The sequence below is a fragment of the Schistocerca nitens genome, chromosome 8 (assembly GCF_023898315.1).
Source record: "Schistocerca nitens isolate TAMUIC-IGC-003100 chromosome 8, iqSchNite1.1, whole genome shotgun sequence".
Taxonomy (NCBI): Eukaryota; Metazoa; Arthropoda; class Insecta; order Orthoptera; family Acrididae; genus Schistocerca; species Schistocerca nitens.
The window spans coordinates 78,030,332-78,102,420 of record NC_064621.1 but is presented as its reverse complement, the minus strand read 5'-3'; the positions used below and the strand labels follow the sequence as shown (position 1 = coordinate 78,102,420).

Below are 72,089 nucleotides of genomic sequence, written 5' to 3'. Positions count from 1 at the left end.
GCGCCATTCGACGGCCAACACCGCGGTTCCTGGTATGTCCGCTGTGCCGTGCCGTGCTTGTACAGCCCTCTCGCAGTGTCCGGAGCAAGTATGGTGGGTCTGACACACCGGTGTCAATGTGTTCTGTTTTCCATTTCCAGGAGTGTAATTTGTAAATCAAAATGATAATCTTATTTCATTACAGTTAGTAATTACAAAATAGTTTTTTCTCCCGGCTAAAGATTTGGCCAATTTGCTAAAGAAATCCAAGTTAAGGATGTGTTAAAGTGTTGTCTGTAAGCTGTGTAAGTGTCACTGCATCACAGTTCATACAACAGATTCTATGCAACTAATGATTTTGATGGAAACAGTTATCTTCAGTAAAACGATCACTAAAACCACCGAATATCAGCCGCGTACAACACTGACGTATGTTATCTGAAACAATATTCTTCGCAACTCGTGCATAATTAATTTCGGCTCCATACATCAGCAAGAAAAAGTTTGTTATATGGATTCGTGGAATGAGCACTGTTTTTAAAGAACGAATATGATTCGAATTATTTTCATTAAAATGAGTTCGGGACCACGGTGCATATTTATTTTTACACATTTTTATTACTTTCGGCATTTATGTCTGCAAAGTTGCGTAATTTGAATTTGCCGCTGAGATAATTGTTAAGATGGCGGCAGACTATTGACAGAAACTTTGTATTGTTAGAGCACATTTCCTTTTAACATGATAAGTATTTGAATCAATGCCTATTAAACTTTTCTTTTATACTGTGCACTCTTTAGACTAATTTTCATCAAGCAAATCTTTGATACTTTTGTAAGAAACACAGATAAAAATGTGATACAAATCGCTATCATCAATGGCTGCGCCCCTTGCAGTGGAAAGAGATAATTAACACAGATAATGCTTATTGACAGGAACTAAAGTTGCAAATAATTATTCACTCATATTTATAATAATAATGAACTCTACTCTCAAGTAATAATTAACAAATAATTACAGTTTCTTTCCAGACGTCAGTTTGATATGCATCTTGCGTCCGCAACCCTAAAACCCAACTAAAAGAAAAGGTAAAAATAAAGGAAGACAAACTAAGATCATAAAAGGAATTTGCAATTATCATTGTGTAAGGCGTTGTGGTCTCCTGACCTTCATTGCCTACATATTCCGCCCTCACAATCATATTCCGCACATCAAGACGCTTTATTCGTACCCACACTCGATAAGATAAAGTCAATGTTGTATGAATTCATGTAAACGATATGCAAATAACAAGTAAATCGCAAGTGCGCACCGAGGTTGAAATACTCGAGGCTGGCGTACGCACACACATTCAAGACACGACGGTCACAAAAGCTTTTAGTTTGGGAGAGGCAAACTGCACGCCAGGAAGCCGGTCCCTTCAGAGGACGAGTCAACCTATCTATGTCGGCTGGCGACAGCCCATAGAGCAGACAGCGTTTGCCAGAGTGAAAGGGAGAACGACCCCGTGTTCGGCTTAAAAGCAAATTCCGCTACATTGCTTGGGAGCGCCCAGCCTACGCATTCTTTACAAATATAGCACACAGTTTCAGAGGTTTTCACAGGGAGACAGCAAACGCCAAACGCCAATGCTACAGATTTCCGGATTGGTCGCCAGAAACGAAACGTCATTCTCCCATTTTAGAAGAGCAATGCTGAATTGTCAGACGATATTCCTGACGCCTTGAGCTGAAGTAGTAATGGAAGAGACCAAAAGATATACCCCTTCACGTATGGCGTGGAGAGGAGCCGTTCCGTTGTCGCTCTTGGAGCGAGAACACGTAACGAGAGCATGTGCGCTCATACGTGTACTCAAAGAGCGAGGAACAAGTCTCTCCTCAGTACTTCACGGGGAGAGCACCTCTGTTGAGAGCAGATCGAAGTGTGACTCTATATTGAGTCCTTGCGATTAAGCGTTGTTCACTGTGTTGGCCGCCACACTTATTGTGTGTGAACAGACAGAGTTATAGTTAAACGCCTGCGAGCGAATTTTTGAGTGGCATCATGGTGGACTGGTTGCCTGACTGGTGTACCACACCAATAGTTAGACTAGGGGCGAATAGGAGTCCTTGACTTCATCAAGGCGTAGGGAGAGTTTGATTGGCGAAGGTCAATCCAGATAGAATGATAGTTATCTTATTTGTCAGCAGCGAGCGGCGCAGACAGCAGTCATCACAGCTTACGGTATTGTGCGCTACAGCTCTTGCAAGTCCCATATTTCCTCTACAACAGTACACTTCACTGCATTTCACACGCGACAGCCTCGACCGTGCCTAGCAACATTGTAACGGATAATTATTCAAGTTGAGTAGGCGTGGCTCTCATTCTGCCAAGTTTAATAACAATCTTAAACTTTGTATAGAAATTTCATTAGCGAATCCTATCCTTAAGAGGGAACTTCACATTCCGAAAAGAACCTAGAAATAACTTGTTCAGTTCATAACTAAAAGTGCAATTGTGAATTCTTAGAATTTTTGCCACAAAAATAATAATTTTCTTTAGTTTGATGTTTTTCTTACACTAACTAGCACTACTCCAGTACCCAAATATCCAACTAGTTACATAAGAAATTTTGTGAATTTTTGTGTAATTTCCCTACAGCGGACGACTCTAGAAGATATTTATTGCTGAAAGTTTTTCAGGCATTTCTGTTTAAAGCGTTAGGAGCGTCTGTGTGACTTCTGTAGTAGTGTGGGGGTGGAAATTGCATCTTGCAGGAGCCACAGGGTAAAAGGTACATCTCAGATTAATCTGTTGCACAGAATGACAGAATAGCACCCACACGTCGCTCACAATTGTCTCTGTATGATACACATCGATATGTCCAATTACATCATAAAAAAGTATATAAATAATTAATATTTATCATCGTTTTGTTTTATTTCACTGTTTTTCTATATGTCGGATAGATAATGTTTATAACCGTTAGAGGCGTTATTTCCTCTCGTCGCAGTGTAGATAAAATTTATCTCGTGGATGTTAAAGGTAGTAGGAGATCCTCAGAAAGCTGAAGGCGCGGGTTGGAAGAGTTCGTCCACACGTGGAGCACCGTCTCATTCAGCACGACAGTGGCAGACCACACACAAACGCTGCGATGTCTGCAACAATCCGATGCCTTGGATTCAATATAATCGATCATCCTCCATACAACCCCGAATTTGCCCCATCCAACTTTCATCTGTTTCCAAAACTTAAGGAGCACCTTCAAGGACTTCACTTTGATAGTGATGAAGCGGTGCAAGGATAGGTGAGGTTGTGGCACCCTCAACAAAGTCAAACACTCCGCAGTGAAGTTATCGTCATACCAGTCCCTCGTTGGGAGAAATGTGTTTGTCACCAGGGTACATATATTGAGAAATACATTGAGGTGACAAATGTCATGAGATAGCGATATAATCACACACAAATTGCAGTAGTCTCGTGTACACAAGGTATAAATTGGCAGCGCATGATCACAGCTGATCCGATAATCCATGTGGAGAGGTTTCCAAAGTGATTACGGCCGCACGGCGGGACTAACAGACTTTGTACGCGGAATAGCAGCTGGAGCTAATCGCATGGAACATTCAATTTTGGAAAGGATAAGAGGATTCAATATTCCATGTCTCAAGAGCGTGCCGAGAATAACAAATTCCAGTCATTACGTCTCACCACGGACAAAGCAATGGCCGACGGCCGTCTCACAAGGACCGAGAGCGCCGCGCGGGATTAGCCGAGCGGTCTCGGGCGCTGCAGTCATGGACTGTGCGGCTGGTCCTGGCGGAGGTTTGAGTCCTCCCTCGGGCATGGGTGTGTGTGTTCGTCCTTAGGATAATTAAGGTTAAGTAGTGCGTAAGCTTAGGGACCGATGACCATGGCAGTTAAGTCCCATAAGATTTCACACACATTTGAACATTTGGACAGAGAGTAGCGGCGTTTCTGTAGAGTTGCCAGTGCTAATTGACAAGCAACACTCCGTGAAATGAGCGCAGAAGTCAACGCGGGACGTACCACGATCGTATTCGTTACGACAGTGCGGCGAAATTTGGCGTTGGTGGGCTATGGCAGCAGTGGTCGGACGCGAGTGTTTTTGCTAACAGCACGGCATCGCCTGCAGCATCTCTCCTGTGCTCCTTACCATGTCGGTTGGACGCTATACGACTGGAAAACCGTGGCCTAGTCGGATGGGTCCAGATTTCAATTGCTAAGAGCTGATGTTAGGGTTCGAGCGTGGCGCTGACTCCACGATTCCAAAGACCCATAACGGCATGACCTTTGTTTACTTGGAATGGACTGGATCCTCTGGGCCAACTGAACCGAACATTGACTGGAAATGATTGTGTTCGGGTGCTTTGGAGACCATCTGCGGCCATTGCTTCTTTTTATCAATCGACTTTGCCGTGTGACCGCGCAACAATTTTTGGCGATTGGTTTGAACATTCTGGACAATTCGAGCGAACAATCGTGCCACCCAGATGACCCGACATGAATTCCATCGAATATTAACGGAATGTAATCGATAGGTCGGTTCGTGCAAAACGTTCTGCACTGGCAATACCTTGCAGTCGTGGACGTCTATAGAGGCAGCATGGTTCAATATTTCTGCAGGCGTTTTCCACCGACCTGTTGAGTCCGTGCAACGTCGAGCTGCTGCACTGCACCGGGTGAAAGAGGTCTGACACGAAATTTGGAGATATCCTAGACTTTTGTCACCTAAGTGTAAGTATGTGAACATGAAGAATAATGATGTAGAATGTTAATAAAGTTGGTTTTCCTTAAAAAGCTTCAAGAATTTTCAGATGAAAAATCGGAGGCGTCACTTTTCACGCCTTCGCAGAAAAACATAAGATAGAGGTTTTTCGCCTGGTATCCTGGAAAATTAATTTTGCAAATACTTTCACTGCATTCAGTACTTCGTTCTATCCATGGAAGAAGTCCGATTTACAAGGATAACATGGTGGTACTACCACTTCTAATGTAGGAGCCCTCACATTTTTATTGACTATTAGGGCAGGACAAGTTTCGTCCCACCCGAATCTCTAATACGTAATCTGGCAGTCTGTCGTCTGGAAATGGAAACCTGAGTATTTATTCGTTATCTGCCTAAGATAACAGTCTTTAGATAAGTTCAGTACTGCTTGACGTGCCCTGAGTGTAGGTGAACGCTTTTGTTCGAAAGCGGGCGAGAAAATTTAATCAACGTTGTCCTCGACGAAGGGATAAAAGGGCAGTCCGGATGAGATTAGGAAAGTACCAGCGGTGACTGGTGGATTAAAACATGCATTTAAGGATCAAGGAAAACTGTTCAGCGAAGATTAACCATTAATTTATGCACGTACTTGTACTAAACGTAAGGAAAAAATTACTTGCGGGGAAGACTAAATAGCAAAAAAAATGGTTTAATGGCTCTGAGCACTATGAGACTTAACTTTTGAGGTCATCAGTCCCCTAGAACTTAGAACTACTTAAACCTAACTAACCTAAGGACATCACACACATCCATGCCCGAGGCAGGATTCGAACCTGCGACTGTAGCAGTCAAGCGGTTACCGGCTGTAGCGCCTAGAACCGCTCGGCCACCCCGGCCAGCGACTAAATAGCATATTTTCTGTGTATCTGTAGGCATCTAGCAGTGACTAGTAATACCCAGGCTCACAAAACATTAATTTTTGTTTTTATTTCGAATTTGGAAAAGTGATTAATTCATTAGCACTATCTGTAGAAAATTTGTATGCCAATGATACGATAGTTTTGGTAGAACCGAAAATACTGAGAGGATATACTGTAGTTTATTTCTGTATCTGAAACCAATATTTTGACAAGATGGCTAGTAGAGATGACAGATGGGAGCTTTCTGCTCGTTTTATAGTGACTGATAAAAATTGGACTGGCAGAAGGCAGGGACAAGAGGAAGTAGGACAATGATGAAAAGAAAAAAATATTAGTAGATGACTTATTAATCGAACTCGCTATGGGATTTCGGAAACATCAAGATGAGTATAAGGAAACTTTGGAAGCGTAATTTTCGGGACATATATGTAAAATTAATGAGCAACTCATGTATTTTAATGGTATAGTATCGGAATGAACAATCGAAGAAGCGAAAGTAAAAGCACAGATTGAAAAATTGCTCCCTGACATTAAAACATTTAAGATGGAAAGCCTACGTGTTCAAGCAGAGTTCAAATTCTTAGACAAGGAAATGAATAACAAAGTAAAGAGATTGTAATTTATCCGTGGATGGCATGATTGTGATCAATGTGAAAGTTTGAGGGCGCAGTAGCAATAGTAAGAAAATATTTTAAGGGAGTGATGAGATATCCTTTCCTTAGCATATTAGGAGGATGAAGATGTTTTACGAGAGAGGGTTCGACAGCTAGGAAACGGTTTTGAAGCTTGTATGAGACGTTTACAGAGAAGGATGAGTAAATTTTAGAAATCGCTCTGGTTCTCAAGCAGAAATGAATAATAGTGGGAATCAGTTTCAGGATGAGTTTTAGTTTGAAATGGGCACAGATGTAAATCAGTAATATCCCACCTTTGACCCATGAGGAAGAACTGACTCAAGAACCTTCCTGAAAAAGCTTCGGAGTACAAAACAAAAGTTCGTTTTGTTGTAAATCGTTTGGGGGGAACTGCTATACAGTGACTTCTGTGGAATGTAGACAGACTTGAGTCTTATGAGAGACATGTAAGAGAATTTAAGTGAAAGCACTCCTCTTTTGATACATGATCATCGTATTGAGAGGTTGATATGTCAACAGAGACAAATCGGTGCGGTCATGCATAAGACGAATAAGACTCGAGTGAGTATAATGATTATTAGTATCATTTTTGATAAAAATATATTCAAATATGCTTATGGTTTTTTTTATTTTTCTAGCAGTGCCGCGCACTCCTGATCCGATAGCAGCGGAACTGCTGGACAAGGTCACTCGCTTACCATTTGCCACTGCGCCACAGCAGCAGCACAAGCAACAGCAGCCACCACCTGAACTCACAGAACCACAGGAAAATTGTCCACAATTATTCACCACCACATATAACTTGATTGTGATTGGCTCTAACCATATTACTGTAGGTCTATCAACAGATAGTGACATAGTGGTACCTGAAGTTGCAAACGCGCAATGCGTCTCTCCCAGAAATCAATATTCATAGAATGAGTGGGAATACATGTGTAATATGATGGAATATATAAACAATTGGATGACAGACGAGTATGATCCATACCATATTCCTTCTTAAGTAAGGGCATAAATTCACTAAAGGTGGTTTTTTTGGTGATGCAGTGCTATAATTAACCCCATGGGACACAAGCATACACATAAAACATTTAAGTGTTGCGAATTTGTAACATCTGTACTGTGCATTGTTAATTACTACAGAAAGACTGTGCCAATGGTTACTGTAAGAACAACTTACTAGTGCGACAGTGTAAAGTTCGAAACAGACGTTACGCCAGAAAATATGCACATATTATCCAAGAGCCCTGACCGATAGATCTGTAACTCCTTGAAATAAGTGCACACTGAGATTCAACAACCCAGCAAAAGATTTTGGTCTCGGTCCACCTGCAACTCCCTTATTCCCTTGACAACCTGATTTATTCGTATCGATTGGGTTGCAACTACCCTCTTGATCTATCATCCCAGAACTGGCTCAGCCCGGCATTTTAAGCCTGGTTTATAACTGCACAAATCGCGTGAGAAATTGCTCAATAGCAAAAGTCTGTTCCTTATTCGCCGTAATCTGTTTAGAATCTTACTATCAGTTAACCGAATGAGTATTGTGAGATCGCATTTTATATACTGGCTTCCAAGAGGTCAGTGTTCCCATGCACACCACAGAGAGCTGCAGTGCAAATATAAAGAGCTGGACCTACATCACCAATGTTGTCAGTGGTTACGCGCAAAGGACAGTTCAAAGCGGTATGCAAGCGTGCCCTAAATTCGGCAACGCTGTCATCTTACGACTGGCAGCGAAATTATAGCTTGTATAGGAGCTGCTCCCAGTTAAGGCATACTATACTCATGCAGCCTCATGGCTACATTATCTCTGCTCCATTATCCTGAAACAGCGAGAAGACGGTGGTATCTGCACGCACAACAAAATACAAAGGGACAAATATTTTTTCAACTGTAAAAGATTTTTTAAAGTTAATTATTCTCAATAAACAAGTACACTCTGTAAAAAACCGGGGATGCCACCATAACGTCATCGTTATTAGTTGTTTTTAGTAGGGCCAGGCCAGAACAACTTAAATTTTTTTCCATACGCCACTCACAGTTAAACGTCACTGTTTGAGAAACACGTACCCAGTCGCCATAACAGTATCATGCAGCATGCCTACATGCTCGGACACAAAGGAAGTTAACAATTACTATGACAGACTGAAATTCAGGATTAAATTTCACATACAAACATAAAAAAAATTTGGGTACTCAACTAAAACGGCGACCAAAAATCTGACCCTTACAGTTTTCAATGCATTTAAGAAAATTCCAGTATGTTTCCAGAAGATCTCCTGTTTTGGCAGCACTAATCATACGACTTACATTACTCATAGTTAAAAATATTAACTTCAGAGGAAATATCTGCTTGAGGTCATTTATTTTTTTGTGAATATATTGTTGTGTCGATTCCCTAAGGTCTCGACACAATGAGTGGCTAGGTGCACGCGAAACTAACGCAGACGGGCGTAAATTCTGAAACAGGAGACTGGATGAAAAACTATAAAGAAAAGAAGAGAGATTGTCATCTACTTAACTTTTAATGATGTTCTTCTTGTTGAAATACATCTCTTGCATAGTAGTAAGCAATTAGCAATGATACACATGGCGCCTTGCTAGGTAGTAGCGATGGACTAGCTGAAGGCTATTTAATCTGTCTCTCGGCAAATGAGAGGAATACTTGGTAGGTCTAGTCGCAAGCTATGTCGTCCGTACAACTGGGGCGAGGTCAAGTCCGTATCTTGTGACCTGCCATGTGGTGGCGCTAGGTTTGCGATTACATAGTGGCGACACGCGGGTCCGACATGTACTACAGGACCGCGGCCGATTTAAGTTACCACCTAGCAAGTGTGGTGTCTAGCGGTGACACCACATTCCTCCCCCGCAAATCGGCGAACGGTCGTGAGATAAGGCTTCCGCCCGCCGTGGGGAGGACCCCATGTTGACGTATGCGATGAGGTGGGGAGCCTAACAACAGGCGAGGCTGTGCCACCCGCACCCGGCCATTCGGTCCGAGGGGAGCTAGGAAACGCCTGCAAACCTAGTCCAGGGTGCACGTCAACATGAGGTGTATGCGCACGTAATGAGACAGAAGGGTCGACCTCCATGTGGTCGGAGCACCCGACGGGCGAAGACGACATCTGGTCCGGAGCGGGCAAGAGGTCCATGGCGGAGGACGGCTGGTCACGGGAAGCAAGCGGCGGCGCGTGACCCAGGGAGGCGCGTGGCGGCTGCAGCGAAGCGTCCGCTGCGGGCGGCGCCGGCGGCGGCTGCGGCGGCGCGACGCCATGAGGCAATATGGAAGGCATCGTCGGTAACACCTGGGGATGAGGCGAGCCAGTAGATGGGTCCCCAGGGCGCTGACCCGACGGCTCCGTCGCTGAAAGCAGACGGGGAGCGGCAGAACCCAGGCGACGACAGAGGCGCAGCTGATTGAGATGCCGACGCACCTCACCAGAGGCCCCCAAAACCAAATACATCGCGCGGCCGAGGCAGCGAAGAATGCGCCCTGCGAGCCAACGCTGTGAACCGCGATAGTTGCGATAATAGACAACGTCGCCAGGAGCAAAAGCAGGAGACTGCCGCTGCACAGGAACCTGATGTGGCGGATGCAGCAAAGACATCAGAGTTCGATGAGGACGACCATGGAGCAACTCAGCCGGCGAGCGACCATCGCGGGGCTGAGAGCGATATGAGGACAAAAAGAGCAACAAAGCGTCCTCCCGAGAATGCGACTCTTTCAACTTCAACATCTGCGACTTGAAAGTCCGGACCAATCGTTCAGCGGCACCGTTTGACTGAGGCGAAAACGGCGCGGATGTCAGATGGTGAATACCATTGGCCTTGCAGAACGACTGAAATTCTGCGGACATGAATTGTGGGCCATTGTCGGAAACAATAGTCTGCGGAAGACCTTCAATGCAAAAGATAGCAGACAAGGCTTGGATGGTGGCAGAAGACGTCGTGGAAGACATCCGGACAACAAAAGGAAAATTACTGAAAGCATCGACCACAACCAACCATCGAGCATTCCAGAATGGACCAGCAAAATCGATGTGCAAGCGTTGCCAAGGGGAAGAGGCGTTCGGCCATGCAAAGAATTTCCGCGGCGGTGCGGATTGTTGTTCGGCACACGCCACGCAAGAGGAGCACATATTCGTAATCGCAGCATCGATTCCGAACCAAGTACAGTGCTGACGAGCAAGCTGTTTCGTTCGCACTATACCCCAATGTCCTTGGTGAAGAAGCTTTAAGACAGAGGACTGTAACGAACGTGGGACCACGACTCGGGATTGATCATTATCGGAACGCAACAACAAAACACCACGTCGGACAAAAAGTCTCTCCTTGTGAGCAAAAAAACGGCGAACCAAAGGATCCTCGATCCGTGACTTTGACAAGGGCCATTGCGTAGCAACAAAACGCAAAACGGGAGCAAGGACAGGGTCAGCAGCTGTGGCTGTAGCTACACGACGAAAATCAATCGGAAACGATGCGACCACGTCATCGGCTTCCGAATCAATGAACATGCAAGCAAGTTCGGAAGAATCGAATGCTTTATCCTCAGCAACAGGCAAACGGGACAACGCATCAGCGTTTCCGTGCTTAGCAGTGGACCGATACAAGATATCGTAGCGGTACTGCGAGAGAAAAAGTGACCAGCGAATGAATTTCTGCGCTGTACGTGGAGGTACAGGTTTGTTCGGATGAAAAAGCGATGTCAAAGGCTTGTGGTCCGTGATGATGGTAAAGTGACGACCATACAAGAAATCGTGAAACTTTGTTACACCAAACACAAGAGCCAAAGCTTCTTTCCCTATTTGTGAATAATTGCTTTGCGCAGATGAGAGCAATTTGGACGCAAAGGCAATAGGGCGATCATGCGAGCCATCTTTGTGCGCAAGCACAGCACCGATCCCGAAATCCGATGCATCGACCATCAACAAAAGGGGTTTTCGGGGATCGAATGGCGTAAGGCAAGTATGGGAAAGTAACGCCGATTTCAACTGGCGAAAGGCGCGTTCGCATTCCGTCGTCCAGACGAACGGAACACCTTTACGGCGTAAGCGATGAAGCGGAGCTGAAATGGAAGAAGCATTGCGCACAAACCTATGATAATAATGGACCTTACCCAGCACACTCTGTAGCTGTTTTAAGTTCTGCGGTGACGGCAAGTCCTGGATGGCACGAAGGTGCTCTGGACTCGGATGTATTCCTTGGGCATTTATGACATGCCCCAGGTACGGTAAGTCACGAGCAAAAAACACACATTTGTCCTTCCTCAAGCGAAGACCATTCTGACGCAAGACCTGAAATAATGTCCGGAGATTCTGCAAATGTTCGGCTTCTGTCTTTCCCGAGAGCACAATATCGTCCAGATAGTTCGCAGCCGTAGGGACCGACGCACAAATAGTTTGTAAATATTGCTGAAATAAAGCAGGGGCGGATGCACACCCGAATGGCAGTCTTTTGAAGCGATACAAGCCAAGATGCGTGTTAACCACTAAGACGCGCTGGGATTCTTCGTCCACAGGTATTTGCAAGTACGCATCTGCTAGGTCCAATTTTGAAAAATATTTTCCCGGGCACAGTTTGTCAAAAAGATCTTCCGGGCGGGGCAAAGGAAAAGTAGCAGTCACAAGTTGTGGATTCACAGTTGCTTTGAAGTCCACGCAAAGTCTCAATTTTCCGGAAGGTTTTTGGCAAAATTACTAAGGGTGAGGCCCAGAGAGAAGCCTGCACACGTTCAATGACACCTTGAGATTCTAATTCGGCTAATGTTCTTGCGACCTCATCACGCAATGCGTGGGGAACATTGCGCGCTCTGAAAAAGTTCGGTTGCGCGTTGTCTTTCAGTTCCAAAGGCGCTTCATAGTTCTTAGCGCAACCAAGGCCCGGTGCAAAAATGTCTGCAAATTCTTCACAAAGACTAGAAACACTGGCGGAAGGCACAGTCTGATTCACTGATAGGACTTGATTCACTATAGACAAATTAAACAATTGAAACAAATCTAAACCAAACAAGTTCACCGCACTAGAGGAACGAAGAACATAAAATGACACAAGCTTTGTCTGTCCCTTGTATGTGGCAAGAAGGCTGCACTGTCCTAACACAGGTATATGCTGTCCTGAGTAACTAGTTAACGTAACATTTGCGGCACGCAATGGCGGGGCGCCCAGTTGTTTGTACGTGTCGTGATTGAGCAAGGAAACTGCAGCTCCGGTATCGAGCTGGAATGGGATCACTTTTCCTGCAAAGTCTAAGTCCACAAAAAGTGTATTGTCTTGTTGACGACAAGAGCGACTGTCTCGTGCAATTTGAACTGATACAGGTCCAGAAGCACTTGCAACTTTACTGGATTTCCGGCGACGTCGACGCACACTTTGGGTGGGACGAACACAGTCACTGGTAGCTAAAGTGTCACTGGACGGGTGGGCATGAACTACATGAATGTCCATGGGCGAAGGTCCACGAGCCTGATTGTCCTGGGTTCGATTCCGGCGCGAAGCAAAAGGCCTGGAATTATTGCGAGTGTCTGATCTAAGCTTTTTCTGGCAAACACTTTGTACATGTCCTTTCTTGTGACAGTAAAAGCAAATAGCTTGGCGTGACGGGCAATTTTCACGCGAATGTCTAGTTGCACACCGCGGGCAAGATTTCACTGCATTTGCTTGCTTACGCGGCGCACGTGGTTGCAAGCTAGGCGGCCGCTGCGAAGTCGGGCGCGAGGGCTGCTTAGCGTCCCGTGCAGCGGGCCCGGCGGGCCGATTAACGTGACACACTGCTGGCGAAGTTTCAAATGATTCCTGAGCAAAGTCAAGTGTGTCTTGCCTGTCCAAAATGTCTATCACTTGTTGCAGGGAGGGATTAACTAGCTTCAAAATCTGTTCCCTTATGCGAACATCAGAAACGTTCTGTGCAATTGCATCACGCACCATAGTATCTGAATATGGGAGGCCACATTCACAGGCAAACGCGCAGTCTCTAGTAAGGCCTTGCAAAGTTGCTACCCACTCCCTATTAGTCTGACCGGCCGTACGTTTTGTACGAAAAAACGTATACCGTTTTGCAACAACATTAACTGTTTCTTTGAAATAGGCATCTAAAGCCGACAAAATTTCCTCGTAGGTCAGAGTTGCTACGTCGCGTCGGGGAAACAATTTCACTATCACCCGGTAGGTAGACACACCGACACAAGAAAGCAAAAACGGCTGCCGCTCTTTACCTTGAATTCCATAAGCAGTGAGGTGGAAGTTGAACTGGCTGGCCCACTCAGTCCAGCTTTCGGTTGTGGCCTCAAAGGGCCTAAATGGCGGTGCGACAGCGTTGTGTGGCTGCGGTAGCGAAGAAGCGGCTGCCGCCGCATCGGTTTGCAGCGCACGTTGACCCTGGACGAGCTGTCCAAGGGCTTCCAATAACGCCTGCGTCTGCTGATTCTGCAAGCGAAAAAATTCGGACAGTACATCTGGAGAATGCGGCGAAGCCATGACACAAGCAAATTAGAGCAAATAGAACACAAAGACTGCAACGTGGGCGCGGCACCACTCCTCGGCGCCAAAATATTGTTGTGTCGATTCCCTAAGGTCTCGACACAATGAGTGGCTAGGTGCACGCGAAACTAACGCAGACGGGCGTAAATTCTGAAACAGGAGACTGGATGAAAAACTATAAAGAAAAGAAGAGAGATTGTCATCTACTTAACTTTTAATGATGTTCTTCTTGTTGAAATACATCTCTTGCATAGTAGTAAGCAATTAGCAATGATACACATGGCGCCTTGCTAGGTAGTAGCGATGGACTAGCTGAAGGCTATTTAATCTGTCTCTCGGCAAATGAGAGGAATACTTGGTAGGTCTAGTCGCAAGCTATGTCGTCCGTACAACTGGGGCGAGGTCAAGTCCGTATCTTGTGACCTGCCATGTGGTGGCGCTAGGTTTGCGATTACATAGTGGCGACACGCGGGTCCGACATGTACTACAGGACCGCGGCCGATTTAAGTTACCACCTAGCAAGTGTGGTGTCTAGCGGTGACACCACATAATCCTTAGGACGGCCAGGGCCAACTACATAGCAAAATTTATATTTACTTGGTTGAATCCAGTTGATAAAAGAAAGCAGCTGTATGACAGCCCTTGAGCGACAACGCCCATCTGTGAATGAAACTACTTTAACGAGACAAGTATTCAGGCCGGCCGCGGTGGTCTAGCGGTTCTAGGCGCTCAGTCCGGAACCGCGCGACTGCAACGGTCGCAGGTTCGAATCCTGCCTCGGGCATGGATGTGTGTGATGTCCTTAGGTTAGTTAGGTTTAAGTAGTTCTAAGTTCTAGGGGACTGATGACCACAGCTGTTAAGTCCCATAGTGCTCAGAGCCATTTGAATTTTGAACAAGTATTCAACCCCAGCACGAGGCGTTCCGTGCCTCCACAACGTCATTCAGCCTGCACACGAGCTTCACAATTTAAATGAACCTTTGTAGCAAACAGAGAGTTACAATCAATTTTGCCGGTACAAAAAGCTATATAATTACGGTTAGCTGGTCGAAAGCGCTTTTCTCTACCAACAACACAAGGCAACATATTGTGAGTGTTTGTATGAAGCACCATGGAATCTGAATAGAAGCATAAGGGAGGGGTTGGCTCAACAATTTGGACTGGACTGACGTTCAAAGATTACATTTGGAATACCAAACATGCAAGGATACCGTACATCTGCCTAGCGTTGCATACGCGCCAGCTAACTGTTTCCGCCAGAATACGGTCAGAAGCAGAATTAATCATCATTTCTTATAATACAGTAGGTCGATCTTCGATGCCAGGTTTAGCCTTGAATCTAAACTTGACTCACACGTCGGCAAGCACATGCAAACTACGGCGCCGCATTACACAAACGCCAAAATGGCCCAGCAGTGCTATGTAGTCTCGACTGTAGACAGGTAAGTTAATACATCCATATTCCTGGTAAAGGCAGTTGACATCAAGGAGCATGAAACCCACAACAAGGTGCTCCATCGATGGTGGCCCACAGTCCATTCCAATAATTAATGTCAGTACAGAGTTGAGTACATCGAAGAACAAAACAAATGGTTCAAATGGCTTTGAGCCCTATGGGACTTAACTGCTGAGGTTATCAGTCGTCTACCGCCGGCCACATATTGTGAGTGGGGTTATGACCTCAGCAGTTGAGTCCCATAGTGCTCAGAGCCATTTGAACCATTTTTTTTATCACTCGCCTAGAATTTAGAACTACTTAAACCTAACTAACCTAAGGACATGATACACGTCCATGCCCGAGGCAGGATTCGAACCTGCGGCCGTAGCGCTCGCGCGGTTCCAGACTGTAGCGCCTAGAACCGCTCGGCAACTCAGGCCGGCAAGAACAAAACAACCCGTATAGCGGAGAGTTACGCTGTTAACGATCTTTTTCTTTTTTTTCTTTTTCTTCTTCTTCTCCTTTGCCTTTTTTTCCATTTCTTCTACGAGGTCGTCATTGTTATGAGAGTTGAGGCAATGTTAGTGGTAGTCGGTGGCCGGATGCCATTTCTGAAACCACCATTCCTCCTCGGGCAGAATCTTGTGTATCCCATCTGTCTGTGTGTAGAGCGAATCTATGTTCAAGTGTGAGAGTCGTTTTTTTAAATCAGAATGAGATTTTCACTCTACAGCGGAGTGTGCGCTGATATGAAACTTCATGGCAGATTAAAACTGTGTGCCGGACCGAGACTCGAACACGGGACCTTTGCCTTTCGTGGGCAAGTGCTCTACCAACTGAGCTACCCATGCACGACTCACGCCCCGTCCTCACAGCTTTACTTCTGCCAGTGCCTCGTCTCCTACCTTCCAAACTTTCCAGAAGCTCTCCTGCGAATCTTGCAGAACTAGTGAAACGTCCCCTTAGAAAAAAATTTATGAATCACTGTGCTGATAAAGCTCTTACATTATTTGATTTTCAAACAGCTGAATAGAACTCAACGTACTCAGACATTTCGCTCTTTACCTATTGTGATCAACACTAAACTGACAAACAATATTTTTAGGCAACGCAATCTGACTTTCAGAAATCCCTACAAAAGAATGGCCCTGACTAACAATAACCTATACCTTTCACTAGCACTCCTGAAAGAAAGGATATTGCGGAGACATTGCTTAGCCACAGCCTGGGGGATGTCTCCAGAACGAGATTTTTACTCTGCAGCGGAGTGTGCGCTGATATGAAACTTCCTGGTAGATTAAAACTATTTGCTCTACGACTTGCCCGCGAAAGGCAAAGGTCCCGAATTCGAGTCTCGGTCAGGCACACAGTTTTAATCTGCCAGGACGTTTCGTTTCTGTTTTTCTAAATGTTTGCGTACCATGTATCCGTGGTGGGTCTTGGGTCCAGCCCCGTATTTTTCTAATTAGGTCTGGGAGACCAACTAAAACTCACATCCGGTAGGGCCGGCTCGCCAGCCATCGTCATTAAACGGCGAGGAGGATTCGATCTGGGGCAGGCTTGCCTCCCGGAAAACCGAAATCGGTGCGTTACCAAGCCCGGTTACCCGTGCGGGTTTTACGCTGTTCACGATGTTGTTTATAAATTCTGTAGGAAGTGAAAGCCATTCTTTTCACAAAGCTGCAAGGGCTTTTGTAGTAGGACTGCAAGCAACAACAGGCCTCCCTGTAGCGTTCCGAGCCTGGTAAAGGCAGTTGACATCCGGGAGCACGAAACCCATAACAAGGCGCTCTATTGATTGTGGCCCACAGTCCATAACAATAGCCTTGTAGGTCGCTATGTCTGCAATATCGGGTGGTCAACCGTCCGCAGCCACCCCATAACAACAGGCACCGACCCGCAGAGTTTGTCCTTCGTGTTGCTCCTCACTTGCCGGCCTCTGGCTGAGCCCTTCTTGCACTACAGGTCGCCGGTAGCTCGGTCATCTTCTAACCACCCTTCCTCTGTCCATGCTCTCTAACTTTCCCTAGTGCCTTGGTCTCAGATTAAAACTGTCGTCCAAAAACTGTATTGATAGGATCACGCACAAATAAATGGTTCAAATGACTCTGAGCACTAGGGGACTCAACATCTGAGGTCATAAGTCCCCTAGAACTTAGAACTACTTAAACCTAACTAAGCTAAGGACATCACACACATCCATGCCCGAGGCAGGATTCGAAACTGTGACGTAACGGAAGCGCGGTTTCGGACTGTAGCGCCTAGAACCACTCGGTCACAGCAGCCGGCTATCAGAATGTTCTATGACAGTTATTTTGCTGTTGGTGTTGTATTACTGGAACAGCTAGTGCAACTAAGAATCTCAGAATCGGAAGAGATTTTAAAATAGGGATTAATAACTTTATCTCCCCACAGGGGTTTCATTCATAATGAAACCCGGAAAAACCTGAGTAAGGTATTCGATTCTGAGGCACATAATTTCTTTGCCTGTTAATGTGTATTACAATGTAATACACATGTAATCAAATACATACAAATGTAATCATACGTAAGCTATACCGATGTTAAAAAGGTTCACAGGAGAGCTTCTGTGTTTGGAAGGTAGGAGACGAGTTATTCGCAGAAGGATGGCTGTGAGGACGGGGCGTGAGTCGTGCTTGGGTAGCTCAGTTGGTAGAGCACTTTCCCGCGAAAGGCAAAGGTCCCGAGTTCGAGTCTCGGTCCGGCACACCGTTTTAATCTGCTAAGAAGTTTCATATCAGCACACACTCCGCAGTAGAGTGAAAATTTCATTCTATAGCGATGTTTCTAAAAATATTATGATCGACTGAAGCCTAATCACAGCCATTGACAACGTGGATACAGTCCATGGATAGATATACAGGTTGTTCATACAGTCTTCACGTTGTGTAGATCAGCGGATAACGACTATAGTAGGCGTTGCAGTTACAAGTAGGCAGCAAGGCTGAAGGAATCACGTTAGGAACCAGTGATGTGATAAAACGGCGATGTACGTTCTCAGCAGCACTCGTTCGGAAAGGGATGGCTTGCATTCAGGCACAGACATCAAGCTTGGTACGGACACGGAAAAATTGAACAATAGGATTAGAAAAACAAAAATATTGATTGGGCTGGAGGAAGTGGATTAGTCCACAGTTATCACTCCTTCATACTCGATTTAACTGGAGTCCCAAGAATATTATGATCATCATTCACTCTTTAGTAAACAGCAGATTAGCATCATCTAACTAGTAGACTCACCAATACAGTCACTGAGAATACACTAATAAACATGTTCAAGGGGTAATGACTTCCTCACATGATGTCAGGTATGGTAGTTCGTGCGTTTAGGATTATTCATGTTAGAGTTTATTACATTTTACAATAGCTTCGTACCCCAATTATTCAAAAGAGATTGAATATGGGCTTTAGTCAGTCTCTACATTCATTCTTGTTACTAATTGGCTGTTAACTACCACACATAGCTTTCCTTAATAGATGTGTCAATGGTTACAGTACGCCATGTGCTATACATCAGTGTGAAGGTTCACCTACATTACTACTCCGAATGTCCAGGTTTCACAAATACCAAAGATTGGGTACTGAGCTTAGAAAATGAAAAATGCTTAACATGCACCCTAGAAATCCAATTTTTCCTTTATGTAACTAGCGTAGCGGTAAATTGGCATCGCTCGCCCACTACAGCTCAGTAATACATTACTGCTGAGAAAACTTCATGAGATCCATTAATTTCTAAATGAGTTCAATTCCATAATGACCTTAGTTATGACAGAAATTCTCAAAACCTGAATTAATTAAGGAAAGCTTCATGTAACTTAATGAGTTGGACGTTTACATAATGAGATACATACATAATCATAGTAACAATCCTTGTCTAATTGGAGAATAAATGATACAGAACAATGTGAATCTTAAATTACATCACTTATTCCTACATTCAGCAATTTTCAAGACATATTCGAGCGAATACTCAACTGTAGTAACGTTTTAAATGTGAATGGGGTGTGCAGATCCTTGATCTTTTCACTCGTGCGATGCAAGAATAGACAGGCCCCTGCGATCTTACATGGTCATATGTCTGTGAGTCGCCATTTCTTGTTTAGTTCCTTCAATAGTGAAGATTTGTCATGGATTTTCGGGAATATCACTGCTCCATATTTTTGTGTCTTCCTTGTGGTTTTACCATACTGATGTTTTCTCTGGTGAGCTCCGGCCGTGTAATCTGTGCAGTTTCCATCTATTGTAGGCAGAGAGCCAACCACCCATGTGACCCACAGGTACACATGATCCAAGGATATCAAACTACATGCTGACGCCTGATGCGGTTCAGTGAGAAATGATGTGTCGCGGGAATTTATAAGAGAGGAACGGTCTACCATTGTTATTTTCAGTTTGTTGTATATTTATTGATAGGACTATATTTATTGATAGGACTATAGCCATCCGTGATTAAGGTTATTAAACGAATAACATTGTAAATTCGATTCTTGTACTGAAGTTCACCGATGGGATTAATGACATAGTGTTCAAAATGACTTTGTAGCATAGGGGGTCAAATTTCATCACTTTTTTCTTCTTTTTCTTCTTGTAGACAGAAATCAAATTATGCTACTAACATCACACTCGATGGAGTCGTTAATTTTGTCACACATTTTAACATCAGACAATTAAACAGTAAACTAAACTTGTGTCCATCCCGATAGGTGAGTGGTCAGCGTGACGGGTTGCCGTCCTACGGGCCCGGGTTCGATTTCCGGCTGGGAAGGAGGAATTTTCTCTTCTCAGGGAATGGCTGTTGTGTTGCCCTTATCATACCCATCCGGCGCGCAGGTCGCCCAATGTGGCGACGAATATAATAAGTAGGGCCCGGATTTTAATGACAAGTCATATTTTTTTCTGAACTATAGGGTCAATTTTAGAACAATTTATACACAAATCTAGGCATTTTAGTGTCGAAAAATGTATTTTGATTATGCATATAAAGTCATATTTCAACAAACTTTAGTAGTAGGTCATATTGCGGCTAACGTTTAATATAATAGGTCATATTTCCGTCAACTTTTGCCAAAAATGCACATACCGTTTTTCTCGTATCTTACGGACACACGAATAAGAAAATGAATATTGCGCTCACGAGACAATATTTAACGTGCTATTATGAAAGATAAACACATAAATTAGTTAACAGCTTTATTTCTCAGGACTGTAGCAGAAACTCGGTGTACCACAACAGTCGTTTCGAGAACATAAAACATTGGTGCGCAGAGTTGACAAGACGATCTCAGAGCCAACAAAGGCGGCTTTTGCCGTAATAATCATCGCTGTCGCACATGTGTTCCCAGTAAGCAGTTTGAATGCAGCCTTTGCTTTGTTCAACATGATTAAAGCAAAGTGCTCTGACAGCGTGAAGTTGCGAGGATAAGTTCGAGAATTTGGAGAGAAGTTCTTTAGTACTGATGGGAAAATATTATTTTGTAAACTGTATGACGTTAAAGTTAGTGCAGAAAAGCGCTTTAATGTGCAACAACAGAGTAATACCGCTAAACACAGCAGCTGTGTGAAACGAAGTGCTGAAAATAACAGCAGGTAGACGCTGTTATTTGAACAAACAGGTCAATCGTCAACCGTGCAATCATTCTGCAGGGATTTGTGTGAGATGATGGTGTCCTGCAACGTCCCAACGCTTCAGACGGTTCTTGGAGAAGTACACAACACATCCAGTTCCAGACGAATCTACACTGAGAAAGAACTATTTATCCGTATGCTACAATGATGTGCTCAACAAAATACGAATTACTATTGCTGAGCAAAAGATATGGCTGTCGATAGATGAAACTACGGATATCAGTGGGCGATATATTGCAAATGTTGTTGTTGTTGTTCTAAAAGTTGATGGCCCTGGAGAGATATGTTTCTACTAACGTCTGAAACTCTCGATAGAGTAAACAATTCGACGATTGTTATTTTGTTTGACAACTCTCTGAAGCTGCTGTGCCCGGAAGGTGTGAAAAGAGACAACGTTTTGCTGCTTGTAACAGATGGTGCTTCATATATGGTTAAAGCAGCCAGAGGGCTTCAGTTTCTCTACCCCAGTATGGTGTACGCCACTTGTCTTGCACATGCGCTGCATAGAGTTGCCGAAGAGGTGTGATCAAATTACGCTGATGTGGACAAATTAATTTCATGTGGCAATAAAATCTTTGTGAAGGCTCCGCTACGGGTGCAGAAATTCTAGGAACAAGCACCTTCAACGCCCCTCCCACCTAAACCTGTTCTTACACGATGGGGTTCTTGGCTTAATGCTGCTGAGTATTACTGCATCAACTACACCCAAACAACGACAATCTTCTGTGACCTTGATAGCGATGAATCAAGTGCTATCAAAAATGTGAAAGACGTTTTTACAGATACATTGTCTCGAAACTTGGCATACATCAACGCCAATTTTTCAGTCATATCAAAAGGCATCAAACGACTGGAAGCTATTGGCACTCAGCTACGTGAGGCCCTGAGCATTGTGCAACGAGTGCAGAGTGGGTCGGGTCGAGCTCGTGGTCATGTGGCTGACAAAGTGAAAACCAAAGTGTTCTCCAACGGTATCCTGGATTTTATACACTGTGCAAAATTAGTGACAGTCTTTCAGGGAATGCCGAAACATTTGCAGATACTGAAATAAAGATGAACTCCAGTGACCTGGCTGCCTTCAAATACGCTCCAGTGACGTCTTGTGGAGTGGAGAGGAGTTTTTCCAGGTACAAAACTATCCTCAGCGACAGCCGTGGATCTTTGACAATGGAAAACCTGAAAATGCACCTTGTGATCCAGTGCAACTTTGCAGATACTGAAGATTGACATACGGTATTAAATAATGTGAAACGCTTTAAATACTATGTAGAAATAAAAACATGGTTTTACTGTATTGCTTGAGGCCCTGTTTCGATAGATGATCTTTTCACTGTACTTAGTGTTTAGAAAATAAAACTTTCAAACATTAAATTAGCCACAAACCTTGCAGAAAGAAAGAATTATACTTACAATATTTTCAGAAGTGAGTTTTGAATTACTTTATGGTGAATAAAAAATTAAATAAACAAACAAGAATGCTTTAAATAAAGTTCTATTAAGTCATATTTTATTTTTAAGGTGACATTTGTTTAAGTTTTAGGTAATAAATGCTTGCATATTTCACTGTTTTTTAGGTAGTTAAAATCCGGCCCTAGTAATAAGACCTGCACCACGGCGGCCGGACCTGCCCCGCAAGGGGCCTCCCGGCCATTGACGCCAAACGCTCATTTTTTTTTTCAACTAAACTTGTAGTGCAACCACATATTTAATTCTGGTTTCTGCACCATGACAGCACTAAAATAGACGCGTGAGAACTGTCAACAGTCGTGACCAGCCTGCTCTGCAGGCGTCCCGTCGCGCACTCCCCGCGCCGCTCACACGGTTCAGCTCTCGGGCCGCAGTAGCAGGCAGCGGCCGCAAGAAGCCTCTTGTCACCCACACGACAGCTCGGTGAGCAAGTAGCAGCTGTTGTGAAGTTGACAAGGCGACACAGCACGGCAACTCAATCGGCCAGTTGCACCTGTCGTCCAGGTGACGAGGCGACGCAGGAGCTCTTGTGTGGGCAGCAGAGGCGCGTGCCCGCCGAGTCGTTGCGGCCGCTGCCTGTGCCTGCTACTGAGGGCCGGGAGCTGAACCGTGTGGGCGGCACGGAGAGTGCGCGGCGGGACGCCTGCAGAGCAGGCCGCACAACAAGTTGGTTGCGTCAGTCAGAAGCCCCGTACGCCTAACCTAGAGCAGGTACGCTGCAGAAAGCAAAACTAAATATAGGTACAATTTTAATAATCAAACACCGTCGCAGAACCACTTCTATGTTTACCTAGCGTAATGAATCTTTCCTCCTCAGGACTTTCGTACTTCAGTTGAAACGTTCCGTTCCGTATAAACTTGGGGGTGAATTTTCATTGTTAAATTATATAGTCGACATCTAAAGACAATTTTCCTTCGATCTGATCGCCAAATCGAAATTTTCCTGATAGTAGAAATTTATTTTTCATATCGAACCATTTAGCAACATCGATCTTGAACCATGAAAATTGGTAATCACAACTCTTAACGTAAAGGAGTCAAAAACCACTTTACAGTGAATCCAATGCTATTAGACTTTAGTTTTCCTGTAAACAAATTTCTGTTTTCATTTTTACTTTTTCTAGTTGTACTATTGATAATTCAATCGACAGTTACACAAAGAGAGGAAGCAGATAGTTTATGTATTGACAGAATTTGCAAACATCATTATTAATTATTAGGTGCATAAATGTTTATACAAAGAACTAGTTGCAGAAAACATTATGTAAATTATACGTAAACAGTAATTTCAATTGAGACATTAGAAATACGTCCTGTTGCAGAAGGATCTGGAAGCTATGTACGTAATACTTGTAGAAATTTTAAGCTCGAAACATACCCTAACAGTCTCAGTTGTTGTCTAAATCGATCAATGTAGCTGTCAAGTTCTTTGTGTCTTGTTGAAATGCTGTACAATGCATTTAGTTAACAAGTGGCTTTGTAGAAAGTGTCAAGAATTTATGAACAAATAACGATTATTCCGAAAAACAACAATATTCCAGAGATCTTTACTGAAACAAAAAACGTTGGATCTATTAATTGGAAAGCACGAGCAGGAACCGACACTCTAGACAACGAGACAGCCATAGCAACATAAATAACATTTATCTACTAATATAACACTTCCGACCTTACAGAATTATATAAAAGTGTCACACTAGAAATGTTAGTTAAGCGTACGATATTTACTTTCTGTACATCTACGAACATTCTGTACGTGGATATGTAACATTATACTAGCAGTATAGGCTTCACATGATGCCCTCCATCATCAGGTTCAACGCAGCAAAGCAAACGGAAAACCTGGCCAGGTTGGCAGCTCCGCCATGTTATAGCACGAGCAACAAGGAAGAGGAGTACTGACAGTGAACACTCCCGTATTTTTACAGGTGCTGGTCTCTCACGTCTGTACAACAATACCCTGCATAACATAACAATCAAACAGTGTACTCCAACTTCGATGCACAATATTTCCCGCACACTACCACTCTCACAATATTTGCTCTCATTATAATCCGTACGTATAAACATTTCGCCTGATGAAACCACTCACCACTTCCATATTGATGCCAACTTTTTTAGTAAAAATGATATATAGTGTGCTTATTATGAAACTCTGTCATATCGGTTCTCAGGATGCTTATTTTGGTTCCTCTGAAAACCAAATCCCAGTCTTTGTCGAAATTTTCTTGCAAGCCTTCCCCGCGACACAATCACAACAGCGTAGCGACGAATTTGCCGTCTAATAACACATATAACCATTTCGTCCAGCGTTTCCAACTGTCTGGGTTTAGACCGAATAGTCCAGTTTCCAAACAAAAACTGTGGTGACCAGTCGAACGTCCCAAACGGACGTCGAAGTCCGGTTTTCGGGCCCCCTGAAATTATGCTAAAGTCATATTTAATAACTTTTTTAAAATTTTTTCAGGAGCCAATAATAAATAAGGAGCCAGTTACACTTTTCAATTTGATTATTCTTTGATTTCAATATTTTGTATGAGATTGTGTCACAAACTGGGAGCATTGTGGATTTGTCGCAACGAATTTCAGTTTTTTTTAATATAGGTTGGCGCTTTCATTTGTTCGGCAAGCAATGTCGAAGAGGTCAAAGAGCCTTTGTATTTTTATTACACCGCAGTGTCCATTGTCGTCAAATTTTTTGAAGACTGCTCCAATACGAACGAAGTAGGGAAGATAGGCCAATAACAGCTAGTATCTTCTTATGACAGCCGCATGTTACTCCCACGTTGTTTATAAATCAGTTGTACAATACCAGCTTATGTCTATTTGTTCTTCTGCTCAGTTGTATTATATACCAGCAAAAAACAAGAAACAAAACAAGCTGTGACTATGTCGAACTTTCAATGCAATAAAGGCCAACTAATTTTAAAAGGTATAACGCTGTCGACAAATAAAACACGCCAAGTATACTCACTGCTGCATGCCGCTGATTGATGTTGTGAGGAATTTTGTAGTCGTTGTATTACGTGAATCGCACACGGCATGCGTTTAGTTTAAGATTGATGTGTTTAAGAACGGCACAGTAGTGACTGAGTGGTGCATATACGTATGTAACATCATATTATAGTGAGCTTCTCAAATGCAGCAGTGAGTGTCATTTCAACGAGAAAAACTGAATTTTCGGGTTGGCTTTCGAAACAATAAGAATATAGGGGATACTATCGAGCGAGGTGGCACAGTGGTTATCACACTGGACTCACATTCGGGAGGACGGCGGTTCAATCCCGCGTCTGGCCATCCTGATGTAGGTTTTCCGTGATATCCCTATATCGCTTCAGACAAGTTCCGGGATGGTTCCTTTGAAATGGCACGGCCGACTTCCTCCCCCATCCTTTCCTAATCCGATAAGACCGATGACCTCGCTGTTTGGTCTCCTCCTACAAATCAATCCAATGGGATACTGTAAAACACGCCATGGAAGCCTTACAGTGAAATACAACTCAGTGAAAGCGGTAAGGCATCAGGCCAGTACCAATACTGACCTGTTCAAAGTGCGCTGCTTCTATGTTGGTAGCGCTGTGTAGCGCTTTGCATTGGATCTCTGACTGCGTTTTCTATGTAAGAGATTCTGTGGCTGGTCGGACACGTTGTTGGAAGTTAATCGCCAGTAGTGTTGGGCAGTTGGAAGTTAGTCACCAGCAGTGATGGAAGTACTGTTGGGCAGTTCGAGGTGAACAGCCAGTAGTGATGGATGTTAGATGTGAGACATTGGCACTGATGGAAGGTAGAGGTCTGAAGTGTTAGCGTAGGCTAACGATCTGTACATGTTCGACCTGTAGGCTGAATATTGTCCATGATTATAAACCTTTGTTCTAGGTGTCACTGACGATTTATATACGTTCTGAACTGGATGTCACATTATTAAGGTAAAAAAAATACATTATTTGGTTTGCAACAAAATCTTCCCTTTGCTGACCACTTGCCTATTAGTAGTTAGTGGCTTTAGTAGTTAGAACGTTTTAATTAGCTAGTAGTATTGACGCTCGCTGTATTGCAGTAATTCGGGTAATGAAGATTTTTGGGAGGTAAGTGCTTAATGAAATGTATATGTTATTGTTAGGACTTCCTTTTATTCAGGGCCATTCTTTTGAGTTAATTATTTGAAGTCAGGTTATCTCTTTTTGAGCACTCAGATTGCGTTGCGCTAGGATATTGTGCGTACCAGTCATTCAGCAATTTATGTACAGACACACTCATTTTAAGTAAAGAAATTTCATCTGTCAACCCTTAGCCGAGGACACCTCACTGAAATATTCTGATTTTTCTGGTAGTTTGAATAATTAATGCATGATTAGAAATTCTTGTTCCTGCTAGCGCGTAATTGTGTAGAGAATTTCCTTTGTAGTTGTAGTTTTTCATTCTTGTACGATATTGTAATGAGCGAAGCAGTTGTGGCATGCATGTGGATTTGCACTAAGTATTTTGCAGTAGCTTTTGCAATTAATTAGATATTTATTATTTTCAAGGCTATTTTTGCTCTTTAAATTGTGTTCTTCTGTGATATCGTGTGAAATTCTATGATAATCATGGCGTGTGAAAAGCGCAACACTAGGTTACAAAGTAAATTGAGAAATGATAGTGACGACGAGGAAAAGGGAGAGAAGGAAACGTAGTAGGTGAATATGGATTGGGGCTAAGAAATGAAAGAGGAAACCGCCTGGTAGAATTTTGCACAGAGCACAAATTAATCATAGCTAACACTTGGTTCAAGCATCATAAAAGAAGGCTGTATACATGGAAGAAGCCTGGAGATACTGACAGGTTTCAGATAGATTCTCTAATGGTAAGACAGAGATTTAGGAACCAGGTTTTAAATTGTAAGACATTTCCAGGGGCAGATGTGGACTCTGACCACAATCTATTGGTTATGAACTGTAGATTAAAACTGAAGAAACTGCAAAAAGGTGGGAATTTAAGGAGATGGGACCTGGATAAACTGAAATAACCAGAGGTTGTACAGAGTTTCAGGGAGAGCATAAGGGAACAATTGACAGGAATGGGGGAAAGAAAAACAGTAGAAGAAGAATGGGTAGCTTTGAGGGATGAAGCAGTGAAGGCAGCAGAGGATCAAGTAGGTAAAAAGACGAGGGCTAGTAGAAATCCTTGGGTAACAGAAGATATACTGAATTTAATTGATGAAAGGAGAAAATATAAAAATGCAGTAAATGAAGCAGGCAAAAAGGAATATAGACGTCTCAAAAATGATATCGACAGGAAGTGAAAAATGGCTAAGCAGGGATGGCTAGTGGACAAATGTAAAGATGTAGAGGCTTATCTCACTAGGGGTAAGATCGATACTGCCTACAGGAAAATTAAAGAGACCTCTGGAGATAAGAGAACCACTTGCATGAACATCAAGAGCTCAGATGGAAACCCAATTCTAAGCAAAGAAGGGAAAGCAGAAAGGTGGAAGGAGTATGTAGAAGGTCTATACAAGGGCGATGTACTTGAGGACAATATTATGGAAATGGAAGAGGATGTAATGGTTCGAATGGCTCTGAGCACTATGGGACTCAACTGCTGAGGTCATTAGTCCCCTAGAACTTAGAAATACTTAAACCTAACTAACCTAAGGACATCACAAACATCCATGCCCGAGGCAGGATTCGAACCTGCGACCGTAGCGGTCTTGCGGTTCCAGACTGCAGCGCCTTTAACCGCACGGCCACTTCGGCCGGCGAAGAGGATGTAGATGAATATGAAATGGGAGATATGATACTGCGTGAAGAGTTTGACAAAGCACTGAAAGACCTGAGTCGAAACAAGGTCCCGGGAGTAGACAACATTCCATTAGAACTACTGACGGCCTTGGGAGAGCCAGTCCTGATAAAAATCTACCATCTGGTGAGCAAGATGTATGAAACAGGCGAAATACCCTCAAGACTTCAAGAAGAATATAATAAATAATTCCAATCCCTAAGAAAGCAGGTGTTGACATGTGAAAATTACCGAATTATCAGTTTAATAAGTCACAGCTGCAAAATACTAACGCGAATTCTTTACAGAAGAATGGAAAAACTAGTAGAAGCCGACCTCGGGGAAGATCAGTTTGGATTCCGTAGAAATGTTGGAACACGTGAGGCAATACTGACCCTACGACTCATCTTAGAAGGTAGATTAAGGAATGGCAAACCTACGTTTCTAGCATTTGTAGACTTGGAGAAAGCTTTTGACAAAGTTGACTGGAATACTCTCTTTCAAATTCTGAAGGTGGCAGGGGTAAATACAGGGAGCGAAAGGCTATTTACAATTTGTACAGAAACCAGATGGTAGTTATAAGAATCGAGGGGCGTGAAGGGAAGTAGTGGTTGGGAAGGGAGTGAGAAGGGGTTGTAGCCTATCCCCGATGTTATTCAATCTGTATACTGAGCAAGCACTGAAGGAAACAAAAGAAAAATTCGGAGTAGGTATTAAAATCCATGGAGAAGAAATAAAAACTTTGAGGTTCGCCGATGACATTGTAATTCTGTCAGAGACAGCAAAGGACTTGGAAGAGCAGTTGAACGGAATGGATAGTGTCTTGAAAGGAGTATATAAGATGAACATCAACAAAAGCAAAACGAGGATAATGGAATGTAGTCGAATTAAGTCGGGTGATGCTGAGGGAATTAGATTAGGAAGTGAGACACTTAAAGTAGTAAAGGAGTTTTGCTATTTGGGGAGCTAAATAACTGATGATGGTCGAAGTACAGAAGGATGTAAAATGTAGACTGGCAATGGCAAGGAAAGTGTTTCTGAAGAAGAGAAATTTGTTAACTTCGAGTATAGATTTAAGTGTCAGGAAGTCATTCCTGAAAGTATTTGTATGGAGTGTAGCTATGTATGGAAGTGAAACATGGATGGTAAATAGTTTGGACAAGAAGAGAATATAAGCTTTGAAATGTGGTGCTACAGAAGAATGCTGAAGATTAGATGGGTAGATTACATAACTAATGAGGAAGTATTGAATAGGATTGGGGAGAAGAGAAGTTTGTGGCACAACTTGACTAGAAGAAGGGATCGGTTGGTAGGGCACGTTCTGAGGCATCAAGGGATCACAAATTTAGTATTGGAGGGCAGCGTGGAGGGTAAAAATCGTAGAGGGAGACCAAGAGATGAATACACTAAGCAGAATCAGAAGGAAGTAGGTTGCGGTAGGTACTGGGAGATGAGGAGGCTTGCACAGGACAGAGTAGCATGGAGAGCTGCATCAAACCAGTCTCAGGACTGAAGACCACAACAACAACAGTGACGACGAGCGTAGCGTGTCAGCACAACCTTGTAGTGAAGTGAAAAATGTTCAAAATAATTTGGAAATTGTGCGTAGGGAAATGGACCACGCAGTAAATAATGGTGTAGACAGTGAATCAATTAGTGAACAGGGAAGTATTGTCGATCGATCGGTCAGCAATAGCTCGCCTCAGAAATGCGAAATGACAGAACAAACTCTTGCAAATACCGTATATCCAGGTTTTACGTCCTTATCTCTTTCTGCTTTTCAAAACGTGGATGTTGCCGGTGCAAATGCACTGCCAAAAAGCACAAAGGAACATGTTCCAGACACTAATATATTGTTATTACAATTAATGCAAGACATTAGAGAATTGCTTCAAAAATTAGACACAATGGAACAAAATAAGTAACCATCACAGCAACAAATGGAACAAAATCAGAAACAAATTAAAGAAACGCTTGAGCAAACAAGTGACGGTTTAACCACTGAGTTACTTAAGATCGAATCGTAATGTCAAAAAATTTCTGAATATTTTAAACTCAAATTTGTGAACATTTTCAGCCTATTCTTTCGCGACATGAAAACGCATTACAGAATCATGAAGCAGCAATAAAAGATCTTCGGACTATTGTTCACGAAAATCACGACACCTTGCAGGCTAAAATTGACTCAGTTCCGTCTACCGATACGGTCACGCAACTTGTACAAAATCAGGAAAACCTAAAGCACACAGTATATACGACTTCGACACAAATGGACACTCTGAAACTTGGTTCAGAAAAACACACGGAGGATATCAGTACATTATGGGAAAAAGTAGTCGAACTTTCGGACCAACTAATTTATTTGCGAAGGAAGATGATGATCTGAATGATACAACACCGGTAGCCTTTACTGACACAGAAGATTACGACCAAATTAGGAAATTCCAACAAAATCAGAATCAAGTCAATACACAGAACAAAAGAGAAATGCGGGAAGTAGAAGATTACATATTTCAGAGGACACTCGCGCTCCGACACTGTGTAAGCGATTTGTCATATCGCTGGCTTGGTTGTGGAGTATCTTTGTGGGCAGCCGCATCTGCAGAGTCGAACACGGGACACGGAACTGTTACGTGTTTTGTAGGTAGCTCTGCATTTGAGATGTACTGTTATTATGGAAGTTCAAGTGTTGCTGCAAGTGCTATTACAGAAGTGATTAAAAATGGAAGTGATTCAGAGGAAGATGCGTAATGATGTAATTAAAAAAGAGCAGTGCCATGAATAACGTATTTGCGTATCCTCTCGTCGCGCGTCGCGCCATACGTCATTTATCCGCGACGTGTTCTATCTCTCAGAATGAACTAACGTGAATCAGTAAAAATTAGTTACTATAAAAGATTGCAGTCAAGTGTCAGTGTCTGTAGCGAGCGTGAGAACGTGCGTTCGATCATCGTGTTTCCGCATTATCAACAATCAGCCGCGTCGCGACGGTTACGCCTATGCTTGCACAAGTGAGAACTGAGAACTTCATAATTAACTCTATGAACAGAGTTATATCATGACTTGTGTCAAGGAGGACTGGTACTAAAAGAAGTCTGTGTGTGCTTGACGAGCGTAAGAACTTTCGTTCGAGTATTCGGTTTCCGCTTCATCAACAATCATCCGTGCCGTGTTCGGTTACGCCTACACTCATCAGACTGTGGACTGGTAATCTCCCATTTATTGGGATAAACACTTATGACTTAGAATGTAGGCAGTGCAACCTGTGATTTCATATCGTCTCAGAATATAGATGTTCATACCAGATGTAAGACAGTGTTGTGCTTGACGTTGAGTGGCTCACCTAAATCCGTTTGCAAAAGCAGATTCGTAATTCCAGGCAAGTCATCAGCAGTGTGGAGCAGAACAATACGACCGCCACGGGATTATCAGATACGTGGTGTGGTTCAAATGGTTCAAATGGCTCTGAGCACTATGGGACTCAACTTCTGAGGTCATTAGTACCCTAGAACTTAGAACTGGTTAAACCTAACTAACCTAAGGACATCACACACATCCATGCCCGAGGCAGGGTTCGAACCTGCGACCGTAGCGGTCTCGGGTTCCAAACTGCAGCGCCTAGAACCGCACGGCCACTTCGGTACGTGGTGTGGACAGGGCTCATGAGCAAGAACAGCAGAACCGAATTCAGTTTGAGTTCCTCCGCCATTGGCACCCATGGGCGTGTTACATGGTGACGTGTATTCAGTACTTGCAATTTTCGGATAAGAAGTGCCATATAATTAATTAGGAGAGTGAACTATTTCTGTATAAACGGTGACTGTTAATTTGGATTGTTGAGTGGGATGTGTACGTCAAAGAGCTTGTAACACTCTGTACGTGCTCGTCTGATTTGTGACAGTGCTATGGTCTAGTGCAGGGCTTAACAACTGGCCGGTTTTGAGCGCGAGTACTCGCGTCTGCTCAGGCACGTGCTCGCGAGCAGCTGCAAGGTCGTGGAGTAGGGAGGGAGGGGAGGGAGGGGAAATGCGCGCGCACGTTTGAATAGGGCCACAGCGTGCTTATTGAATTAGCGCCGACTGTGTAACGTTTAAAGTACTACGATCAGCTCTTAACAGTCACTTCGCTGGTTAAGAATCAAGTGAAGTCGCCGTTGTGTAACCCCAACCATGCTTTCGTAGTTCAACCCCCATTGGGGGGAATTGTATCGTTTACAGAAAAAGATGGTGTTGCAAAATGTTTAGTATGTCACAAAACGCTGAATTCTTTTACGAAATTTAATTTGCAGCGACATTATATGTTGTACCATGCGAAAGACTACGGACATGGAAAATGTGATTGACCAGATCGTGCACAGGAAGTTATTAAACTTAAAAGGAAGCTATCCGAAGAAGATCTGGACGACAAAGAAAAATCAACTGAGGCAGCTCTCAGAGTGGGTTACAAAATTGCTTTGCTTTTAGCAAAATCCCTGCGTCCCTTAACTGATGGAGATTTAATAAAGGAATGTTTGGTAGTTGCAGCGGAACATTTGTGTCCATCTCAAGTTGAACAGTTTCGGATTGTGCCATTATCTAACATGACCATTATGCGTCACATACAGGACATGGCAGACGACGTCCAGAGCCAGCTTGCAAATATCTGTAAAGATTTTATGGCGTATTCTCTAGCTCTGGACGAAAGTGTTGATATCACTGGAACAGCGCAGCTTGCCATATTTATTAGAAGTGTTAATAGAGATCTTCAGGTGAGGGAGGAGCTCCTCGATGTAGTAGCCATGAAGAACACTACAACCGGAGGTGATATTTTAAGTAGTGTTGAAGAAAGTGTTGAAAATATAGGATTGTCGTGGAATTCTTTAGTTTCAGTGTCTACAGATGGTAGAGGCATGCACTAAGCTAATAAAATTATGTGGCATGTGTACATTCTCCTTTATTTGTTTCATTTGTCGCAGTAATAATTCGTGAGTGATATCCCTGCAGGTGGCCGCGGATTTACATTGACTGGCGGCAGCTGTTGTGTACCCCACGTGACTCTCCCCACTCTCTGCTCTGGTCCGGTAGTGGGGGTAGCGTGCTCGCGCTGCTCCTTGCTCACGCCTTGCTGCTCACAGCTTGCTCCGTGAGCACGTATGTTGTGAAGCCCTGGTCTAGTGCTACCAAGTCTACGACCGTAGATACTAGTAGACTGGCCTTGCCGTGCAGAAGCTATAGGGCAGTTGCGGCTCCAACACAAACCACGTGACTGTTGCCAAAACGTGGCGGGATTTCAAATCAGCGGTCTGCCATCCTAAGTTTGTATCGCATTTTACCCACATTTCTCAATTGACTGCCAAACGCTTCCAACAAAAATTATTTTTTTATTTGTGAAAACTTATGTCAGAACTACATTTGACCTGGATTTGTTCACAGTACCATTTATAAAATCTAACAAACACATCGAACGTCCCTCTGGTGGGCAGCGGGATGAAATTACTATAAACTATCAATGAAAGTAAAATGTTAAAATTCTTTTAAACAGTAAGAGTGGGCTCGTGTCAAAACTTTAAACATTGGATTCGCCGAGTTTTGAACTCTAGTCACTTATAAAAGAAAATGCGATAAGGGAATTATGTCAATTATAGGTGCAAAAATTGTCGACTTTAGGAGCAGGTCCATTTTAGAGTATCAATTTTAGGTGCACTTCAAAGGTTCAGTTCCTACTATTTTTACAAAAGTTTAAACTATCAGTTTGAAAAAAAAATGATATTTTAGAGGAAAGGTGAGACTTTGAAGTTTCAGAAAATAATTTTGCAGCCTACATTTATTTAATAGTATTAGAAGGTAGAAAAAAATTCTCTTCATGTGCCGACTATGGGTGCTCTTACCTTATTATAATCTCACTTGTATATACAAAAAGGCGCGTATGTGCAGATGGCTTAAAGTTTTTCCGTTTCAGGGCCTGTATCCAAAGCTGCCTTCGTTTTTCATCCTTAGGGAACCTATGAGTAGGAACAAGAAACAGTTATACTTACTTCTGTAACCGAATTATCACAGATACTTTCCAAAATGTAATATGAGTCTGACTTTACAGGCATCACTTTTAACACTTTAATTTACGTGATATTCTATTTCTGGTGTAAAAAACATATAAAAGTCACTTCAGCAGATTTCAATAAATGCATTGTAGTATCATAGAAACACAGGTGAAATGTAATGCCATTTCCCCCGACTAAACGCTGAGTACAGCCATAAGCGCAACACGAAACAATCATGTTTTGCCAACATTCACGTGACTTTAACCCTGAGATGTCGGAGCCACGAAAATGACGTCAGGGCCAGTCTATTATATTTATGGCCGAAGTACGAAGTAAACATATTCCACAGTGGTGCGCTTTTGACGACGCTAGCGGCACCTAGGTACGAAAGTGAGCACTTATTTGACAGCCATAACGGTAGACGACGCTAGTGTCACCTACAGGCAAAAGTGAAAACTTTTTGGCAGCCATCATCATATACGACGCGAGCGGCGCCTTGGAGCGATGCCGCAAATATTACCATGCTTTGCAGAGAGGGTGCAGTACTGACAGCCGGACGGCGTCTACTGAGTCGGCACTACGGAACAGCTGCTACTACGGGGCCAGAATACAACGCAAAGTAAGTCGCGCATCACAACGTTACCACACGCAACTGAAGCAACGAGAGTAATTAACTGGCAGCGCATATTGCGTTCTCTAATTACGTAATTACAAACAGTGACAGTTAAAATTCTTTTGTATCATTAAATTAATGTCACGAGACATTATTTACCTTGCCGACCGTAGAGTAAAGAAAATGTCACTGCCAGACCCCGCTTACTTAGTAGACAAATTTTTTAACAACAGGTAATACAATTGCCGAACTGTATTTACCTTAGCTTATATTTCATTTTTTCTTCTTTTGCGTGATCTTGTATGTTATGTGTGCTTCTGAGCACGAATTACAGCGTTGAGTGCATACGGCGTTGTAGTTTTGTTGTGGTTATTGCCATCCATTCGGTGCTACGAGCGTTATTGTGATTTGTTTATTGCTTTCTTGAGTGACTTATGTGTGGCTCAATATTGCAGATAATGAGGTTGGTGCAACTGCAGTAGAGAGGGAGGTGAAAGGAGACTCTTTCGGTGAAATTAATCAGGTGGAGACGAAAACAGAAGCAAGTAGTAGGGAAATGTCGAAGGATTCCGGTATAGGTGACAGTAGTATATCAACAGAGATGGGATGTCCTAATGCAATGTCGTCACCAATCGTGGAGACGCCTTGACGGGATGAGTGTAGATTTAGGTCTGACATGTCCGCCGTTGACATGTTCAAAACATTATTGTATGATAATAAACAAATAAAAGAAGACATTAAGCGCTGGAGGGAAGATATTATGTGCCAAAAGGAAGATGTTAGGCGATCACTAGAGCATAACAACAAACAATTAAGGGAAGATATTAGGCAATCGGTAGAGCAGATAAACGAACAACTCAGTAAAACGATCGACGACATTAATGAGGCTCCAAGGAAACTGGCTGAGTCAAGTCATCAGAGAATAGATGAACTTACCGTTCGGTTTGAGGAGAACGTTGCAGACAGTGCTAAACGTTTTGAAAAGGCCGAGTAAGATGTCAAAGCAGTGAAAGAAGAACTTAGTAAAAGGATTGAGATTTACGACGAGCATTGCAAACAAATGGATGAGGAAGTGTAAAACTGTAAACACAGAATATCAGCTGTTGCACTAAACCAGGATGCATATGCACGGCGAGTGGAAGAGGTGTACAGTGGGGAAGGCAACACTAAGGAACAGGTCAATCAGCAGGTGAAGAGTGAAGTGAAATCACTATTACGTGATGGAAGCATTGCCGGACGTAGCTTAATTGGTATACAAAATGATGAGGCCTTCCTTGGCAAAGGGAATTTTAAGAACTTCGAACCAAATGGAAGATGGCATCCTGGAGATTTTTTAGATCAATTTAAGGGCGTGTTACCTGAATTATGGGACAAGCAAAGAAAGGTACCCTTCGTTGCAGCAAGATTGGAAGGTGAAGCTGGTACGTGGGGTATGAGAATAGGACATGAGTGTACGACCTTTGCTGAATTTGAAAAGGAAGTTTTGCAACAATATTGGTTGTGACAGAAGCAAAATGAAGTACGTAACAGTCTATAGCAAGGTAGAAGGTTTGAGAGAGGGGTTACCAGAACTTAAGGAAAATTTTTCAAGGTCAATATTATTGTGAGAGGAACTTGTTTTTAGGTGAACCAATGACGACAGAAGCAACAGTGTCCCTCATCATAAGTAAACAACCAACTAGAGTTCAGGATAATTTGCTAGCAATCCATAGAGATGACAAGAGGCAATGAAGTCGGCCTTAGGACAATTAGACGTGTATGAGTCAAGAGGAACAGAAGGAGACGAAGATGATCGAAGACTATCAGGGAACAATGAACCCAACACAAATAATCATTCAGACCATAACAAAAGACATGGTGGACGACATTGGAATATTAATAATGACAGGAGACATTATGGTGGTTTCTGTGGCCATGGTGGTTGCAGAGGATATTAGAACTCAAGGCACGATGCATCAGATGGCCAGGAGCGAAACTGGAAACATAGCAAGTGGAAAGAGTATATAACCTATTTTGAGGGTGTAATCATCAGCATACCTCATGCCACAAGGGCAGGCACCATGTGGAAAACATTAAACTATACTATGAGCAATATTAATGACTGAATGATATATGTGACGTATTTGAATATATATGTCAGCTGCTGTTGTCCTTAAGCACAAACATTCATTTCTGATTATTATGAGGTTTTATGAGGACACTCTAATCGAGTGAGATTTAACTAGGTTGTGTTACTGCCATATGCAATACTATTTTTTTCTCACTTTCTATCTGTTCGATCTAGACTATAGGTATTACGTTTCTTCTTAACCCATACAGTGATGTGGTTGAGTGATTATAAGTGTCTACAGGTTGTGTTATCCAAAAGGTTCTTCATTTATTACTGTGCCTGCTTAATCATTGTTAATATTTTTCTATTATTCACTCAGTAACTAAATTTAGATGAAATCCATATATTCTCTTGTTACTAATGTATGTGTTTGTTATGTCATATAGACCATTGTAATGCCTGTTCAACCTGCTCATAGTCTGTTACTACTACAGTAGACATTTTACATCTTCTTCCATGAATTTTTTATCTGGCGCTTTTTTAATAATATGGTGACGATTTAACAATTTTAAGCTTTGACCTGACCAGCGATAGGTCTTCCAAAACTGTAGCGGTCTGTTTTTTTTCCATCTTTCTTGCTGTGTGTGCCACATGGGCGATTTCGTTTCATGTTGATGCCTACATTTTAAATTATATGCTTGATGCTTGTTTTACGCCCAGTAGTGTACCTGTCACATAGGTGTTAGCATGTGTCCAATCCTTAGTTAGTGAAGTTGTAGAAAGTCACATTTTTTACAGACTTCTTCACGAATGTCGTCGTCACTTTCCATTGTTTATATTAGAACTACGTAGTGTAACTTCCGCAGAACGTAAGACAGAATACCCATTTGTCTCGCCCATCCAAGCAAACTTAAACTCAACATTTCTATGTTTATTGAGGTGAATCTCAGCAAGAATTACGAGTCTGTTATTGTGTAGTATTTCCAAATTTCAAATAAAGTCAGTTTTGAGTCGATCAGTGTTCTGCCATCTGGGACACTGGCATGTGTTATGAAAGCTTGTGTTTCTCCCTGAGTCTTTCATGTGAGTAACATGACGTTTAAGAAAACGCGATAGCAAATTAGACTGCCTGAACGAACTATCAGACGGCGTTCCGGCAAAACCTTTGCCCAAATACAAACTTCTATGTGCCACTATCGCAATCACCTATCATTCCAAATTGTTTTGGATCCTTTGGAAAATAATGTTTAAAAAGTCAGCGCTCCCGACATGGAATGAGTTTCTCTTCAGTCATAAGATATTCTGTAGGAGAATATGCTATCATGTATTTTTCCCTGTAAAGGTCAGAAATTCACGATTAGTAAACAATAGGCATATTTTGTCCCCTTGTAAATATGTTCTTAATGTTTAACTATCGAGTAATGCCACTAATTGATGTCATGGTTGCGTTAGATAATGAACCCTTATTGTATTTCTTGTAATTTTCGATGTCTTATTGTTACACTACAGAATGTAACGTACCAAACTAGTAGCAACGGTTGGGTTCTACTTTCGCCCGTGTGAGCACTTGACCACCCTACCTCCAGGTAGATATGTGAAAATAATGATGCGTCCTTTAGCAGGGACCGTTTGGGTAAATGGCTGATGTCTCATTTGTTTCCGTCCAGATCAGAAAGTTCCCTTTATTTACTACAACCGTTTAAATACTACATTTCAAGGCTGCCCATAAAATAGTTTGTGATGGTCTGGTGTTAGACGAGGGGGTAAGGAGTATTTTTAATATCTTCGAAGACAAATGGCGACTTGCAACTGCTCATAAAAAATTCCAGTTGCGGCCCTGTTAAAAAATTGGAAATGCCAACTCTTAAATCATTTTCTTTAAAGAAAAACGCGTGACTACACTACGATTTTCCTTTCCCAGAGGTCTAGATGTCGGGAGGACCACAACCCTCCCTTTGCTCCTGGGTATGGGCGCCCTAGCGAGAAGTGGCAGCAATATCGGAATGAGTGTTGTACTCAGTGTTTAAAATGTTATCATCTCAAGCACAGAGAAACATCTCACAGTTTCATCACGAATATCGTCACAAACCAGTGTTTCGAACAACACGTTAAGTCTTACGGAGATGCTTCGAGACCTCAAAAGGAAATTCCTGGAGGTTCTTTTTGAGAAACACCACTGAGAAAATTTAGAGGACTGAAATTTGAAGCTGACTGCCGAACGATTCTACTGCCGCCAAAACACATTGTGAGTAAGGATGACGAAGATAAAATAGAGAAATTAGGGCTCATACGGCTACACATGGACAGTCCTTTTCCCTTGCTCTGTTTGTGAGTTGAACAGGAAAGGAAATGACTCGCAGTGGTACAGGGTACCCTGCGCCACCTTACAGTGGCTTGCGTAATATCTATGTAGATGCACATGTAGATGAACTAGCCCGAAAGAATTTCCAGGCTTACCGCATTAAGAACAGTGAAGCCCCGTGGTCTTACGACTAAGAGAAGAAAACATTACATACAAAATTTATAAATAATTTCATCACAGCGTACAAAGGAATGAATATTTTATTCTGTCATGTGCGATAGCAGGACAATGCCAACAATCGCGTCTATTCAGACACTATGTACTGCCTGTTTAAGGTGAGACAATAACGCCGACAGTGACTCTGGTTACGCTATTCCAGACATGTAGACAATCGGAGAAAATACACTGTTTTCTTTGCACACTACTGTAGCAGTAAAATGCACCCATGGAAAGGTGTCAGGCCCACTCCATACACAAAATACATGAACTCCCTCGTTGCCTGACCACTCTCTAAACTTTCAGGATTGTATAACGAAAAAAGTATTTTTGCAGCTCGTGCCACTGAATATATAAGTCTTGTCACCCCCATGGAGCTAGTACTTGGTGCGGACCGCGCTGCACGGACTTTCCCCGCACCACCAAACCCCTCCCCACCCCTTTCCACGCCACTGCAAATGTGCAGAAGCTCTTTCTAAGGCCCGATCACTACCGAAGCTCCGACCGCGTACGTTAATTTTGTTCAGTGTGCCTGTAATCAGTGCTGTCTGCTCGACAACCTATTAATCAAAATCCCCTACCAATCAACGTCCACTGCAGTCTAGTATCTAAAACCGTCTGGTTAGAGCAAACCAGGGTGCACTCTCAAATTATAGTAATTAGTTCAGGTAAATGTTGAGCGTTCATTCAGTGAATCAGTTTACACGAATCTAACTGCACTGCTTGTCATTCATGATTCAGTTGATCTATTGTCGTAGCACTGTTAGTGTTCCAGCAATCAAAATGTCAGTGTTATAATTTTACACCCGCATAACTGTATTAAGCCTTAACGAAGTGCCAAGTTCGTGTCACTCCAATTAGCGCTTCATGAGGTGCAACATTTTTCTACTGAGATTTTCTGTACAGTTACAATTGCTGATTTTTTCACATCGTTGTAAGTTAAAAGTTGCGAGCTTCAAGTCCCAGTCTCGTAAAGGGTTAATTATTAAGAAACTCTGTAGGAATATACGGATGAACGTTTCATACTCACCTATTGTAATGATTCGCCTAGAACCCACTGTGTACCATATAGAACAGCCTTTATCCAAGGAAAAAGGTGAAAAAGTTTTCGATTTTCACTATCATATTTTCGCTGGGTGAAACAATTACAGTCAGAGAACTGACTCGTTAACGCTTTTAACAATCTTATGTGAAACGTTTTCTGATATTATACTTACAAATATTAATTTTGTAATGTTATCTGACTCAATCAGTAATGATTTACAGAAACACACTAAAACCATGAGTTACCAGCTGTGTTCTCCATTAATACTTGATGCTAAACTACGAATTTTCAGTTTTTAATCGTTTCTGACTGCTATTATACCTTTTGTTCCACACGTCTGATACTACATGCATCTGGATACCTAATATCAGAGTAACATAACGTAATATGGAATAGAGGAAATTAGAACAATTTATTTTTAGCAACTTCTTTATTGAAAATATAGGTAAAATCTACATAAAAATAAGTAAAATATGTTTTATCATAGAGATTCTCAACAACAAAGGGGGCCATCAACACAGAAAAGCCAAGTAGGAACTAGGTATGTGTTCATACCAATATCCTCACCCTTTTGTCTCATATTTTATCTCACATAGTTAGGTCATCGAAAATCTAGATATGAAACGTACTTTTGAATTTCGTCACTATGTCTATCTCATACTGAAATGGTGTTTATATCTTCATGGGAGATCAATAGTGAAAAACGTATCACAGATCATTGATCCACATACATAAGCAAGTCCTACAGAGATCAATAAACCACGAATTCTCCGTTTATCAGCAGTGAAGCAGGTTGTGAAAGAATTTCTACTTTAACTTTTGACCTTTTTCTTACATGAAACATCGGTATGTAGTAAAATAAGCGAGAAATACTACCTGGAAGCCTTCCGTGATTAGTACAGTCATTTCAAGATGTTAGTTCTAGTGAACCAGAGATTAAAAGGATGTACTCGTAACATAAGACTTGACTTAAGTGTATCTGAATAAATGTAGTCGTCTTAATCTTCTCATTTATCCACCATAATTATATAATCTAATAACCCATCAGTTACATGTGTTTTCGAACAGGAATATGTCGAACAAGGTGGTATAGTTCCCTTTTAAAATATAGGGAAACTTAGGAAAACAATTTCTTCTAAATAGTGATATCACACCCACCAGAAACTTTAGCAAAAAATTCGGAAAACCACCTCTTTTATCAACCAGACGAATGCTCTCCTGTCAAACGTACTGCCATAAAAACTGGTGCAAAAGCATCATCGGATATGCTTTCTTTATTTGTAATACTGTGTCTGGGCCGGCCCTCAATTTTCTACAATTCAAGCTTCACTTGTGTACCCGTGGATGGCATTTCAAATCTACACTGTGAAGTTCAAAATGGTTCAAATTGCTCTGAGCACTATGGGACTTAACTTCTGAGGCCATCAGTCCCCTAGAACTTAGAACTACTTAAACCTAACTAACCTAAGCACATCACACATATCCATGCCCAAGGCAGGATTCGAACCTGCGAGCGTAGCGGTCGCGCGGTTCCAGATTGTAGCGCCTAGAACCGCTCGGCCACCTCGGCCGGCCACTGTGAAGTAAGAACTTACAAGCTACTCTATTCTTTGCTTGTTTGTCGCCTTTTCAAAAAACAACCTCCATGTACACGGTTCACTTCTTTGTAAATATTGCTGAGCTCACCCAAAGCAACAACTTAAAGTCCTGTGTTTTTTACAGCTCCCTCCAGACAATGATTTGGTGACGCCACAAGGCACAATTTTTGTTGGCGAGACGTTTGTAGTGTTAAACAAATATTCTGAGTACTGTGGGCGGCGTAACATAACAGAAACCAAATTCGAAAACCAGTTTCTAAACAATACAAGTAACAAAATTGCAGCGACTCTAATACTGAGAAAGCAGTCTCATAATTGGAATCTAACCACTTGAAATATTCTGTTCTGTGAAAAGAAAAACCTGAGTAAAAGGTTCGAAAACCAGTTTCTAAAAAATAAAAGTAACAAAATTGCTGCGACTCTAATACTGAGAAAGCAGTCTCATAATTGGAATCGAACCACTTGAAATATTCTGTTCTGTGAAAAGAAAACATGAGTAAAAGGTGGAAGCAGCAGATGAAGAGAATATTGCACACTAGAAGACAAAGTTTTATGGAGTACTGACATCGTGAGATAGGTTAGTTTTCCATAGACATTTGTGAACAGCCGAAGACCCATAAGCTGCAGGGAGTAGCAAGGCAGGCATATATAACAGTTTTGATTAAGTTCCCTGAAGCATATGTGCAACAAATGCAAAGACTGGAAACTCAGAAAAAATCAAATTAACTTCATAAAAATGAAGTTCCTTTCCAGTTTCCATTTGTAGTGTCCTTCAATTTCGAAGTCGAGGTTCATTCACAACCCTTACCAAAACTAGATATCAGTACCTGGAATAGTTCTTCTTATAAAAGCATCATTACCTGTGGTAATCGCTTTTCTCGGTCGTTCTTATAAAGAGCTATCTATAAGGTTTGTTAACTGTACTTTCACAACAAGAGTAGAACGCAGAAGAGAATACAGTACTTGATAATTCAAAAGACAAAAATTATACTATTCAGTAGCAGCATCAAGATTAAGAAGACTTAAAAGTTGATATTTAGTACCAATATAACCTTTTCATGAAGCTGGAGATAGAGTGGTGTGCATGTATTAGTCATACCGATTTACTGCCGAATTACTGAAAGACAAGCGGATGTGACAGGGACTATGTCGCCAAAAAATGATTATGCGCTTCCTTATGTCGGCATAGGGGCAGGGGGTTTCTCTACACGTGACCTAATACAAGCCACGTCAACGTTTGGAAAAAAAATTACAGAAATCTCGTACAAAAATTATGGCATACGAAAATATACTGAATCATTCCCGACTACATTGCGTACTGCGGAAGAATAGGCCATCACAGCCTGCTTTTCACAGCAGTGTTGGGGTTAATATTTAGCTAACAACAATGTACCTGTCTATGATTCTGCTTTTGGGTAATAGTGTTCCGTATGCGTTATACACGGTGTATAGAAATGGTGAACCAAGGACTAAATTAAATCTTTGGAAGCAAAGTGTTCCTCCACTGGATAATATAATTTTGAAACATTTCTTATTTCTGTTTTATTTTAGGGCTTTTAAAGGAAATGAAAATCTGAATAACATTTTCTGTTAAGCACGATGAAAAACATCCAGGTAGGTACAAGCATACCGAATAGATGTGATAACGATAGAAAATTCGTAGACAAACAGTTGTTGATGAACTCGAGTAACCAGAAAGCAACTGAAAAGGAATGCGATTCTAGACCTATTACTGCTAATGTTTTTTAGGTCTTCGGTTCCCGATAACAGAAAATATGTCCTGAACCTTTGAAGATACATCCAAGAAATTTAAGAATTAAAAATAAATTACAGCTTCCGAAACTTAAAGACTTTGTTCATTTTTACGTGACTAGAAGAGCATGAAGTAAATGTGAGATAAATATATACCAGGAAATGTTACAACCTATCCATATTTTAAGAAGATTTGAATCCATTATGAAGTAATACGATCTTTTACAGAGACTGAATATTTCGACTGAACGATCCCACATAATTTGCTCAATGTTTACTTACGGCATGAAATTTCGAATGTGGAAAATACGCTATCAGTTATCATCAGCACAATGCAAGTTCTCACAGGTTTCATTTAATTATGGATTGCTGTTGTAATAAGAATCTCTAACAGATGAGTGAGCAACATGCTAATGCGTAACAGCACCATACTTAATGCTACATGGCATTACGGAAAATTACTAAGTCACAGTTTCTGTGATGTAAGTGCTTTACACGAAAATTTAAGAAACCCAAGTATGTGGTTTGACTGGTGGGTCTCCGTCGAAAGAAATGGATCAATAAACAGATGATTCGACCTGGCGGACCTTGTAACATCATCAGTGTCAAAACATCCCACTTTTGCAAATGATTCAATAGGACTAGACACATAATACTTTCGTTATAGATAAGTAAAGACGAGATACACGTCATTCTTTGGTATTGGTGATGAGATTTTAGAAAACGAAAATTAGTTCCATAACGTGTTGATATTTATGATATTGTATCAATCTGAAAACGACAGTAGCTTACATAGCGCAGATTTGATAACTGGTCGTCTCTTGTCTCGTTTATTGTAAGAGATTTTATCTCTCTAACAGTGTCCTTGATTCTATATGTTGATCCTGTAACATAATTGGAACACTTCTCATTCATATGTACGGCCCATACAAATTATTTTTAGTTCTCTGCTTGTCCTCCGTGTAAACCATTACTTTACACCACCGATGGAGATATTTTATGGAATCAAATACGTCCGTCTATTAGAAGCTTCATAAAACACCTTCTGATGTCAAATAGTGGCAAAGTACACAAAAATTTCGCATTAGATAAAACTACTGGAGCAATGCGAGAACTTTCGTCTGAAATAAACTCGCTATTTAGTTATTAATGAGACTGGTTGTGATACACATAGAGCAAAAGCACAGAAAGGAACCATTGGTCAACGCAAAATATAGTAGTAGAAATTAAGGCAAGCCCCAGTAAAGCAGAACTGAAGACTCGAACAACTGAAAGGATTGTGCTGTATATGAAGCAGAAATTTGCAAGAAGAGTGAAGCAAAGAAGACCGGCAAGAGTGGAGATTTGTCCTCGAAACAATTTAAAATTGCTACTGTTACGTATTAGCTTGGAAATGAGGAACAGTTACCTAAACCGGTCCTCTACAAGTAATCTTCCGTTTAACAGAGAGACGTGATTAACAGAAAACCCGGGGAATAAAACAGGGAAAATTTGAAACGCGGTGGAACAAAGGCATGTGTGCAATTAACATCAGTAGAACACTGTTAAATCAGAAGCATTAGACAGAAATGGCGGAGCTACAATTTTCTGCCAAAATCTTCACAGAATATTTCATTTTCTAAGGCATATTAGTTATTACGGAAGAAGCTGGTAGTGTCACTAATAAAGAGATCGAGACATGGATGACGATGGCGTTAATTTTATCAACGCTGTTTCGTATGGTACTGCATTGGATCAGTGTTTACAATTAATTACATAATGAATATGCAAGTATGTAAATATATGTTCAAAGATGCCATATTGCTCAATGACTGGTGATAGATGCCACTCTTACGAAAATTTATGTACGACATTGACGGACAAGACTACTACTAAGATTCTAACAGAATTCATAAACAAGAGATAATGCAGAGTTCAAAGAGTTCCATGCGGAGCATGTGAAGATGAGTGCGGTGTAATAAATTCATATGATTATTAAGGATTCAGTGAAATGTGCTTCTGTGAAGCGGAGGACAAAACTGATTGGTTTAATTCGTTCTGTTGTTTTGATACAAAGGAAAACAAAAGTAGTAAAATTTAAGGAAGATGTAAGATGAAATGGGCAAAGAATTTATCAAGATGAGACAGTCTTTACGCGAAATCTATGACGGCTGTAGGAATGGAGAGCAACACAGTTTCATGTAATCTGTTTTCATCGGCTGTGGTTAGCAAAATAAGTAACTGTTCACAGCCCGCCTAAAATGTCAAAGGGAAGGATCAATGATCATTATTATTTCTCAGTAAGGGACATTCTGCTAAAAATAACTGGATGCAGAGAAGTGGCAATTAGACGTTGGATGAAATTCAGTTTGATGCTCTTTGTGAATGGTGGCAAAAAGAATAGACCGATTTACAAAACAGACACATCTTGTTTTCGTTTTATTTCCTTGAGTTTTCAGGGCACATTTGATGATGGGACAGAATTTCCAGGGTTTGATAATGTGGAGTGAAATAATGAAAATTGTAGAGTGCAGTCTGAGCCATAAATTTGGTAAGAAAACGAAGATTACCACTGAGTCGCTCTCAAGACTATTGGGAACGATGGAAGGGCTGGAAAATACATAGAGAACATTTCTTAAAAGACATCATAGTCGCCGTTGACTATATAAAATATTTATTATTACGATTGTAACTTTGTCCTTATGACCATTTTCAAGTAACACTGCAAAAGTTACCTAAACACAAAAATACAAAAGCGAAGCACAGGCTGTATATACATAATTAAGCAAATATTTCATTAAGATAGTAGCGCACTTATAAAAATTGGTGAGAAATGTACATTACTTACATTCTGTCAGAATATAAGACCATCTGACATTACATGTCGTCACTTATTACATCGTAATATGTTGTTTAGTATGTACTGAACTGTCAATGTTACCATCGTTCTAATAATCTGTCACACATACAAGCTCAGGTGCACTGCCATGGGGAGCTAAGTCCTTTGGCGCGAAAATACTTTTACTAAAGATACTGCCCGTGCACGGAGCAAAGATAGTGTACACGAAGGATACAACTTATAAGCTTTATATCGTAAAGTATTTTCATCTGTCGACATCGTACAGCTTTCTAAATAGTGCTATGATTGTAAGGGGCAGTAGGATAAGATGGGAATATTTATTTATAACATAATAGAGGTTAATACATGTGTTATCTGTAAAAAAAACTCTCACATTGACTTAAGTGCTCGTAAATGAGATGAAGACAGAGCTCTGATGTATATAATACTTTGTTTGCGTATACATTTTACGAATATGAATGGCGTAAAATGCTCGCCAGCAATCCCATTCATTGTGTAGCACCACAAATTGGGACAAAACATCACAATGCCTCCACACAAATACAGGATGCATCCTTCAACCAGGCTCCATTATAGCAAATACGATGAAGTAAATATGTATACTATTCCATCGAAATTGCTTAAAATGTTTTCGATGAGTGCCTAAAATAACTGTACAGTTCTATGTTTCACAGTTGAAGTAGATTGATACAATAAATCACATTCTTCAGATACAATTAAATGTTTAATTACTCACAAATTTTTATAAATGCGCCAGTATCTTAATGAAATGTTTGCTTAATCATGTATATACATCCTATGCTTCAGTTTTGAATTTTTGTGTGTAGGTAACTTTTGCAGTGTTGCTTGAAAACGGCCATAAGGCCGAAATTGCAATCGTAATAATAAATATTTTATACAGTCAACGGTGACTATGATGTCTTTTAAGAAATATTATATGACTGTGAACCCCAACCATGAGACGTTAATCACATAGAGATCAGTATTACACCAAAAGCAACACTGTTGAACAAAACTTAAATACGATAATAACCCTTAATGTGGATGCGGCTACATAATCGTCTCTTACAATTAGTAACTGGTATTGCCTTGGCATACTGGCTCGCAGCGACTCAGGCAGTATGTGAGACATTGTAATTCGAGAGTGGAGCCTTCCCATCTTTTCTTGTGTGGGTGGCTGTCGGAGCCGCGAGAGACATAGCGGAGTCGGTAGTGAACGTGACGTTTCGGGCGCTGGCGGCGGCTACATCGTCGGTGCGATGCAGCACGCGCTGCACCAGTTCGCCGGACACGCGCATGATGACGCTGGCGCCCGCCGCTCTCGCCGAGGGCCCTCCGCTTCCTCCGCCGGCGCCGCCCTCGACGCCGACAGCACCCCCGCGGGGCGGACCCGGCGCTGTGCACTTCTTGCGGTGCGTGCGCATGTTGCTGGACTGGCTGAAGCGCGCGCCGCAGTGGTCGCAGGTGTAGGGCCGCAGCCCCGTGTGGCAGGACATGTGCGCCTTGAGGTGGTGCTTCTTGGTGAACGCCTTGGCGCACTCGCCGCAGCTGTACGGCCTGATGCCCGAGTGCAGGCGCTGATGGAGAACCATGTTGCTGCGGTCCGCGAACCGCTTCCCGCACACCTGCCCCGATAATAACAAACAACTCTCAGTTCACCAAACTCATTCACACTGGAGTCCTACATCTAATGGGTCACCGATTTTGCTCGTGTTCCACACGATTTTAGTAAATATTTGTATGTAACAAATGTTGCTGTAGTACGATTCCCTTCTCAAGCGTTTCCAAAAGTCAGCATTCCAAGTGTCACGATCCTGTTAAATATAGCAAGAGGATACAAGCCGCCAAGTAGAGGCGCCAAAACATAAGGCTGAGGTCTGCACGTCTTCCCGAAGTACATTGCAGCCATGTCTTTTTTTTTGCTAATCTTCCACCAAAATCACTACAAAAAGCCATGCTTCTACGGAGAAGAACAAAGATAATAGTGGTAATCATTGTGGTACAATCTTGATGGTTCAAATGGTTCAAATGGCTCTCAGCACTATGGGACTTAACTTCTAAGGTCATCAGTCCCCTAGAACTTAGAACTATTTAAACCTAACTAACCTAAGGACATCACACACATCCATGCCCGAGGCAGGATTCGAACCTGCGACCGTAGCGGCCACGCGGTTCCAGACTGTAGCGCCTTTAACCGCTTGGCCACACTGGCCGGCTACAATCTTGATATTGCATCTTTTATACACTTATCAATACACTGACGCAAATAATAGGTACTTTGACATCTTGGATATTCGGGAATTCAGCCGGATATTCGCGTCGTTCTCGCGTGATATTTAAACAGCGTGCCTCGCTGTCTTCTTCATGTGCTACTTGAGACTGGTCCTTGGGTCGATCGAGTCCAGTATTTATGCCTGGAAGGAGCTGACCCTTCCGTCTTCGGTCCACACCGAATGTTCCCTCTGTGGTCCGCGCCCGCCTGACTTGGCCTCAATGGACCCCTCCAGTCGCAGATGTTCCAGGATGACCTGGGGCTACTTAAGCCACGTACTTACCACATACCATGCCAGTGTGGGATGTCATCATTGGCCGGATCACCAGAACTGTGGACATCAGGGGTAAAGAACACCAGAGACACACCAGACTCAGACAGGCAACTAAATCAGCCATAGCAGAGCTTTGTCTGGAACTTGGTCACTCAATTGATTACAATGACACCAAGATTTTAGGACAGTCTCATTAAAGAAGCCATTGAGTTTAAGGTCACAGATAATCTAATCGACCGTGACTCGGGATACCAAATCAGCACTGCCTGGAATCCAGCATTTGAGCTTGTGAAAACTCAACGCAGGACACTCCGGGATTCTACAAGAAATAGAAGCGGAGACCGAGAGAACAGCCGAGAGACAAGGTGTCGGACATTAGAGACCAGATTCGACACACCCCAGAGCATGAACTCGACTTCAGAAGACGGCCAGGCCGGGCGCGGACGGCGGTCGGAAAACTGGCGACCAGAGAAGGCCAATGTAGCTGCGTCTGGCGGGCGCGGACCGCAGACGGAACACACGACACGGCGCGGACCGAAGACAGAACGCCCAGCTCCTTCCAGGCATAAATACAGGACTCGATCGACGCAAGGACCAGTCTCAGGTAGCACCTGAAGAAGACAGCGAGGCACGCTGTTGAAGTATCGTGCGATAACGACGCGAATATCCGGCTGGATTCCCGAATATCCAAGATGTCAACAGATCGCCGGGAATGCATGAAGAATTACAACAGGTACTTTGTTCGAATCAGGTACAGCTCGATATGTTCTCACTGCGATACGTTCACGAAAGAATCGATAAAAATTGGAAATTTGTGGTAAGTTCCTTTGCGACCAGACTACTGAGGTCATCGGTCCCTAGGCTTACACACTACTAACTTACGCTAAGAACAGCACACACACCTGTGCCCGACGGAGGACTCGAACCTCCGATGGGGGTAGCTGCACGAACCGTGGCAAGGCGCTTCAAACCACGCGGCTATCCCACGCGGCAGTATCGATGAATTAATGACCCTTTATTATTTCTTGATTGCATTTCACTGTAACTGCACCACAATGATTATCGTTTTTATTATTGTTGTTTTCCGAATAAATACGATTCGTTGTAGGGATACAGGTGTTTGATGAAAGACTAGGATAAAAATTAAACACAGTACGGACAGGCCTCCTTAGCTGATCAGGATATCGCCGCTGGTCGGAAGTCGATTCCTTCATATAGTTTCCATCCGGCTATTAAAGCTTCGAATGTCTATTTTTCAAAAATGCAAGAGGAGCACTTAGTACTAGAGCAGCCGTCGTAAGGTCTAAGTATTTACTACAGTCGTGCGAAAGATGAGCAAAGCTAGTGACCTTGAGGCTTTTCTCGAAAGAACTTTACAGTTTCTGACCTTTAGGGTGAACATTGTGTAGGGGGAAAATATATTTCTACATCAATCATGAAGTATTTTGTTCGTCAACTATGTGATACGACAATTAAACCTCCATCATTAGGAGGAAGATATAGTTTTCATTGCAGTGTTTCTCGCAAGTATCGATGATTCCTTTTGGGGGCGTGTGAATAATCCATGACGTTATGTTGCATATTTTACTGGTATCGGTTAAGTGAACTAGCCACAGCTCCTATAGATATCACATAGCCAGTTCATGTAAAAGTTTGATAGAAACCGAAGATGCATTAAGACTGTCGTTGCCATCATAACATATTGCGTAATGGATAAGCCTGCACCATAACAGTACAGACAATGAATCTGCATGTCCTATGATTTAAAGAAGCACTTAAAAGGAGGGAAACTGTGTAGGTAGCGTATTGAAACGATGTGACACAGCTAGAAGTATTTGTGCAACGTAGTGTGGCTTTCGTACACGTACTTGAAGGGACCTCCGTATTTTGCACCTAAAATCTCAACACATCAGTACAACGCCAGAGGCATGTACTAAGACCAAGGTTCTCTCTAACGTTTCAGAACGCACAGATAGTTTATTTTTTTTTGTGTTAAATCGTCGTGGAGAAACGGAACAAGATTTATGCAAAAAACGTGGTCGGTTATTTTTTACTTATGCAATTCAGGTAGAAGTAAATTACAGTGACGCATACACAAAAATGCAAAGAATGTAGGAAATTGTCTCATTTAGAAGGACAATGGTTCATTACTTCTTTCACACAAGGGAACATTATCTGATGATGGCACATATTTGAGATATCAAAATACTTATTGTCTTACAAATCCGTCAGTGTTTTCTAGAAATTATTTCACACTGAAACAATCTTCTGTCACATTTATAATCTCAGTCGATTACTTTATGAGACTTAAAAGCTTTGAATGGATTCATAGACGCTACTGTCGTATGTTCAGGAGAGCTTATTCTAAGTATATTCTTTGTCTGGAAACAGTTAAATTCGTAGATTTAGGATCTGCATAATTTAAAAGGTCAAAAGGCTGGCAGTGACTCTTACAGCAATGGGATTTCACTCTATAGAACAGCTTCTTACTGTACTTTTTCGCCGGCACGGTAGCTCAACGTGTTCTGTCAAATTAGCTGGCCCCTGTAATAAAAAAAAACTGAGCTAATCGAGCAACAACGAACTTAAACGGATGTCTTACGACGTCCGCCACGAGCAGCTGCAACGAACGAAAACGAACAAAATGAGATTTTTTAAAAAAAGCGGTCGAAGGCGCTGCAGGCATAGACTATGCGGCTGGTCACGGCGGAGGTTCGAGTCCTCCCGCGGGCATGGGTGTGTGTGTTCGTCCTTAGGATAATTTAGGTTCAGTAGTGTGTAAGCTTAGGGACTGATGACCTTAGCAGTCAAGTCCCATAAGATTTCACACACATTTGAACATTTTTTATGAATTCCAAGTGGCTGTGCAGAGAGTAATAACGGACAAAGTTGAGGGTAGCACTGAGATTTAAAACTGTGGAAGCCAATGCAGTTGTTGAAGTTAATCACCAATACGATCCGGTTTATAGCTAAAATCTAATGAATTGGAAAAATAATCTAACTTTGTATCAAGAACTTAAAAAACTAAAACCATAAAGCACACACTGGTCAATTTAACGACTACACTGAAGAACACATTCAACCGAAATTAATGAACAGTGGTCCAAAACCTTGCAATTACTTGCATTAATCACGACATTCAGATTTTGGAATAGAAAAGAACAAAGACGCATTAAATTTTTGAGTCAGTGGAACATTCATTACCAATGCTTACGTCTCCTGAAAGACACAAGCAAACTGGTTTGTGCCACCCACAACAAACGGTGAGGAATGTTGTTGTGGAGAAACAGTCTACTGCAGAACAGTATTTATGTGGTAACTGTGTGTAGCCCAGTGAAATTGGCGTAATCAAATGGTTCAAATGGCTCTGAGCACTATGGGACTCAACTGCTGAGGTTATTAGTCCCCTAGAACTTAGAACTAGTTAAACCTAACTAACCTAAGGACATCACAAACATCCATGCCCGAGGCAGGATTCGAACCTGCGACCGTAGCGGTCTTGCGGTTCCAGACTGCAGCGCCTTTAACCGCACGGCCACTTCGGCCGGCGTAATCCCATAGAGGAACATTTAGTCTAGTACCCTCTCAACATAAACGAGCATTATATTTATCAAATGGTTCAAATGGCTCTAAGCAATATGGGACCTAACATTTGAGGCCATCAGTCCCCTAGACTTAGAACTGCTTAAAAGTAACTTAACCTAAGGACCTGACACACATCCATGCCCGAGGCAGGATTCGAACCTGCGACCATAGGAGCATCGTGGTTCCGGACTGAAACGCCTAGAACCGCCAAATTATCGACATCGCTAATTTCTAGGAATGAAGGAATAAGCGGTATTTCAGTTCATGAAGGATAAAATTGGAAAGTGATAGTGATGTTGTTTCATCAGCTATTCCATTATTCACTCAAGTGATTTTAAGAAACCAATGAAAACTTAAACAACGATGTTAGCATAAAGATTTGAATATCTCACCCATGTATCACCACAGTGACTTGCAATTTAACTGTAAAAGAGCTATAAATACGTAGCGTCAGAAACCTACATCTTCATCTACACTCTTAAAGAAGTAACAGCAAAATGAATAGAAATCAATCCAGTAGGTTTTAAAAGATAATATATTCTCTTCTTTTCCCATCTAGTAAAGCGGCTATTTCTTCGGGGCTTGGAAAATTATGTTTTTATTGTATAACTTTGTGGTCCGATGTCCTTCCTGAAGCCACAGTCGACAATGTAATCTACGAGAGGAATAGACCGTGTAGCATCTGGCTGAGTATAATGTAACCTTTGTTCGGTGAGTTATCGTATCTTAACGCATTGAGTATCATATTCTCTACGGCGCAATCTAGGCGCCATCCCAACCTTTGCCTGAACGAGCGTGGGAAACTGCCTGATTGGATTGAAGTCTGGCTCACACCCGTGCCTCAGAAACTAGCTTATTGTGTGTTACACCACACGAACAGGTCTGCTTCGGAAATGTGGACGGAAATGTTAATCAGTGAAAGTAAGAGTAAACTGGAAGAAAACAGTGTTCCCGATAACTTACCTCACAGCTGAAGGGCTTCTCACCGGTGTGCGTGCGCATGTGCTGGTTAAGCAGCGTCTTGCGCGTGAAGGCTTTGTCGCAGAGGTAGCAGGCATGTGGCCGCTCTCCCGTGTGTATGCGTTTGTGCGTGGTGCAGGCGACGCGTTGGTTGAAGCGCCGCCCGCACTCGGTGCAGGCGTACTCCCTGCGGTTGCGGTGGATCTTCATGTGTGAGCTGAGGTAGCCGCCGTTGTTGAACACCTTGCCGCACTCGGGGCACGCTGCCGCGAACTCGTGCGTTCCCGCGTGCACCGACATGTGGTACTTGTAGTTGCGCTGCTGGGTGAACGCTTTGCCGCACTCGGTGCACTGGTACGGCTTCTCTCCCGTATGCGTGAGCGCGTGCACCTGCAAAGGTCTACAGTGTCCGAAGCCGGAACGTATGTGAGCTGAGCGAAAGAGAAGAAGAATAGAACTGACAAGGGAGAGAAGAGATAAGGGAGTTATCGAAGCAGCTGGAGATAATGATGTTGCAAAAGATGGATATGTAGGTGGTGATATGGATATTCTTATTACGCTACTGGCCATTAAAACTGCTGCACGAAGAAAAAATGCAGATGATAAACGGGTATTCATTGGACAAATATAGTATACTAGAACTGACATGTCATTACATTTTCACGCAATTTAGGTGCATAGGTCCTGAGAAATCAGTACCCAGAACAACCACCTCTGGCCGTAATAACGGCCTTGATACGCCCGGGCATTGAGTCAATCAGAGCTTGGATGGCGTGTACAGGTACAGCTGTCCATGCGACTTCAACACGATACCACAGTTCATCAAGAGTAGTGTCTGGCGTATTATGACGAGCCAGTTGCTCGGCCACCATTGACCAGACGTTTTCACTTGGTGAGAGATCAGGATAATGTGCTGCCCAGGGCAGCAGTCGAACATTTTCTGTATCCAGAACGGCCCGTACAAGGCCTGCAACATGCGGTCGTGCTTTATCCTGCTGAAATGTAGGGTTTCGCATGGATCGAATGAAGGGTAGAGCCACGGGTCGTAATACATCTGAAAAGTAACGTCCACTGTTCAAAGTGTCGTCAACGCGAACAAGAGGTCACCGAGACCTGTAACCAATGGCACCCCATACCATCACGCCGGGTGATACGCCAGTATGGCGATGACGAATACACGCTTGCAATGTGCGTTCGCCGCGATGTCGCCAAACACGGATGCGACCATCATGATGCTGTAAACAGAACCTGGATTCATCCGAAAAATTGACGTTTTGCCATTCGTGTACCCAGGTTCGTCGCTGAGTGCACCATCGCAGGCGCTCCTGTCTGTGATGCAGCGTCAACGGTAACTTCAGCCATGGTCTCCGAGCTGATAAACCATGCTGCTGCAGACGTCGTCGAACTGTTCGTGCAGATGGTTGTTGTCTTGCAGACGTCATCTGTTGACTCAGGGATCGAGATGTGGCTGCACGATCCGTTACAGCCATCCGGATAAGATGCCTGTCATCTCGACTGCTAGTGATACGAGGCGGTTGGGATCCAGGAAAGCGTTCCGCATTACTCTCCTCAACCCACCGATTCCATATTCGGCTAACAGTCATTGGATCTCGACCAACGCGAGCAGCAATGTCACGATACGATAAACCGCATCGCGATATGCTACAATCCGACCTTTATCAAAGTCGGAAACGTGATGGTACGCAATTCTCCTCCTTACACGAGGCATCACAAAAACGTTTCACCAGGCAGCGCCGGTCAACTGCTGTTTGTGTATGAGAAATCGGTTCGAAACTTTCCTCATGTCAGTACGTTGTAGGTGTCGCCGCCGGCGCCAACCTTGTGTGAATGCTCCGAAAAGCTAATCATTTGCATATCACAGCATCTTCTTCATGTCTGTTAAATTTCGCGTCTGTAGCACGTCATCTTCGTGATGTAGTAATTTTAATGGTCAGTAGTGTATTATCATGGAAAAATGGATGCAGTATGAAGAGTGAAAGAAATGGTTGAAAATAGCTCTGAGCACTATGGGACTTAACATCTGAGGTCATCAGTCCCCTAGAACTTAGAACTACTTAAACCTAACTAACCTAAGGACATCACACACATCCATGCCCGAGGCAGGATTCGAACCGGCGACCGTAGCGGTCACGCGGTTCCGGATTGAAGCGCCTTGAACCGCACGGCTACACCGGCCGGCCTCTAGGAGCTACAGTATGGAACCGCGCGACCGCTACGGTTAGAGGTTTGAATCTTGCCTCTGGCATGGATGTATGTGATGTCCTTAGGTTAGTTAGGTTTAAGTAGTTCTAAGTTCTAGGGGACTGATGACCATAGAAGTTAAGTCCTATAGTGCTCAGAGCCATTTGAACCATTATGGAGATGAAGGGAAGAGACAAGTCAATAACAAGGAAGAAGAGGAATAGAAGGACTAAGATAAAGATGTAGGAGAAGGGAAAGAGGAAAATTAAAGAACGGAGACTGTAGTGGAGTGATCAATATTAACAGAAAATTTTGTGAGTGAGCTTACCTTTCAAAAGAGACAAGATCCAGTCAACGTGCTATATATTGGGAGACAGAGTGATGATGGAAATCTTACAATGAAGAGGTCAGATGCAGCAGAACATTTAGTTGGTAAACATAAACTTTTGCAGGAACGAAGTTTTATAGACGTACAATTCAACTTACGAATTCAACTCACATGTTGTCAGAGATAGAGGACTAACAGAAAGAGCAAGCATTCTCTTGCTGATTGAACGAAACAAAATAGTAGAAAAACAAGCGGAACAGAATGTTTGTTCGAAGGAAAAGGTGCCCTTCGATACAGCTAAACGACGAGCGAGGAAACCGCTCAACCAACCAGGTTAATTAATAAGAAACGAAGGTCTATTAAAAATACCGATATACTACGAGAGTAGGTTTTATTTAGGGAGCTGGGTCTTGCTGTGTTCATAATACACAATGTGTTGTGTTAAATCCTTTTCCAGGTATTTCATGTTAAGGCACAACGTTACGTAATGTTTGAATGTAGTTCAGTAAACGTAAGAGCGTACACTACAGTGAAATCAGTCAGCGAATGACGGTGAAGAGTGATCATTAGTTGGAGTAAATCCTCATTGTTGACGAGTAGTAGTGCACTGTCTGTGCGGTGGACTACTGGTAGTCACTGCGGAGACATGGTTGCAAACAAATGAATGTAGTCCTAAGCAAAACAAGATGCTGCGCCATACGTGAAGAAGTCTGATAGGTGCCACGCCACGCCGTTTTTGTGCGGTGTCGTCCGATCAAGACACAGCCAAGGCTAAAGCACCACAAGGGCAAAGATGCAAGCTGGTGCCAGTGCCATAGAGACTCGCCACTTGCGTGAGTTCCATGGGCGGCTCTGAGGATGAAGATACCGACATCGCCTAGGCCAACTGCTGACCGACAATGACAGGACGATAACGGAGAGAAGCCTAGTCTGACGACAGAAGAGCAACTCAGGCCCACATGGATATAGTTCATCGTCCAGGGCTGACGTAGACAGGTAATACCGCTTGGTGAGCTCAGAACAGACAGTTCTTGTAAACTGCATTTGCTATGTACTGTGAAGTGTACCTACGATTATTTGCACCTAGCTACTGAGGTCCTTTCTTGTGTAATATTACATGCAGCGTTGCAGACTTAATCATTCACCAAGTCACAAAGATAAGTACACCTTTTTAACTCATTTATGTGACTTCGTTACTAATTTCTTCCAGTGTTGTAGAACCTTCGTTCTCGTTTCCTGTTACCTGACCCTGGGACCTAGCTGTGTAATCGTGGTAGGGAGAAATTGTCGTAGCGGTGTACTGCTGCAGTCACCGTTTCACGAACTCACAATCTCGGCCTACTGTAACAACAGTGGCAACACGGCCGGCACAGCAGTAGCGATGACGCCTTTACAAAACTGGCGACGAGAGTACACAAAAGTGGTGATTAGGGTTCACAAAACTGGCGACGAGGGTTTGCAAATGTTTGTAAATAAAGACACCAGGCAGCTCATTATGAAGTCGACGTGGCCGACGGATTAAACTGACGGCAGGAGTGGAATAGAGGGAGTCAATACATAAGCGTCTGTCGTTCTGAATATACACTCCTGGAAATTGAAATAAGAACACCGTGAATTTATTGTCCCAGGAAGGGGAAACTTTATTGACACATTCCTGGGGTCAGATACATCACATGATCACACTGACAGAACCACAGGCACATAGACACAGGCAACAGAGCATGCACAATGTCGGCACTAGTACAGTGTATATCCACCTTTCGCAGCAATGCAGGCTGCTATTCTCCCATGGAGACGATCGTAGAGATGCTGGATGTAGTCCTGTGGAACGGCTTGCCATGCCATTTCCACCTGGCGCCTCAGTTGGACCAGCGTTCGTGCTGGACGTGTAGACCGCGTGAGACGACTCTTCATCCAGTCCCAAACATGCTCAATGGGGGACAGATCCGGAGATCTTGCTGGCCAGGGTAGTTGACTTACACCTTCTAGAGCACGTTGGGTGGCACGGGATACATGCGGACGTGCATTGTCCTGTTGGAACAGCAAGTTCCCTTGCCGGTATAGGAATGGTAGAACGATGGGTTCGATGACGGTTTGGATGTACCGTGCACTATTCAGTGTCTCCTCGACGATCACCAGTGGTGTACGGCCAGTGTAGGAGATCGCTCCCCACACCATGATGCCGGGTGTTGGCCCTGTGTGCCTCGGTCGTATGCAGTCCTGATTGTGGCGCTCACCTGCACGGCGCCAAACACGCATACGACCATCATTGGCACCAAGGCAGAAGCGACTCTCATCGCTGAAGACGACACGTCTCCATTCGTCCCTGTCGCGACACCACTGGAGGCGGGCTGCACGATGTTGGGGCGTGAGCGGAAGACGGCCTAACGGTGTGCGGGACCGTAGCCCAGCTTCATGGAGACGGTTGCGAATAGTCCTCGCCGATACCCCAGGAGCAACAGTGTCCCTAATTTGCTGGGAAGTGGCGGTGCGGTCCCCTACGGCACTGCGTAGGATCCTACGGTCTCGGCGTGCATCCGTGCGTCGCTGCGGTCCGGTCCCAGGTCGACGGGCACGTGCACCTTCCGCCGACCACTGGCGACAACATCGATGTACTGTGGAGACCTCACGCCCCACGTGTTGAGCAATTCGGCGGTACGTCCACCCGGCCTCCCGCATGCCCACTATACGCCCACGCTCAAAGTCCGTCAACTGCACATACGGTTCACGTCCACGCTGTCGCGGCATGCTACCAGTGTCAAAGACTGCGATGGAGCTCCGTATGCCACGGCAAACTGGCTGACACTGACGGCGGCGGTGCACAAATGCTGCGCAGCTAGCGCCATTCGACGGCCAACACCGCGGTTCCTGGTGTGTCCGCTGTGCCGTGCGTGTGATCATTGCTTGTACAGCCCTCTCGCAGTGTCCGGAGCAAGTATGGTGGGTCTGACACACCGGTGTCAATGTGTTCTTTTTCCATTTCCAGGAGTGTAGTTTTAAATAGTCTCATGTACGAAACTTCTTGGCAGATTAAAAATGTATGCCCGCATCTCGTGTTCGTGCGGTAGCGTTCTCGCTTCCCACGCCCGGGTTCCCGGGTTCGATTCCCGGCGGGGTCAGGGATTTTCTCTGCCTCGTGATGGCTGGGTGTTGTGTGCTGTCCTTAGGTTAGTTAGGTTTAAGTAGTTCTAAGTTCTAGGGGACTTATGACCACAGCAGTTGAGTCCCATAGTGCTCAGAGCCATTTGAACCATTTTTAAAAATGTATGCCGGACCGAGACTTAAAATTGGAAACTTTGCCTTTCCAGGGTATGTGCTCTACCAAATGAGCAACAGAAGTATGACTTGCGGTCCGTCCTCAGAGATTTATTTCCGATAGTACCTCGTCTCCCACTTTCATTTTCAGAATCTCATGTATGCAAATAAGTAGCTTTAGGTAACGTTAAATAACAACAAATAGTGTAAAAGGTGTTTCAGTTGCATAAGTGAATACATGACCTTTTTCGATACATGGGACATCTTCATAATGTTACAATACATCATAGCACCTTTGACACTCATATGGTTGTAAGTACTTTGTAGTAAAACATGTGGTGGGCGTTAGAAATTTCTCCTGTGACAAATCTAAAGTGTTCAGTGAGAAAAATTTACTTGTGCAGCGATAAGAATGCAGTGGGGATGTATTCACATCTGTTGGACGAATGTAATGAAAACAAACACTCCAAACCGACATTTCACGCAAGTCACATCCAATGAAAATCTGTAACGCAACCATCTGCGTGGCGTGCTTATAATTATGTATCATTTATATTTTAGGACAATTAATCTGTAAAAATTGCACCACATGCAATGAAAATTGAAAACCGTCTGAAGATGAATCATAACGATTCGAAATCGGTAACGCTACCCTTTGAATAAAAGAACCGAAAAAAAATTTGTGACTGGTTGCTATCCCCTTAAAAGAGTCTCTGGTCACTTTGGAACACTGTAAATGCAGACGAAGTGGTACGAGGAGACCGGTCCACGCATGCCTGTCATCTGTCGGGACCGCATTTTCAGGAAGAGACTCAAGTCTCCACTTGACAGAATATGTGGGCTAGGTAACTGGGCGTAAAATCATTTGGGACAACACGTATCAACTCTAACATTGAGCTATGAGTTTCCTTGAGCACATGAAAGCGCTGACACATGTTGGTGAACAGTATTCTGCAATTTTCGGCTTCACTTCCTTGATAAAAATCATGCTAAAATGGATCTTTTGCCATATGCTGTTGACCGTGGTGCCGATTTCCTTCTGCTAAGAGAAACAGCTGGAAGTGAAGCACCGATGATGATGGTGTTGCCAGCTAAACTGTAGGCACACAAGGTCTGTTTCACATGACGACGTACTGTCAGCCACAGGGGCGTTCCTTTGAGTTACTGTGGTACCGACGTACCAAAATATATGTTATAGAACTATTTGTAAAAGAATGAGGAATTAGATAAGATGCATCGTTTTGTGCACAGAAGCTTAGTGCGCTTTAGCAATATAGTCAGTGAGTTTACAGTTCGTTTTTAGCCTAATAATTTTGGCCTGGATGAGGAAGCTATGTCTAAGTGCTGAATGATTGGCAATTTAGATGTTTTGTTTGAAGAAGACACTGATAGGACTGGCAAAGACCAGAGGGACAGAGAAGCTGTTCATCAACGAGCGATGCAAGTACTGCTGCTATGATTCATGGATTTGTTTAATACGAGTAATCTGTTACCAGCAAGGCCTGTTATGAAACATCATATACACACTGGTGACAATACTCCAGTCTGTATGAAGGCATAGCACGAAACAAACCATCTGTAGCCAGTAATGGAAGAATTCTTTGATAAGAAACTATAAGCCGTTCATCATAAGAAGATACCTGATATAAACATTACTGCATGTATTCTTCTGCGATTACTAGAATCTCTTTGGATTTCGTTTCACGTGGAGTGGAAGCCAAGCTGTGACCAGTACAGTAACGTACAATCATAAGGATGCGTCATATGCTGTGTTAAACGCACATAGACTGAGCGATAATGCGGGACAACAGCTTTACCGGTGCATTAAAGTAGGACAGCACTGGCCAAACAGCGGTCCAACTGGTCTGCAATGATGTGAGCAGTTGCAGTTCAGATGTAAAAAGAGACGAGCAAAGGAACGAAATAGCATAGAACCTCATTTATTTTTGAAGAGAATGAAATAATGAAACTTCCTGACAGATTAAAACTGTGTGCCGGACGGAGACTCGAACTCGGGACCTTTGCCTTTCGCTGGCAAGTGCTCTAAACTGCTAAAGCTCTGAGGACGGGGCGTGAGTCGTGCTTGGGTAGCTCAGCCGGTAGAGCACTTGCCCACGAAAGGCAAAGGTCCAGAGATCGAGTCTCGGTCCGGTACACAGTTTTAATCTGCCATGAAGTTTCATATCAGCGCACACTCCGCTGCAGAGTGAAAATCTCATTCTAGAATGAAATAATATTCGCCGCGCGCTTCTTAGGTGACCAGATGCAAAAAATGGAATGCACTCGTTTTCACCTGACATAGTATTCTAATTACAAACAAGAGCGATGAAAATTTGTAACTTAAACATAGGGTAACTTAGAATGAGATTTTCACTCTGCAGCGGAGTGTGCGCTGATATGAAACTTCCTGGCAGATTAAAACTGTGTGCCCGACCGAGACTCGAACTCGGGACCTTTGCCTTTCGCTGGCAAGTGCTCTACCAGCTGAGCTACCGAAGCACGGCTCACGCCCGGTACTCACAGCTTCACTTCTGCCAGTACCTCGTCTCCTACCTTCCGAACTTTACAGAAGCTCTCCTGCAGAGTGAAAATCTCATTCTGGAAACATCCCCCAGGCTGTGGCTAAGCCATGTCTCCGCAATATCCTTTCTTTCAGGAGTGCTAGTTCTGCAAGGTTCGCAGGAGAGCTTCTGTAAAGTTTGGAAGGTAGGAGACGAGGTACTGGCAGAAGTAAGGCTGTGAGTACCGGGCGTGAGCCGTGCTTCGGTAGCTCAGATGGTAGAGCACTTGCCCGCGAAAGGCAAAGGTCCCGAGTTCGAGTCTCAGTCGGGCACACAGTTTTAATCTGCCAGGAAGTTTCATAGGGTAATTTTTCCGAACGAGTTGTGTGTAATGCAGAAGCGTACTGCAGGGATTTCACCGTACTGTTGAACACTGGAGCCACTGAAGGTATTAATTACAGTCAGTAGCCTGGTAATCTCTTAGCTCCTTCCTTATCCGAAACCGAGAAATACATTTTAGTTCTGAAAGCGTCACCTGCTATGTTGATAACGAGCCTATCAACAACAGAATCCACGAAGCCAACCAGGCGCCGCATTTTGCCTTCTTCTTTTATTACGAGCCGTTCTGTGTCCCTCCAGCGTTCGGCAGTGGCATATGAAAAAGCTACGTGCGTTAGTTCCAGTACGCCTGACAGTTTAACAGTCTTGTTACTTCTCGGGCCAAATCCCGCAGCTTGGCTCCAGATCAGTTCTGTTGAGTTCATATTGTAAGGGTGCAGTAGCAAATGTAAAAATGCAGCATTTGTATGATGTGCTCGATGCTGTGAAAATGGTTGTTTTTCTTGTTTCTACGATACCTATCTACCTATGTGGTGTAAAACGAAGGAGATAGTCCTAATAAAGAGGTTTTGGTTTTTCATTTTCACCTTAAAAATTAAATTGTTATGTTTTCTTAATTTAAGCAACTTTAATGTCTTTCATAAAACATAGATAATTAAGAATTTGTATTTGAAATGAAAACAGTATTTTCGCGTCCAATATGTCATTAGAAACAAGAAAACATGCATTATAAATAAAAAATTATGATGAGTTTTATAATTACGTGATGTAGGTACCTCAAATTGAAAAGATAAAAATATAAGGCACCATGTTGTTGACTAGAAACAATATAAATAGCGTTACTAATTGCTAATTACTGTTGTTATTACAAATGACACCGCCCTACTGAAGGCTAATACAATAATAGCAGTTTTCAGTCAGACCTATAGTGGTAAAATACAACAGAGTCGTTAACTGATTATGTTCCACAACTAAGATATTGAAAAAAATTCAAAAATGTTTGCAAAAAAGTAGGCAGCTCATAAAGTAGGACATTTACATTTTTACTTGAAGTTAGTACGTGAAAAAACGTTGTAAGACTGAAATCAGTTAATGTGATGTCAAATAAATCTGGAATGTAGAACAAAACATGAGTTAATTACCACATATACACATATTCAAAAAATTAGTACCCCAAAATTCTAAAGTATGTGATCTAGTGGTAGATTTCTATTATTAATGACAGGTGACATTTCAGATGTTAGGTCCAATAATTTGATTTCGTAAAATTATGCTGACCAGACTTGCAGTTGCAGAAAAATACATGTCAGCTAAGCAGTCAAGTAGACAGACTGAATGCGACTAATTAGTCCTGATCTTGGTGTAAGTAACAACACATCCTCAAAGTATATTTTCCCACATTTATAAATGATCTCAAGCACAATTTAGAAGGGAAAAAGATAATGCATCATGTTATTCACTAGAAAAGATATAAACGATGCTATTCATTAGCAGTTAGTGCTATTATTAAAAAAAAGCACATGCCTACTGTATGCCTTGCACAGTAACAGCACTTTGCTGTCAGAAGGCTCCCTAAAGGCTATGTAGAGTTTATTTGTACTAAATTGTATTTCACGATATTCTAAAAAATATGTTAGCAGCGCAAAAATTGCAGTGCTCATGTGGCAGCAGTATACTAATATATGATGTGTGTATTCAATTGTTGCATTTCTGGAAAATACAGCTCACGAAAATAAAAAAAATGGTTCAAATGACTCTGAGCACTATGGGACTCAACATCTGAGGTCATCAGTCCCCTAGAACTTAGAACTACTTAAACCTAACTAACCTAAGGACATCACACACATCTATGCCCGAGGCAGGATTCGAACCTGCGACCGTAGCGGTCTCGCGGTTCCAGACTGCAGCGCCTAGAACCGCACTGCCACTTCGGCCGGCACGAAAATAAAAACCTGTATCCAACTATACCAACTCTAACACACACAAAATACAGTTAAATTTTTAGGGAAAGAATGAACAAGATGTTTTTATTACCAAACTATTACTTAGACCTCAGAAAAATATGCACGTCTTGTAAATACATGACCAAAGATGGTACTAGTGAGAGATATGACACTTCCATACACAGTGTCACTAGTTCATATCTCGGAATAACTACTTAACGTATATTCAGAGACGTCACACGATTGGGAAGCACACATTAAATATCGATGCATGTAAATTCGTTGTGTAACTCATTAAAATACGAAAAAATGAACAAGACCGCAACGAAAATTCGATTTTGTACGTCTCATCTGCACAAAGAACTATCATACTAGTTTTAAAGCCAATTGCAAGGCTCCTATGAATACTAGACAAATGCCGCTACACGTATTAAAGTGATGCTTGTCTCTATACTGTATAGATATGTAGACGTAGATGGGAAAGTCGTCGTGTTCTAAAAATTAGTAGATCACAGCCGGAAATGACGTTAGAGATTTTATCCACCATGATGCTGCCTCGGCTGAAATATGCGCTAAATATCAAGCCCTCAACCACATGGCCCATATCCTGACCTCGAATAAGCAAAACGAATGAAAGACTCTCCAACTATTACAAGATATGCTGCTCAACATTTCAGTGTGACAACATGAAAGTGCCAGTCTTCAGAGATGAAGATTTCGAGGACGTAATACACGTAAAGCAGAGACAAAATATTGTGATTACAGCGGCAGTAGCGGTATGGAATTGCCAATTGAGTGAACTATATTCCGTGACACAGAAGAAGAAAATATAGGTATAAGCCACAGACTTGCACAGGGATCAAACACACGATCCATTCTGCAGTCGTCTCCTGTGTGGTAATACCCTGCTCCTTAGCCAAGGAAGACTAAAATCTTTCCTAAGTCACACCTCTGGATACTTCATAAAAAGCAACTGGCTCAGAGTGAAGCACATCGTTAAATATTCTTTGTTGGTTTTTAATACAATTCAGGAGTCTTGTACTGGGCCAAAACACACGATCCATTGTGTTCTCAACAAAAAGATTTTATCGTACCCTTTGTCTGAATTCTGAACGCATTGATTGTCTAAAAAAAAAAAAAAAGAGCTGAAAGTAATGTTCTGGCGCTGTCAACATAATAACCTGTGACTCTTGAAATTTTTTTTCTTTCTTTTTTTTTGAAATTTTCCCGGCGTATCGAATATTCCATAAGATTTCGGGATTGCAGCCGGATCTCATCGACTTCTTTCCACGATATTTCGGCTGCCAACCTTACAGCCATCTTCAGGCGAGTGTTTGACACTGGAAATTGGTAGTGCAAGTCGCTCTATTTATACTTAAAAGTGACGCAGTCGCGCATGCGCAAGTTACCGTAGCATGTGCGCCACCTGTCGATTGCAAGGCCCTCTACAATATTACTGCATCTATGGAGCGCCAACGAATGCATGAAAAAAGTAAAACATGCACACAGATGTGTCCGAAACAATAAAAGGAAAATTTCAATATAATATGTCAGAAGCCATAAAAAGTTTTCTTTTGGTTGAAATTAAAGAAATCAACGGGTCCCAGGCCTTATTCAATAAAAAGCCGCCATCACGATTAATGAGATTTTCCGCTAAACGTATTTCGACGGATTCCTTCACAACTGAATCCCAAAAGGATCTCGATGGGGCCAAGATTTTCGTGGCCGAATAATCCATAGTATGTCCTGTGGATATACAATGTTCGGCTATGGCCGACTTACTGGGCTGTAAAAGGCGAGTGTGGCGCTCATGTTCAACGCAGCGGGCGTGTACTGTGCGTGTAGTTTGACCAATGTAGGCTTTCCCCACACTCGCAAGGTATTTTATAAATTCCAGCCTTCCGTAATCCCAGATCATCCTTGGCTGAGCCCAGAAGAGCACGAGTCTTTGTAGGTGGCCGGAAGATTGCTTTCACACGATGTTTCTTTAAAATTCTGCCTACTTTCGATGAAATGTTCCCAACATATGGGAGAAATGCTCTGGACTTAAACACCTCCTTATCCTCTTGATCTTGTGGGTGGTCACGATTTTTCCTCCTTAAAGCAGTTCTGACCTGATGTGCAGAATATCCATTATGTTGAAATACCGATTTCAAGTGCTCTAATTAGTCTGCAAGGCTGTCTTTATCAGACACGACATGTGCCCTATGCACAAACGTTCGAAGAACACCCATAGTTTGTGACGGGTGATGACAGCTTGACGCCTGTAGGTACAGATCCGTATGCGTGGGTTTTCGATAGACAGAATGCCCCAATGACCCATCCACCCTGCGTTTAACCATGACGTCCAGAAATGGTAGGCAACCATCCTTTTCAACTTCCATCGTAAACTGAATGTTTGTGTGGATGGAATTCAGATGTTGTAAAAATCGTGAAAGCTCTTCTTCACCGTGAGGCCACACTACAAAGGTATCGTCCACGTACCGCCAGAAGACTGTTGGTTTCAACATCGCCGAATCGAGAGCCCTCTCCTCAAAGTCTTCCATATAAAAGTTGGCTACCAGAGGGGACAGAGGACTGCCCATGGCAACACCGTCAAGTTGCTCAAAATATTCATTATTAAATACACTCCTGGAAATTGAAATAAGAACACCGTGAATTTATTGTCCCAGGAAGGGGAAACTTTATTGACACATTCCTGGGGTCAGATACATCACATGATCACACTGACAGAACCACAGGCACATAGACACAGGCAACAGAGCATGCACAATGTCGGCACTAGTACAGTGTATATCCACCTTTCGCAGCAATGCAGGCTGCTATTCTCCCATGGAGACGATCGTAGAGATGCTGGATGTAGTCCTGTGGAACGGCTTGCCATGCCATTTCCACCTGGCGCCTCTGTTGGACCAGCGTTCGTGCTGGACGTGCAGACCGCGTGACACGACGCTTCATCCAGTCCCAAACATGCTCAATGGGGGACAGATCCGGAGATCTTGCTGGCCAGGGTAGTTGACTTACACCTTCTAGAGCACGTTGGGTGGCACGGGATACATGCGGACGTGCATTGTCCTGTTGGAACAGCACGTTCCCTTGCCGGTATAGGAATGGTAGAACGATGGGTTCGATGACGGTTTGGATGTACCGTGCACTATTCAGTGTCCCCTCGACGATCACCAGTGGTGTACGGCCAGTGTAGGAGATCGCTCCCCACACCATGATGCCGGGTGTTGGCCCTGTGTGCCTCGGTCGTATGCAGTCCTGATTGTGGCGCTCACCTGCACGGCGCCAAACACGCTTACGACCATCATTGGCACCAAGGCAGAAGCGACTCTCATCGCTGAAGACGACACGTCTCCATTCGTCCCTCCATTCACGCCTGTCGCGACACCACTGGAGGCGGGCTGCACGATGTTGGGGCGTGAGCGGAAGACGGCCTAACGGTGTGCGGGACCGTAGCCCAGCTTCATGGAGACGGTTGCGAATGGTCCTCGCCGATACCCCAGGAGCAACAGTGTCCCTAATTTGCTGGGAAGTGGCGGTGCGGTCCCCTACGGCACTGCGTAGGATCCTACGGTCTTGGCGTGCATCCGTGCGTCGCTGCGGTCCGGTCCCAGGTCGACGGGCACGTGCACCTTCCGCCGACCACTGGCGACAACATCGATGTACTGTGGAGACCTCACGCCCCACGTGTTGAGCAATTCGGCGGTACGTCCACCCGGCCTCCCGCATGCCCACTATACGCCCTCGCTCAAAGTCCGTCAACTGCACATACGGTTCACGTCCACGCTGTCGCGGCATGCTACCAGTGTTAAAGACTGCGATGGAGCTCCGTATGCCACGGCAAACTGGCTGACACTGACGGCGGCGGTGCACAAATGCTGCGCAGCTAGCGCCATTCGACGGCCAACACCGCGGTTCCTGGTGTGTCCGCTGTGCCGTGCGTGTGATCATTGCTTGTACAGCCCTCTCGCAGTGACCGGAGCAAGTATGGTGGGTCTGACACACCGGTGTCAATGTGTTCTTTTTTCCATTTCCAGGAGTGTAGAAAGTAAGTAGAGGACAGGGCATGGTGAAACAGCGCCGTTATATCGGCCGTAAACTTATTGCCGATAAGTGACAATGAATCCAAAAGGGGGACCCTCGTGAAGAGTGCAACGACATCGAAACTTCCTAACAAGTCCGAATCCTTCAGCTGTAGTGTTCTCAGTCTATTGATAAAGTCCGCAGAGTTACGAATATGGTGCGTACATTTGCCAACGAAAGGTCTCAGTAGCGAAGCCAAATGACTAGATAAATCATATGTTGGAGCACAGATATTGCTCACTATGGGGCGTAAGGGCACATTATCCTTATGGATCTTTGGAAGACCATATAACCTAGGTGGAATATAACTGTGAGGTCTCAAACTTTTCACAACTTCTTGCGGCAGAGAAGAGGAGTTTAGCAACTCTGATTATTCGGCCACGAAAATCTTGGCCCCATCGAGGTCCTTCTGAGATTCAGTTGTGAAGGAATCCATCGAAATACGTTTAGCGGAAAATCTCATTAATCGTGATGGCGGCTTTTTATTGAATAAGGCCTGGGACCCGTTGATTTCTTTAATTTCAACCAAAAGAAAACTTTTTATGGCTTCTGACATGTCGAGCGACAAGCAATTTTAAAATTAATATTGAAATTTTCCTTTTATTGTTTTGGACACATCTGTGTGCATGTTTTACTTTTTTCATGCTTTCGTTGGCGCTCCATAGATGCAGTAATATTGTAGAGGGCCTTGGAATCGACAGGTGGCGCGCATGCTACGGTAACTTGCGCATGCGCGACTGCGTCACTTTTAAGTATAAATATAGCGACTTGCACTAGCAATTTCTCTCCCACCACCAGGTCGACACCTTCCTCTTGAACGAAACCTTTCTCCAGCCCCACCATTCTATCCGCACCTCCCCCTATATCCTCCACCGCACTGACGCTCCTGGTCCTCGTGCGCAGGGTGGAGTCGCGATTGGCCACCTTAAGCATATCCCTGTCCGGCCACAACCTCTCCTCAATGACCCCACTGAACACCTTATCCTTAGCGTCTTCTTCCCCTCCCTCACCATTACCTGTGCCACCATCTATGTCCGCCCCACTGCTCCTCTTGCTTATGACTTCATCTCACACATTGACCACACCTTCTCCACCTATGTGATTGCCGCCGACCTCAACATCCATAGCCGCACTTCTGCTGCCCTTCGGCGGTGGCATCAGTTCCTCTCCACACTTCAAGGTGACCTTGTTCCTCTTCCCCAGCACACCCGACCTGAAAGTAACACCACCCCCGATGTTGTCATTGCCTCCGCCAACCTCCTTGGGCGTATCACTGTCGCCGTCCTTGACCCCACAGGTAGCGATCACCTCCCTGTCCTTCTCACCATCACATCTGCAAACCGCCCCCCTCCGGCTCCGCACCCTGCACCCCCTCCCAAGGTCGTCCATGACTATCGCCGTGCCAACTGGGATGCCTACCGGGACTCCATCTCCGCCCAGGTCGAAAGCCACCCTCTTACCTATCACAATCCTGACGACATCAACCACGCCTCGTCCTTCCTTCAGCAGGTAATTACTGACGCCGTGGAGGCCCATGTTCCTACTAAAACCATCCACCCACACTGTCCCACTCTCCCTCCGCGGGCTGTCCTCCTCCTCCGTGAATCCCGCCGCCTCTATCGCTCCTTCCTGCGCACTCGTGACAGGGATACACTCCAACGCCACCGGCAAATACAGCGACACGTACGGAACCTTATTACAGCAACGAAACGCCGAGACTGGCGCCAGACCTGCACATGACTCAACGCCACCCTCCCTATCAACTCCTCCAAGTACTGGTCCGCCTTCCATCGTCTTACTGGTTCCCTTTCCGCTCCCCACTACCCCCTTCTCCATAACGATCGCCCACTTCCTGACAACCTCAGTAAGGCCAACCACTTCGCTTCCCACCTTTCCGAGGTCTTCTCCATCCCCGATGATCCCCACTTTGATTATTCTCTTTTCCCCACGGTCATGGAACGTGCCGATACCTCGGTCGCTCCTCTTGCTCCTAGTCTCCAGTACTTGGGGCAGTTGCCCCCCTCCGACATAAACACTCCCATCACAGCACAAGACATTAAACTTATCCTCTGGTCCAAACGCAACACAGCCCCTGGTCACGACTGTGTCACCTACCGTCACCTTCGCGAAAGCCCCTATTCCTTCCTGACTGTCCTCACCCATCTCTATAATGTCGTCCTCTCTACTGGCTTCTACCCTGCCCTGTGGAAGACCTCCCGCGTCCTCTTATTCCTCAAACCCAACTAACCCCCTTCTGCCGCCTCTTCCTATCGTCCCATCTGCCTCACCTCCATCTTCAGTAAGGTCTTTGAATCCATCCTCTCCCGCCGTATCCATCAGCACCTTGCTCAACACCACCTCCTCCCCCTTACCCAGTGTGGCTTCCGACCCTCCTTCTCTGCTGACGACCAACTCCTCAACCTTGTTCACCTTCTGTCCCTCCAGCTCAACTCCCGTCGCTCCCCCATTTTTGTTTCCCTTGACCTCCAAAATGCCTATGACCGTGTATGGCATCCCGGTCTCCTCTTTAAACTCCAAACCTACGCCCTGCCTATCAATTTTGTCCGTCTGGTCGCTTCCTTCCTCTCGCACCGTCCTTCCTATGTCACCCTCCACAACACCAACTCCCGTATCTTTTATCCCACGGCTGGCGTCCCCCAGGGTTCTGTCCTCTCCCCTCTCCTTTATCTCTTGTATACAGCTGATATGCCCAAGCCACCCCCCCAGTCCACCTTCTCCAGTATGCTGATGACACCGCCTTCCTGGCTCTCTATCCTACCCTTCAACGGTCTCAACGTACCCTCCAAACCCACCTTAACCAGTTCACCACTTGGTGTAACCAGTGGTTCCTCCGTCTCAACCCCTCCAAAACCCAGGCAATCATCATAGGCCGCACCACTCGCTCCTTCCGCCTCCATGATTTCTACCTCACCCTTTATGGTCGTCCTATCCAACTCACCCCCACCCTGAAATACCTTGGCCTCACCCTTGACCGCCACCTCACCTGGATCCCTCATCTCCTGACCATCCAGCAGAAAGCCCATTCCCGCCTCCGCCTTCTGAAACTCCTGTCTGGCCGGACATGGGGCTTGCATCCTTCTACCATCCTCCACACCTACAAATCCCTCATCCGTCCTATCCTCTGTTATGCCAGCGTTGCCTGGATCTCCGCCCCCACCCGCTTTTACAAGGCCCTCCAAATCCTTGAACGCCATGCGCTCCGCCTTGCCTTCCGTATCCGCCTTCCTTCCCCCACACGGCTCCTGTATGAACTGATCCCCTTCACCCACCTCCTCCTGTTCCTCCAACATCTCCGCATCCTTTACATTGTTCACAGGCTTGATCCCCCCCACCCTCTGGTTTCCTCTCCACCCCCCGCCCGTTGCCGCGCCTCTATCGCTGTATCCCTCCCTCTCTCCACCTCCACACCCTCCATCTCCTTCGTCAGGGCAATTTCCAACGCCTCCCCCTCCCGGATGACGAACTTCGCCGTGACATCTACCCTTCCTTCCAACTATAACCTGGCCTTGTTCCCCCCCCCCACTCCCCAGGGCCCCTTTCCCTCTTTCCTCCTTCTCCCAGAGCGGATTTTCCTCTGTCCCCCCCTCCCCTGAGACCCTGCACCCCATACTTGCCTCTCTCCTTCCCACATCCCTCCCTCCCTGGCCCTCGTCCACGCACCCCCCGGTCACCTCCCCCATCTCTTCCCCTCCCTCCCCTCTTCAGGTCTCCCTCATCTCCTAGCGCCTGGCAGATGCTCTGTGTTGCTCTTCATCAGTGTGCCACATCAGTGTTGTTTAGTGCTGTTTCTCGTGTGCGTCAAGAGGTGTGATTTTAATTGTGTCCTGCCTTGAGGTTCGCCGTCGGTGTTACATTACGTGC

At 43.6% G+C, this 72,089-nt stretch overlaps 1 protein-coding gene across 1 annotated transcript; it reads right to left on the bottom strand.

Moving 5' to 3' along the window:
- Window positions 1-22,746: 22,746 nt before the first annotated feature.
- Window positions 22,747-54,120, bottom strand: LOC126199394 (gastrula zinc finger protein XlCGF8.2DB-like). The gene is made up of 4 exons (XM_049936312.1): window positions 53,554-54,120; window positions 47,835-48,084; window positions 44,413-44,504; window positions 22,747-22,914 (listed from the first exon to the last, which is right to left on the bottom strand). The coding sequence occupies exons 1-4, from the start codon at window positions 54,118-54,120 to the stop codon at window positions 22,747-22,749; spliced, it is 1,077 nt and encodes a 358-aa protein (XP_049792269.1).
- Between the last annotated feature and the right edge of the window lie 17,969 nt (window positions 54,121-72,089).

Coding starts and splice junctions, on each gene's coding strand:
- LOC126199394 (XM_049936312.1), bottom strand. CDS start 54,120: ATGGCCAGTAGCGTAATAAGAATATCCATATCACCACCTACATATCCA. Junction 48,085..53,553: donor AGAAGCCCTTCAGCTGTGAG/GTAAGTTATCGG, acceptor TTATCGGGGCAG/GTGTGCGGGAAGCGGTTCGC. Junction 22,915..44,412: donor AGTTATCAAATCTGCGCTAT/GTAAGCTACTGT, acceptor CCTGCTCTGCAG/GCGTCCCGCCGCGCACTCTC.